This window comes from Apostichopus japonicus, chromosome 8 (assembly GCF_037975245.1).
Source record: "Apostichopus japonicus isolate 1M-3 chromosome 8, ASM3797524v1, whole genome shotgun sequence".
Taxonomy (NCBI): Eukaryota; Metazoa; Echinodermata; class Holothuroidea; order Aspidochirotida; family Stichopodidae; genus Apostichopus; species Apostichopus japonicus.
Genome location: NC_092568.1, coordinates 34,360,704 through 34,432,792, shown reverse-complemented (window position 1 = coordinate 34,432,792; position 72,089 = coordinate 34,360,704). Strand labels below are relative to the sequence as shown.

General features: G+C 38.1%; 1 protein-coding gene and 1 long non-coding RNA gene across 5 annotated transcripts; one reads left to right on the top strand and one right to left on the bottom strand.

Annotated features, from left to right (window-relative positions):
• The first annotated feature begins 2,315 nt into the window (after window positions 1–2,315).
• LOC139971715 (uncharacterized) lies at window positions 2,316–26,931 on the top strand. 4 transcript variants are annotated; one of them, XM_071978428.1, is made up of 17 exons: window positions 2,316–2,588; window positions 3,716–3,897; window positions 5,578–5,909; window positions 6,978–7,195; window positions 10,314–10,396; window positions 11,448–11,641; window positions 12,315–12,530; window positions 13,461–13,571; window positions 14,940–15,098; window positions 15,802–15,976; window positions 16,946–17,159; window positions 17,751–17,923; window positions 18,903–19,117; window positions 20,601–20,740; window positions 21,593–21,776; window positions 22,772–22,924; window positions 23,882–26,931. In XM_071978428.1, exons 1-17 carry the CDS (start codon window positions 2,449–2,451, stop codon window positions 24,116–24,118), a joined length of 3,126 nt encoding a protein of 1,041 aa, XP_071834529.1. In that variant the 5' UTR covers window positions 2,316–2,448; the 3' UTR covers window positions 24,119–26,931. The 4 variants fall into 4 exon arrangements, with proteins under 4 accessions (XP_071834529.1, XP_071834530.1, XP_071834532.1 ...); XM_071978429.1 differs by having other exon boundaries at window positions 2,455–2,694; window positions 23,882–26,928; XM_071978431.1 differs by having other exon boundaries at window positions 2,459–2,616; window positions 23,882–26,929.
• A 10,479-nt stretch (window positions 26,932–37,410) lies between these two features.
• On the bottom strand, window positions 37,411–71,653 carry LOC139971712 (uncharacterized). Its single transcript, XR_011794451.1, has 2 exons — window positions 71,406–71,653; window positions 37,411–69,062 (listed from the first exon to the last, which is right to left on the bottom strand). It is a non-coding gene; the product is annotated as an uncharacterized lncRNA (long non-coding RNA).
• Window positions 71,654–72,089: the final 436 nt, after the last annotated feature.

Here is a 72,089-nt window from a genome sequence, read left to right as displayed (position 1 = left end):
GACCTCACAAATACCGTCTTACAAAGATGGGCAATATGATATATATCGTATAAGATAGTCACTATACGACAGTCTCATCGCAAACTGAATTTAAGTTTACGCGATATCCTTTATATTACAAGTTATGCTGAAAGGGGCCCCTCAATCGCTTGGCCCCGGACCCTCATGAGCAAAATCCGGCCTGTACGTGTACGGCATGACACGAACATGTGCAAGATGACGGAACCTGATGTCGACACTGTAAGCAAAATGTACCTCATCGGAACGTTGAAAGTTAGAACTTGGGATGGTATTTTTGTGGGTATATATTTGTGCTTAGAAAAACTGCATTCGAAGAGGGAAAGAAGCTGATTGATTTTGATGGACTGGGACTCGGTTGAATTTTAGACAGGGAAGACAGGCTATTTAGTTTAGTTTAGTAGGGAAAAAAAGGATCAGGAGGGACACTCAAGTCCCCATCAAGGATCCTATAGGAGAGAGAAAAAACTGAAGACACAAACCCGATTTCAATGCGTAAAGTGCTTGTCCAAAGCATTCTTAAACCCATTCACACTACTTGCAACTACAACTTTCTCAGGCAAACCGTACGTTCCATGGGCGGCGATCATGGGGGACGGGGGGGGGACATGTCCCCCCCAATATTTTAGGTGGGGGATATAGTATCTAATATCCCCCCAATATTTGGTGGCATAGTTTTTTTTAGCATAATTTTTAATGATATCGCTAGTAATTTCAAAATAGAAAATGCTTAGATGCAACTTACAAGGCCTGGGAAGTGCCATTTCCAGCGATCTGGGAGGCATTTTCGGCCAAAATTTTCTCTTGCGCTTCGCGCCAACTTATGGTGGCGCTACGCTTAGATAGTTTGCCTACAAGCTTCGCCCCTCCCTTGGCAAATCCCTCGCAAGGCGCCTGTCTAACCCTGACACAATTTGTTACTATATATGACCAAAAGTAGTTTTTACTTTTTTTCGAAATGAATAGCTAGACGGACCGCATCCGTAATGAAATTTGGTTTATATATATATATATAGCCTATATATATAGCCTATATATATATAGCCTATATATATAGCCTATATATATATATATAAACCTAATTTCATTACGGATGCGGTCCGTCTAGCTATTCATTTTGAAAAAAAAAGGAAAAACTTTTTACGGGGGGACATATGTCCCCCCAATATTTTAGGTGGGGGATATACGGCAGTATCTAATAGTCAGTAATATCCCCCCAATATTTGGTGGCATAATTTTTTTTGTGTGGCTATAATAGAAAATAACAAATGCTGCATGAGGTAAATGACAGATCCACATCGATATGTGTTCACTGGGTTTCCATTTGGCCTGTTTCCTACAAGATTTTTAACCGCAGGCACTTAGCCAAGGGGGGGGGGGGGGGGAGGATGGAGACCTTCTCCCTCGAGCATATTGTTTGGTATTTTTTTATGATATCGAAGTTTTATAGTAGCCGTTATAAAAGGTTTTAATATTTGTTCACCAATAAATTAACTGTCTGAATTTTCGAAAATTCCTTGACCAACATTCTTCATCATACTTCCCTCTACTCGTGCAATTTTGACCGGTCTGTTAGGGGTTGAAGGGGGTTTTTCTATATTGGTTATCCATAGATGAGATGAAATTTTGTGCAACATTATGGGTATGTTTTTGAAGTGAATTTATTATTCAAATTCTGAACAAGTAATGGGCTTAAAACCTTGAAAAGTGGGGCTGACGGGTAATGTGGGGCGTTACGTAGAATTACCTACAAAATCAATGATCCACAGGAGATGCGATGAGGTCGAACATGATGTGTGACTGGTGACAATCTTGAAAAAGGTTATAAATGAAAAAAAAAAAACTATTGGGAAAAATTGGTTCTCAGGCAAAAGTGTACATCTGGTTGGTCATTTTCAAGCCCGAGAAGTGCCATTTCCGGTGATCTGGGGGTGGGGGCTATAAAAACCAGAAATTTTCTTGTACGCTGCGCGCCAACTAATGGTGGCGCTCCGCTTTGATAGTAATTCGCCTGCACCCAAGCAAATATCCCTCCAATATTTGAAGCAAATCGCCGCCCCTGCGTTCCACTCATTCACAACCCTATAAGAAAAAAATGTTGTGCCGAATGTTAATCCTACTTTGTGACTTTTGGAGTTTAAGACAATCGACCTCTGGTACAACTAATATTATAACAAACATGAAAAAGTCAGTGAAGGATAAATTGTCAAAACCATACACAATCGTGAAAACCTCTATGAAGTCACCACGTAATCTCCTAAGCTTCAGTGTGGTGAGATTCAGCAGCTGTAACCGCCGCGGCCTATAATAAAGAACACCCTTTATAAGGAACTGTTTAGTGTGGGCCACAAAAGAATGTCCTAGACATGTGAACTTCAAAAATGGTATTGCCAGATTGCCTTGACCTATAGCAATAATAAATTTGTTCATATGAAATCAGTGTTTGATGGCGATGATATGCAACTCCGTGGGACTGCGCTTTGGTTCTTGTTTTCATTGGCGTCAGTGAACCATAAAGATGGATGTTTACGATCCTGCAAAGACCGATCTTTGCCGTATGCTCAGCGTGGGCAATGATCTTTGATGTTACAAACTGATGCAAGTTACACCTTCATTCGGCCAGCTGCATAACTGTAAAATTCTGTTTGCGATAGAAGATAACGCAGTGAAAAACAGGTTTATGTCAAGTTCAAATTCTAGGGAGGCTATGGTCTGCTCAAGTTCAAGCTGGTGTATTGAACTTTTGTTATCTGCTTTAGGTACTGTAGGTTTAGGTTAAGTGTTTAGCAATATTCTATCGTATTTCAAGGACTAAGCTATGTTTAACCATGTAGACTTAGGCAAGGCCGTTTACGTTATACGTGTAGCAATCATAGTTAGGCAGCCTTTGGTAAAACAAGTGAAGGCAATGCCATGACTGGAAATAGAAAAGTACAAAGCTAGTGTGGGTATTCACAGGTTAGCGCAGAGGTAATTATTGACAAGGAAATTCCCGTTTAAAATGGAGGTTTGGATGTTGTAAAGTTGTTTTTCAAGCAAACTTGTATAGTTCTTGTGTGCAAGGGGCCACCAAGTTGGTACGAAGTTCACCTAACTTGACTAAATGCCCTAAATTGCAAGGTTTTGGTACACTGTGCAGTATAACTTAGGTTGACAAACGAATTGGGGTGGTTTTATTTATACTCAGTCCCTGCATTAAATATGGCTCCCAACTCTTTAGAAGGCATTGCAAATGCTGGTGTCCCCCTCCCCTTTTGATTTTTCTTGGAATCCTGGTGATGCCAACATGTAAACTGGTGGCACTTAGAAAGGCTTTTGTCACCCAAAATTTTCTGAGAAATATGCATTTTTTTGTGTGTAACATCAATAAATTGAATAGTAGGTGATAATTCATTCTTTCCCGTGGCATGAAAATTGTTCGCTGCTCGCCCCATTGAAAAGAAATATAGGCTACTTTGAGGTTCAAATGATGCTGTAAAGGAGGTTTTATACTCTATTATGCTAAATGCTAAAGAAATGATGGTTGCTAAGTCAAAATTTGATGCGATTTTTTTTTATGTATTACTTGACAATTACAATGCTGGTTTTTCGGACGCTTGCGCAGGTCAGCGGGTTTGGGTGTTAGAATGCTGGTCCAACCCGCAAATTGCGGGTCAGTTGGGAGCTCTGATTAAATATTTTTTTAACTTCTTTCTAGTGTGATAACTGAAACTATGAAGTGGCTGATAATTGGAGCTGATGTTGGTGGAACAAACACAGACGTGGTCTGCTTACACGGCACAGAAGTTATAGCCTATGATAAATTTCCCACCAGTGAAGATGTAACAACAGGATTACATACTGCCATTGGCAATGTTCTGAAGAAGCTGCCTGCTGAAGGTGACTTGATCAAAGCAATCAATCAAACTCTTATTTTGTTAATATTGTAATGATGTTATCTAATGATCAACATCAGAAATAACTCATCTTTAGAAAGATAACTCAATCTTACTGGCCTTAGAAATTATATAATGCTGATAACATATTATCCCAGTATCACACAATACAAAGTCCCAATCTGGCATGCTCCATTCTCTAGTGGCAGGTAAAAAATTACCATGCTATGTAATGTATGCGATGTAAACAATAATTTGACTTGTCAAAAGTATCTTTACTGCATGCCAGTAAATGTTCGCTAACAAAAGAATATATTTATAAGGTTAATGATTACGAATAACAAACAGGTCATCAAGATAAAACACAGATCTGATGTTCACATGTAAGTCATGGACATCACAGTAGGTTGAACTTTCTTGTTCATGATGTGAAACAGAAAAAGCAAATTGACTTCATCTGAGTTTCTCTGTTAACCTGTCTCCATTCAATGTTATACACAGCTTGCCCCCTGTAACCCACATTCAGGTCAACAATGCTAAGGGATATTCTGGTTGAAAGCTGCTATTATCTTGAGCTTAAGACTAAACCTTGTTCCATTTTGTAAGGTACTAAAGTTAAAAAGGTAAATAAATTAGCATTAATATGGTAAAGCACAATAAAAGCAGCATACTACAGTAATTAGGTTTCATTATTTCAAATTTGGTTCAACTTTGTGAATGCATCTGGCAACAGTAGAGTAAATGATGTCATATTAACACTTCAATTCATCTGAAAATAAATTGGTATTATTCAAAGAGGAGAAAATAATTTCTACAAAAAAAATGCATTTTGATGAAATTCTAAACAGAGAGCACCTTTAAAAATAGAACCTTGAAAGCTATAGTCTTGCAAACATTTCTAATATGTATCAGGTTTCAAGGAAAAATCAACAAAAAGATTGTAATAGGCAAGTAAAGCTTTTCAAAAACATTTGGTGATATTTTGTTATGGCTTATGTAGCTTATGAGTAGCTTATGAGTTTGAGGGACAACATACTGAGTAGGAGTTTTCAAGAAACAGTGAAGAATATTTTTCTATTCCATATAAATATCACACTGCTTACCACCGGGATATATATCCCTTTACGATGGGAATTCTTTCTTACAAATGTTTAGCAATTCTGAAGCCCTATTTCTGCCCTCACTATAACCTAAAAGTCAGTAAGCTATGAGGAATGACCCAGAATGGATCACAAAATTTTTCTGTGACGTCAGAAAATTTAACTACAGTCCTTGACGCATTGGAGATCAAAAAAAGTAGGAGATCAATTCAGCCATTTTTTAACACAATTATGTCAATAGTTCAATCTAGCTTTCATTGATCTGAGCATTGATTCTAAGGGGTACTAGGAGGGCCGGTGAATGGTGGATTGGTCCTTATGGAAGATCCTGGGTTGTGGGCCTAAAAATTTGTGCACCACTGCTCTAAATGATACTGTAAAATATTTACCAACTCTGACTTTGTGACCTGGCCCATTTATGCCCTGTACATGTACTTGTATTCTACGGGTGTGGTTTAACTTCAATTATTACCCATATGGCTGTGACTGGAAGCATTTTTGCCCTGCCTGCATATTTAGTTACCAGGTATGGTGTAACTGTAAATAATTCTTTTACTGCTTAGCTAATGTCCATTGTTTTGCAGATTGGTCAGTCGGTAGGGTGAATATAGGTACAACCCACTTTATCAATGCTTTGCTTCAACGAAGAGACCTAGTACCAGTTTCCGTCGTCAGACTTTGTGGGCCGGCATCCACTGCACTTCCTCCATTTATTGGTTTCCCTGACAACCTTGCAGACCTGTTACAGGCAAAGTGTTTCTTTGTGAATGGCGGTTACCAAGTGGATGGATCCATTATAACAGAGGTAGATGAGAAGGAAATTCTGGATGTCATCCAGCAAATCAAAGATAGCAACATTCACAATGTTGTCATTTCCGGTGTCTTCTCTCCTGTGAATGATGACCAGGAAAAACAGGTAAGGAATCCATATTTAGATGATTTTCATATTTTGACCTCTTCTCCTTCTTCCTTTGACCTTTAACAATACAATAGTCATGATTTAGTATTTTTACAGTTAGTATCTTCTTTAAAACAGTGGTTCATGACATATTAAAACTGATGTGCATTTGACCAGAAAAGAATAAATGATATAGATTGTGTTGGTCAATACTCTGCAGAATAATTTAAGAAAAGTAAATTTATGCACAGCTAAACGTCAACTTTATGTACCGATTAACTGACTGAGATATTGTAAGCATATTTGAAAACAACAAAAAAAGTATAGTGAGAATGGAATTTGCTACAAAGGATTTGTTAAATTAATTAATGTGAATCCCACTTGAGCTGATAAATTTGTCGTTCCTTGGAAGAAATAACACCTACCAAACACTTTCTCAAGAAGGGATACTTGGATCAGTCTCATACTGTGCATGTAGATACCTCAAATTAAATTTAGATTTTATATTATTTTGGTCTTGGTCAAAGTTCAAAGTACAAAAACCATCTAAACAGGGTATTTCAGTAGCTTGCAGAGTGCATGAACACCTTTAGCTCATATATGTGAGAGGAACAAATTTTTAGCTTAAATGTAAGGCTTTATATCATTCTTGAATGGTTATGGTAGCATCTAGTGTACATAACAGCTATCATAAGTCTAGGTTGTGTAGATACTTTGTTGGGTGACCAACTGTAAATTGCTCCCAGATGAAAAACAAAGCCAATGAAAATTGTGGATGAATACTCAAAGATTATAGGTTTCCTTGTAGTTACAATTTAATATATTAACTTTGTCCACATGACTGTAGCAGAATCGGTTTTATGCAGCGAATTTTGGCGTTAGAAACAATACAACTATTTGGCTGTGTACATTCTCCTATATAGGTTCCATTTCAACATGGATCTCCTGATCCCATCCAGTTAATTAAGATATTAAAGGAAAATAATTCATGTCCCTGTTTGAATCATCAGGGAAACTGCCTTTGTTTTAATGAATTGGGCACACAGAAATTGAAATGAAACCGTTTTCCATTTTATAACTTCAAAGGTGGAGAAACTCTTCAGAAAGCATTTTCCTGAAGCCAGTTTGTCACTGTCTTCGGATATTGGGTCGATTGGTCTGTTGGAAAGAGAGAATGCTGCCATCTTGAATGAATCACTAAAGCCTTTGTGTCACAAAACAATCTTTGCCTTGGCCCAGGCTCTGAAAGACTTGAAACTAGATTGTCCTTTCTTCTTGACCCAGAATGATGGAACTATCATCAGGTAATTTTTAAAATGGATCGTCCAAATGATACTTTTATATTTGACTGTTGAATGAGGAACATATTCTGAGCATCCTGGTGCAGTTCTTGAGTATGTCACAGGTTAATGTATCATTAATTGAACTTGAAGGAAGCAGGTTAGATGGCATATATACAGTAGTTGCACACTGAAAGCAAAAAGCAAACCGATGCTGGCAAACCACATCAGCATGTGCAACTAGTCATTGAATATTTATATGAATAGTCGTAGCGTCTATTAACACTGGACAGCAGTTGAAATTAGGCTTACTCTGAACAACTACATTAATGAAGGCTAGGCCATAGTATTATATTATAACAATGAAGTAAATAGGCCAGCTATAGGCCTACAGGGCCTCTGATGAGTACAGGAAAAGTTATGAGACGGTCTTCTGGAGGTGATGTTAACCTCTCTCTCACTTGCGTGAAGAGCCAAGCATTTATAACAGTTCAGCTTTGTTCTGGATATTTCTGGCATACTTCCAGTAACACACGTTCTGGATGTTTCTTGCATCTTCGCAGGAGTTATTTGTTAATATCAAGTATCGTGAAAGGCTCATTCTGGAAACTTTCAGGGAATGCGTAGAAGACAAAATAATACACCATTTTGACTATATCCGAACACCATGTTCCATGAGACATTGTCTGAAGGATATCTGTAGGAAGAAATGTGTGTCATGTATCATATATAGTTCTCCAAAATTGTAAATGTTGATTGCAACTGGTTATATTCATTTAAGTGTTTTGATGCTTCTCAATGGCTTTAACCTGATATAAAGTGACTTAATTGCCCATGTTTAAAAGCTATAGAAATTTCAAGTTGCACTCTTGAAAGTCAGTATTAATGGGTTTTGAAAAACAAAGAACTATTTAAGTGTCTATAATGTCATGCTTTAATTTCTCATATAACATTCGGTTTAATGGTCTTTTTGTAAAGCTGTGATGGGATTTAATTTTAGTCAAAAGAGATTGATGCTGTTAGATGGTATATATGACTCAGCAGTTGAAATACCATGTAAATGAGTTCATTCGTATCCTCACATATCAATACATATAGTAGGTTAGGCCTAGGTATATAGGCTACAGTATATATGTGCTGGATTCAGCAATGTAGCTAGGTTTTAATGTGTTGATGTTTGGATTATGTACAATACACTGCACTTCCAAGAGCTTTATAATTGCACCTGAAAGTCAAAGCCTGCTCCTGTCTTACAGAACTGAAGTATCCTACAATATTAAAGTTGTAGGTATTTTCTGATAAACAGGAATGGACACTCATGCCAATATATGCATGCATGAGCTCTATCCATTCGTTGCCATATTGGCATGGCATAGTACACATAGGACCATTGTATTCTGTACAATATGGAGAATAACTCACATAGTGGGTACTTTACACTTGTGAATAGTTCCTGCTTTTCCATGCATGCCATAGTGCAGTAATTGCCATGGAAACCAAATGGGTCTTTCATACCATATTTGCCTACGCATATTGTATTGATTGTTTTATTATTTGGTAACTAAATTTATATAGCCTACGGTATATATTGTTTGAATATCATTGTAGATTCTATATATAGTCTAAGCCAACCGTTGCAATTATATATAACACCTGGTGTAGAAATGGCTTGTAGAATGAATGAGAACCCTTGGAAATTCCTCTTTTGAATTGAAATCATTATCAATCGGAAACTTTGGTGTGTTTTTTTTGTTACAATAAGCTAGCTAGAGTGACTCATATTAAATGAATATCTTGTAAGGTCCACAAGACTATGTAAATTGAAAGAATATACAGGTCTAGCTTATTGCAGTGTATACTTGCAGTGGGCCAGGAGTATATTTAGTACAGCAGTACAGCACCATACAACTCAAACAGACAGAAAAAGTAGGACAGTTCACATTGCTACTTTATGCAGCAACCCTTAGATGAATTGAAAAAAAAAAAAAAAACAACCTACTGTACATCTATAATATACTACGTCATTGCATTACTGTACATATGTGGTTTTATTATAACATGAAATTTACAAAACATATAATTGTAGATCTATAACAAGAGCATATAAATTGAACAAAAGTAATTTTGAATGAAATGATGCATATCAGCAATAGCTACTGAATGCCCCCATTATACATAGCGAAAAGCTAATAAAATCCCCCAAAATAACCAAGGGAGAAAAATAAGCAAATATCAGAATGTCATTTTGCCATCAGTTCATTTGGGTCCTGCATGCTCCTCAGTAAATGATACTTAAGAAATTGACCTCATATGCTCATATATATATTTAAATAAGGTTTCATATACTAGTACTTAGAATATATATAATATGTTGCAATCATAAAGTGAACCTAGTGACAATTGCCCTGTAGAAGTTATAGATGGAATTTGTCAGACTGCGGTGTCTCTATGGTCTGTGAGAACTTTTTTGGCCAGGTACAAGCTATTTGTCCCCACTAGGTATAGCCAGGCTTATATTTCAATATATAATAAGGGTGTTGCACTTTTAGCTCTGTGAGTGGTCAATATGTTTATACAGGTTTGCCTGCATCTGAGCAATTTTCACGCCACATATGTACCTTTTCAATAATGTACTAGACATTGAGTAAGAAGAGACTAACTCCATGGTACTACAAAGTCCAAGGAACAAAATAAAACAAAAGAAAGTTATTATATTGAAAACACTGTTGGCCAGCTACCACCTCTCTTGGGGCATGTTTGAACTTGATAAGCTATTTGATAATGTGACTACCAGACAGTTAATGACAAGTCTTCAATGTCACTATATAACAGATATGCCACCACCATCCATCTCTTCAGCCATGCATCCACAATTGATCACTCCTCCCACACTAACTCTAGACTTTGGGGTAAAACTAAAAGTAACTATATCGGTAATTGTTATCTATGTTTCAGTTTTACATGTGTGCTATCATTACCAGCCTGTGTGTACTAATATTTTCCAATAGTATAAATATATATATATATTGAAACAAAGAAGTTAAGATGCAGGAATTTTAGTCACTTAATGTGCAAGGAAATTATTGTGATATGATGGTCTGTGGAAACAACTCTTCTCTTTTATTTTCATATTTATCGTTAGATCTTCAGAAGCTTTGGATTTTCCAGTTAAGACATTCTCTTCCGGCCCCACTAATAGTATGCGAGGAGCATCTCATTTGTCAGGTATGACCATTCATGACTTTCGGTGATCAAGGTGTCTCATAAATAACATTGCAAGCCCCCAAGGCATATAATAATTATAATAATAATAATAATAAAGGGGCTGCTTTTAACACGCCATATCTGTCAACTTGACACTCCTGGCTCAGGTATTGAGAAAGATTTAAAACTATACTGTACAGACTAGGCATGAAATGAAAAGTAGCAAAATAGAGTTAATCAAACATAGTTATAAGCGTTGACAAAAAGGAAAGTTTCAGTTGAGACTTGAAGTGGGTGAGGGAGCTATCCTGCCGAAGGCTAGGAGGGAGCAAGTTCCAGAGGGATGGCCCAGATGCAGAAAAGGGTCCTTGTCCCCAAGAGTGTTGTGTTTGTGGAATGTGCAAGAGTCCTGTGTTGGTGGAGCGAAGCTATCGTGTAGGTTGGTACTGATGAATGTATGAAGGTGAAGTGCCATGAAGAGAATGAAACACAAGGAGGAGAGTAATAATAATATAGTGACCTTTATTCAATCAAAGAATCCCGACTACTTTCAGTTAAATGCCACCTTAGTTTATTTAAATATAAAGTTTTACAAGCCAGTACTTACTGTGCATGGCATCACCAGAAAGGTGCACAGCAGACAATTACTGGATGTGGAATTGTAGGTCCCAGTACATAGCAAACAAGTGCACCATGTTGGATGGATTTACTATAAATTGTAGGAATGATTGTAGCAGAACAGGTGATGTTGCAACCATTGGACAAAAATCTCAGTGTCTGACAGTTGAAAGGAGATATAAAGTCAACATAAATATGTATACAGCTACAGTGTACATCTTAAAGTGGAACAAGTGCAATGATTCAATAAAGGGCATAAGTATTAATTTGGATGAATTCTCACTTTTTCGTGTTTTAACAATCATCATCATTGTCACAGTCATGGTCATCACCACCATCTTCTCTGTCCACATTCTCATCCTCATCTTCTTCATCATCTAGCAAGGTTTGTTATATTCCTCAGTGCGATGTTGTATTTCTGTCTTTTTCTTTTTATATTTGGTAAATATTTCAGGTATTAAAGATGCCATTGTTGTTGATGTAGGAGGTACAACTACTGATGTTGGTTCTTTACAGGGGGGTTTTCCACGCCAGTCGTCGTCTCATGTCGATGTGGGTGGAATCGACACCAACTTCAGAATGCCAGATGTTTTGAGCATCGGTCTCGGAGGAGGATCAATCATACACCACAAGACAGTCATCAATAGAGTAAGAATATCCATTTCAATTCAATTTCAATTTCTTAATTCCAGAATAAATTACAAAATTTATAAATCGGACACATAATAATGATACACAAAAGACGTAAAATGTACAATCATGAAAGCATGAACAAATAAGAAATAAGATGGAGGATTAGAAGGTTGAAAGATTAAAAGGTTTATATTAAACAGAGATTCGAAGAACCTATTTTGAATATAAATGGCTGCTCTGTAGATAAATTCTAAAAATGGGCAAGATAGTAGGATTTCGTAGATTGTACTTGTTTGTTCTATTGCATAGAGAGATCAACTTGGAGTGAAGTGGGTGATCTTTAGAACTATGTATATTTAAACATTAGTCTGGAGATTGCTTATTATCATTCACAAAGTTGTAAGGTAGGCCTATATGTTTCTTGATCGAAACTCACAATTTTTTCACAAACGTATACTTTAATAATCAATTTCCCCTGCATTTTATGTACTGGTCAATTCCGGGCATAAAACCGCACACCTAATTATTCTGATAACAATTTAATTTATAAACAGTTTTCTCAATTTGCAGATATTCACAATTTAACAAAGCGGGGCTTTTTCCGCTGAACTTTGGATAAAAGAAATATAGTCACTACAAAATGGTATCTAGCCTGTTGAGTAATTGTGTTTTCTAATTCTATGTTCAGGTACAGGTTGATGTGGGACCAAAGAGTGTTGGGTACCGACTGACCAAAGAGGCTTTGGTGTTTGGTGGTTCTACTGTCACAGCTACTGACATAGCTGTAGGCTTCTTAAAGGTGGATGTTGGGGACAGAAGGAAGGTGACCGTATCTCCGACTGTCTTAGAAGAGGCAAATGAAATGATTCAGTGTATGGTAGAGGAGGCCATAGATCGCATGAAAGTAAGAGTTGACTTCAGAGGCTTGAACGTACTAAATTTCCACAAAGTTGAGCAGCTGGTAGTATACATTGTCGGTTGATATGCTGTCGCAATATAATTGTTTATCGTAGCATAAATAAAGTATGATGGAATAATCTGTATTATTATGTAGTATGCAGTCTTAAAGGCATTCAAGACTCGCCCCAAACTGCGTGCGGCCATCTGAAAAAGTTAACTTTCCGGTTGCTTGCAAGTGAAGTTTTGTTTGTGTCGCTACAAAAAGCAGACAGTAATGAAACGTGATACCTTGTTATCTTTTATCTATTCCTGAGATGTCCATCGCTGCTATGTACACTGTGTTGTGGGTATTGACTGCAGCTGTTTGTATTGATGGTACACTAGTGTCTAATTACCGACGGTAGCAAGCTATGTGTTTATTTTCTGGGATCGATGGTGGTGTCTAACACTTCTGTTACACCTCATTAGAAACTAGGTTAGATTACCGGCATGAGATGTTTCTTTGTGCGCGAGTCTTCAATGCCTTTAAGCTGCACAGATAGACATAAGGGTTTGCCGTTTTTTTTTTTTCCTAGACTCCTGCATTCAATATCGGTACAGAAAAAGAAGGAAGAAATATAAATTTTTATTTTTAGGCACATTAAATACAACTATTAAATTAATTTGCAAAGGAACGGTAAGTTTATTTCTTCTCATTTTGGTGAGATTTGATTAAACCATCCACGATATCACATAGTTGAAAGATAAAATTATAACCATGAAACATAACGTGCATGATTATTTTCAATATTGGCCTTTATTTTATTAATGTTTCCCTTTGAATTTATATCATTGACGTCACTTTCCTTAGTGAATACTCTTCATGCATACTGTACATGGTGTATTCAATCTACCTTACACTAATTTTTCTTTTGTTTAATATTTATCTATTTAGGTGAGTAAAGAGGAGGTTCCAGTAATTCTAGTTGGTGCAGGAAGTATTTTAAAAGATATAACAAGAAGAGTAAAAGGAGTCTCCAAGTTTATTTTGCCCTCCTACTATCAGGTAAGATAAAAACCACCTGTACATGTATCAGTTTGTAAACAGTGGAAGAAATGGATTTAGCAGTGAAGGTTTTCAGTCTGGAGGAAGCATATGATCGTATTTCATTTATATGTTCAATGCCAAATCTTCTGTGGATACATAGTACTCTTCTCTAGCTCTCTATTGAGCTTATATAGTGTCTTTCATTCACCCTCATTTCTTTCAGAAAACATTTCATACTGAAGTTTTGATTGAATGTTGTACAATTACCTTGGCTGTGTAATTAATTCTACATACCTTTAGAATGTTTGACAGTTTAATGAACACAAAGGAATGATTTCACCATGGCACAGTGCTGTTTAATTACCTCAGTGTATGGTATAGTGGTAAACCTTTATCAAATTTGTCAGATTTGTGTTTTGTGTTGTATTGAACACTGGGAATGTAGTTGACCTCATCATGGCATAAAAATATCCAGACAAATTAACTGTCTCTTAGAAGATCAGATGGGAGGGAATAATGGAAAATAATATGTTGATGTAGAATTTGTCTGCTTAAACCTGACGTACTTGATACAAAGGACATGATATATAATTTGAGATAATTTAGTTTAGAGACCCAAGGATTAGGAAGCCTTACAGTAGCTTAATTGAGCCCCTATCATGTGTTAGATGAATGACTAGTTCCTTTCATGCAGTTCTATATGGATCATAGTCCTATATACAAAGATGCAAATACTCTATGCATGTCCACCATGTATCACATTGGAATCTGGTAGCTCAAATAAAGAAATGCACAAGAATATGAAAGTATACATCCCTTTGCGTTTAAGTATTGAAAGTTGCTAAATTTGTCGCATTTTCCATAAGTTAAGTCTTAACAGACACTGCATGCTTCAAAGCTGGACCATCCCACACATTACTTTGTGTCTTACTTTGTATAGGCCTATAAAGGGGGTGGGCAACCTTTTTGAATGAATGGGCCAGATATATGGAGTGAAAAATTGACTGGGCCGCACCTAACCATGCAATGACCTGCTGTTGATTTCAAACCTTTGATTCCGAGGACTCTCAAGCAATTGGTGTGTGTACTTAATCTGTATTCACAAAAACATAATATCAATACAGTACAGTTGATAATTAATGGTGATAATAGGCCTACCTGACAGCATCATTAGTGCCGCTAAATTCTAAGCAGCTAGCTCTTTTTTTGTGAAGATGTAAAATAGATTGATTTTTTTTCTGTTTCTTGAGACATGTCACGGGCCAAAAAAAAATCACTGGCGGGCCGCATGTGACCCACGGGCCGTAGGTTGCCCACCCCTGACCTATAGGAATTTTTGTACTAGATCACTAGGAATTGATTTGAATATTACTGGTTGATTGCCAGGTAGCTAATGCTGTCGGTGCTGCTCTGGGACAAGTCAGTGGGTATGAAGACAGACCCACCAATTTGGTCGGAACCACCAGAGAAGAGGCTTTAGAGAGAGCTGAACAGAAGGCAATTGAAAGATGCATACAAAATGGGGCCAAGAGAGAGACCATTCAGGTACATGAACAGTAACGAGACAGTGCCTATCAGAGTGAGAATCCTAATAATTTAGTTGTAATCTATTCTCTGAAATGATTTTTTGTTGGTGATAGATACAAGGTTAGATAGAATTATAAGCAATTATTTTTCATATGTTTCAGATATTTTCTATTAAAAGCGAATGCATGGTTCACAGTGAGGATGCCTACTGCATCCCTATTTGTTTTTAGCTGGGACGTCACTGCTTCAATTCCATCCAAATCAAACATAAGTAAGAAGTCAGTATTCTGGGAACCATTTGATAAATAACTCTAGCTATCTTTTAACTCAATTAAAGAGTTATAGTGCACGATTTTTAGGTCTCACTTTGTGAAGTTGAATTTTATCTGTTTAATAAACAATCCATTAAGCTCAATTCCTTTACAAAAGAAGTTAACTTCATGTGCACTAAGCACTAGGCCATGGACGCTGATTGTATTTCCAGAAGTTCGAAACCAGTAACGAAGGTCACCATTCCACTGCAGGCCTTTGCCACCTGTATCTAACAATGCTAGTCCTGTTTGGTGACATACCTTGCCATTTTATGCACTTTCATATATCTTGATACACAAAATTATGTTATGTTGCAAAGAATTTTCTTAAATCATGACAGTTTTGTAATACTTGTTGATCAAGTCACTTTAAGGTTTAGTCATTATGAGAACATTTTTGGATCATATAGATTATTGAGAGGGAAGAGATTGGATTGGCTTACCTGCCAGGGAACTTCACTCGGCTCAAAGTTAAAGTGGTTGGGGATCTCTCTGAAGATGCGCTGACAGAGGCTAAGAGGGTCACTTCTGATGGTATAGAGCCACCAAGGATTCAAGAAGACACAGCAAGAAAACTTGACAAAGGTGCGTGATTATTGAGATGAACAATCCTTTGCTATGCATGACCAAATGTATGTTATCATTGTATAAATTGGACAATTAAACAGTATTTTTTATATGAATGTTGCCTACTTTTACAGTTTAAATGAATTATCTGAAAATGTGTCTGATGTTTAATGTGAAGGCTTTTTACACTGGGGGAACTCTTTTTCATGGTGCACAAAAACAAATCATTGAAATGTAAATCACTTCTACATTCTTTTGTCAGGGAGCTTTTGTTTACTTCCACTACATAAACGGTACATTAATGGGTACATAGATTAGTCTAAGATGGTAGAGGAGAACTGAAGAAGCAAAGCTTTCAAGAAGCTAGGTATAAAGAAGTTAGAACAACAAAGAAAAAACAAAAGAAAGAAAGGAAATTAGAGGAAGGTAAATAATTACCAACTTTGCCAAGTGATAGTGATTTTAAGTAAGGAAATTGTAGTTTGCCTTTAAAGAAAGTTTGCATGGTTTGGGCATCTGTTTATGTTGTCATCTATTAGTTGTACCAGATAGTAACTCTGATATTTGTGAAAAAGCTCGGAGACATTTCATTGGTAATGCGGACTTGAGAAAAAGGTGATTTGAATAGCTCATGTTTATTCATGATGAATACCAGAGTTATAGTAGAATGCGTAGGCGATATAGATGAAATAAAAACGTTGCCACAGATAGAGTTCTGTGAGGACGATAACTTGGAGTGGGTAAGTAAATGTTAAAGAGAACATGGCATGGAATAGAATAACTGGCAAAGTAATGAAGGATAGTCCAAGGATCTTTTAGATTGTATGAAAACAAATGGTATATATAAAAATGATCAAATCAAAATGATGTGTAAGTTGCAATCCATTAGCCCTGTGGGTTTCTACCACATTTGAGGTCGCTTAAGCGTCTAAAATATAACTGCTGATTATTATGATTATTATTAATTCTACAAGTATATCCACACAGTTACTCATGACAGAGCAGACACGCTAGAACCTCGTGTCCCACACGTGGATAAAGACACCGGGGAGTGGATTTTGTCAGAGTACGATGTGCATTGTATCAGCATTGGAGCAGGCATCCTCGGTTGTGGCGGAGGCGGTAACCCCAAAGTTGGAAAATTAAGAGCACTGAACGCTCTCAAACAAGGGAAGAAGATTCGAATCATCCACCCTGATAGGTCAGTCAAATGTCTCTTCAGCGAAAATACAGCCCAAAATTATAATTGCTGGAGGTTGATTGGGATGTTTTTTTGTCTACATTACCCTTCGATAGCTGTTTCGTGTTGCACTTTACCACCTCAGGGAGGTACATGAAGTCTCAAAATATGAATTGCCCACTCTTAGAAAATCAGAGAGCCTACTATCCCATCAGCAAATCTTTAAGTTAGGACACATAAACTGCAAATGTGTTAAAAAGATGCAGAAATTCAAAATTTTATCAAAAGGTGCAAAATATAACACCATTTTCCATCCAAGGACCCTTCATTTGACCAAAATTTCTCCTTAATATTTTAAGTTAAGCCCCTCCACTGCACAGCATAGCATCATAATCCCCCACCCCCCTTCAAAATATTTTTGGTTGTGCTTCTTGTCACAGCCTGTTTGCAATATATATTTCAGTCTGTAAGCTGGTACACCACCATGTGTAACAAAGAAACTAAAATTTGACAGCAGTGTATTGATCGTGTAAGACTGCGATGAGTACAATAAAGGTAAAGTTGAATGAGTCACGTCATATTCTAGCATGCTTTTGTTTTGCGATACCTCAGACTCAAGAAAGCTCCTTATAGAGGTGGAAAAGTAGGCATAGCTGCTTTTATGGGAGCACCTGGAGTCCTGGTGGAGAAGCTTTGCAATGGAGAAGAAATATTGAATTCACTTCAATGCTTGGAGAAAGTTTTAAAGTCAGATTTACTGGAAGAAAACAGTGCACAGAGAGAAAGTAAGAATCAATTCTGGGAATATCGTACATGTCAACTTATTCAATCTGTCGCTCATGATAATACAGCTATTCTTCTCAGTTGAAACTTCTGTCACGTAAAGCTCATAAAGACCACAAGTTACACTTAACTTTGTAGATAATGTGGCATTGTTTGTAATTATTATCATGCCAGGATGTGTATAAGATCTATGTCAAAACATTTGAGTAGATAGGCGTTATTGTGATGTCACTATGATCTATCTTGATCAGCATCATGTCTTTTCTTTCATAGGTGATATGATCTTACTTCATAGCAATAATAGTTAAAGGCATTGAAGACTTGCCCCAAACCGTGTGCCGCCATCTTTAAAAAGTTAACTTTCCGTTGCTTGCAAGTGAAGTTTTTCTCTTGTCGCTACAAAATGCAGACAGTAATGAAACGTGATACCTTGTTATCTTTAGCTGGACCTGAGATGTCCATCGCTGTATCGTTTGTACACTGTGCTGTGGGTATTGACGGCAGCTGTATGTACTGAATGTACACTAGTGTCTAATTACCGACAGTAGCAAGCTATGTGTGTATTGTCTAGGATCGATGGTGGTGTCTAGCACTTCTGTTACACCTCATTCGAAACTAGGTCAGATTACCTGCATTGCGCAAGTCTTCACACCCTTTAACTTTGTAGATAATGTTTGCATTGTTTGTAACTATTATTTTAGGATGTGTATAAGATCTATGTCAAAACATTTGAGTAGATAGGCATTATTGTGATGTCACTATTTATCTTGATTAGCAATATGTCTGTTCTTCCATAGGTGATATATGATCCTACTGCTTCATAGCAATAACAGTTATATGTAAAGGTCAGTTGGCTGATAAGATACTAAAACGTATGTGATTCTCAAAGTTTTAAGAAAACGTACTTTCCTGGAATTTTCTTTGCGATTATATAACAGTTTACCAATCAATTATATCTTGGATGATGTCTTTTCTTCGCAGAAATTAACGTACAAAAAAGTGAACAGGTCGAATTTGTCACAGACTTTGATCCTGATTTAGTCGACGATAGTGGAAGGGACTCTACCAAGTTGGTGGCTCTTATGAGTGCAGAGATCGGTGGTCTTAATGCGGTGGAACCGTTATGTGTTGCTGCCCTGATGGACCTACCAGTCATAGATTGTGACGGCATGGGTAGAGCATTCCCTGAACTTCAGGTAAGTCTACAGTATAAACGACGATATCAAATCACATACATGCCAGCTGTTATAAAAATCTAAAGCTGTGACATATGTTATAGGAAGCCTGAAATCTGAGCATGCAAATGAACATCACTCATTACCACTGATCCAAAGTTTCCCTCATTGAGCACTTGAACTTCAAACCCATGAAAATGATACGCTTGTTAGTGTATAACTTGGATCACAGGTGGGCAAAGGCCGACCCACATGTCCCATGTGGTTTGTGCATAATCTTTCTTCTGTTCATGTAAACACATTTTCTATAGTTGAGTACAGGCATGCACATTTCGATCTTCCCTGCCTATAGCAAATACCACCCAAGTCCCCTGCTTTTGGCCAAAAACTGAGGAGATTGAATATCTACCTGAGTTGGTAATGCTAGCCATACTAAACGCTCTGGGCTCACCACTGCGGCTAGCTCCCATCCCCTACCCTGCCTCACCCCCAGAACAGAACTCACCACTACAGCTAGCTCCCATCCCCTACCCCTGCCTCACCCCCAGAACTGAGCTCACCACTACGGCTAGCTCCCATCCCCTACCCCTGCCTCACCCCCAGAACTGAGCTCACCACTACGGCTAGCTCCCATCCCCTACCCTGCCTCACCCCCAGAACAGAACTCAACACTACAGCTAGCTCCCATCCCCTACCCTGCCTTACCCCCAGAACAGAACTCACCACTACAGCTAGCTCCCATCCCCTACCCCTGCCTCACCCCCAGAACTGAGCTCACCACTACAGCTAGCTCCCATCCCCTACCCCTGCCTCACCCCCAGAACTGAGCTCACCACTACGGCTAGCTCCCATCCCCTACCCTGCCTCACCCCCAGAACAGAACTCAACACTACAGTTAGCTCCCATCCCCTACCCCTGCCTCACCCCCAGAACTGAGCTCACCACTACAGCTAGCTCCCATTTCCTACCCCTGCCTCACCCCCAGCACAGAACTCACCACTACGGCTAGCTCCCATCCCCTACCCTGCCTCACCCCCAGAACAGAACTCAACACTGCAGCTAGCTCCCATCCCCTACCCCTGCCTCACCCCCAGAACTGAGCTCACCACTACAGCTAACTCCCATCCCCTACCCCTGCCTCACCCCCAGCACAGAACTCACCACTACAGCTAGCTCCCATCCCCTACCCCTGCCTCACCCCCCGAACTGAGCTCACCACTAAGGCTAGCTCCCATCCCCTACCCTGCCTCACCCCCAGAACAGAACTCACCACTACAGCTAGCTCCCATCCCCTACCCCTGCCTCACCCCCAGAACTGAGCTCACCACTACAGCTAGCTCCCATCTCCTACCCCTGCCTCACCCCCAGCACAGAGTCAGCCAGTCCAGTCTCAGTCCACTCACAACATTAATGCTTCAGTCTTATCAGTTGCAATATAAACATTCATCAATTTTCAAATATGATGTCATAGAATAATGATTATGTACTTATCTTTTCTGCTTAGATGTTTGCTCCAGCCATTTATGGGAAGGCTCTTTACCCAGCAGTATTGGTAGATGACAAGAAACAGAGAGAGCTAGTTTTGTGGGCCAAGGATGCAAAGGCCATAGAGAACCATTTTCGCATGACTTTGGGCAGGATGGGGTATGTTGGCATATCACTTAGAAACCCTATATCTGCTGCAGTGAAAATGTGGCGTTTGTAATGTTCTAATATGACATGAATGGCTTTAATTTTAAGACGGTGATACTTTCACTAAACAAAACCCAGCTGTACTAGCTATTACACTTTGTTAGAACAAAGAAATGATTGTTTAAGTACCCTCTTGTCTCATAGTAATGGATTTGTATTTGATGCCGATTCAGGGGTCTAAAACTGTAACTAAAGAAATTATGCAGCTTTATTGTGGTGGATTTTGTTGACCTAGGTCGTATAAGGTCAGTAGCTGTCTGAAACTGATCACCTAGCCAATTTGTAAGCATATATCTCAAGACAGAAATCTTGGCATATTTCATACTTCGCATTCATTCATTACATGTCTCCATGGATTTTATTCGTTTTGCGTATGTGGGCCAAAGGTCATAGGAACTGCAATTCATCAGAAATAACTGTTCATGTTTTAACTCAAATTTTGTTTTCATAACACCGATTTTGGCAGTCTATCACTCATGTTGTACTAAGCTAATTTAAAAATATAAAATGAGGCCTAATGTCATATCAATTCAGTCCAAAATGTTTGAGAAGATAGTTTTTAAATTCATCCTTAATTACCATACCCCACCGCATATCTAGTATGCCTGTAGTGTTGTTTGAACCTCTTCCCATCATGTTAAAAAATTATGCTATAAATCAGGATGATAATGATATATAAGAAATATTTTGAAAAACACTTGGTACATTTTGGGAAGAATTCAAGAAATTGTAAGTTCCCAAAGAAGAAATTGGGTGATTGAAGACATATTTGTCAAGATTCTTGTTGTTGTTGATACTTTTTAGCTGTGCTGGGGCAGTCACTTTCAGCCCCATGAGTGCCACCGAGGTGTCAGATGCATGCATCATGTTCTCGATGAGTAGGTGTTTCAGACTCGGGGACGCAGTCTTGAAGGCCCGTAAGGAACAAAGAAATCCTGTCAAGTCAATTTGCGAGCATGAGAATGGAGTTCATCTGATATCAGGAAAAGTGAGTCTAGAAGGATGCATACATGTACAATATGTCTCCATTAAGGTCCAAGTCAAGATGAGTGTAAAGCAATCTCTGAGTTCGGACCACCAGCAAAACAGTCTAGCATTCATCGTGATAAATTTTGCTCAGAAAAATTCAATAGATGGAAATTTGTGATGGCTCTCTTTGAGCTCAGAATTACCTGAAAGTGTTCTCAGAGACCACTCTGAAACTGTAAACAATCCATAACCATGTGGTTTGGGGTGGGGGAGGGGTGGGGGGTATAGGGTTGATGGTACCCAACTATGTCTGTCTTCTGATTGGGTGTCATTGTTTATTAGGTTTTGAGCCAAAGAGTCAAAGCTGGTTCATTCGGATGCATTTTGTACGCCTCTAATAAGTGCCGTGCAATCTGTGATTAAGAATATTTAAGCATAGAAAATCATTTCTGATAATTTGCAAAATAATCCAGAGTCAAAGTTCTCAATTTATTTCGAAATAGACATTATTTCGAAAAAAAAATTAAACATCAACTTAATCAAGCCAGAATTGCATGTTTTATAGAACTAAAACTATATAGTCCTCATATAGGCATTTGAGGACAGCGGTTTTGAAAATAATGTTAACCTCCATATCATGTTTAACAGTCAGAGGATGAAACGTCCTTATAGGAGACAAATTGAAAGCAACACTAAATAAATCAAAAGCAATTAATCAGAAGTTAATATGTTGTGAAGTAAAAGCTGTAGCACAAAAAAAATACTGAAAGATTTGTTAATATTCTCTGAGAATTGTGGTATAACATTGTTTGTTTGTTTAGTTATTGTTGATGTTTTCATATATTTGGAGGGCGGGTGTGGGGGGGGGGGAGGTTGGTTGGTGGACAGGGCAGGGAGGGGATGTTACTTATGAAAGTGTCTTTTGACTTGGACCAGGTTGAAACCCACTAAGAGCCTGAAACGTCAAGTACGTCAGCTTTCAATAAAACAAACACATCAATATCTCTCTGGCAGGTCGTGGACGTGTGTCGGGAAACAACAGGCGGGTTTGATCAAGGATTTCTGGAGATTGAAGGCACTGGGAGGTATTCAGGTCAAGAGGTCATCGTGCAATTTCAGAATGAGAATCTCTTAGCAACGAGGAAGACTGATGGTGGAAAAGAAGAGGTGAGTCTGTCTCATTTGGTTCTCATATCTGGTTCCTTTCATCAGTTTACCAGTCTCAGAAGCACTGAATTAAATATACAAAATGAAACATGCTATTGCATCTCTCCTGTAGGTGTAAATGATACATGATATCTCTGGATTGATCAAACTACTACCACTGAGTTCACTATACTGACTTTGAAAGAAGTGAAACCTCCAGGTGTTATACTCATAATTGTAGCAAAGCTAATACGATGTAATCTATGATACATGATTCTTTATGACTATTATATGTAATAGATACTACTTTGCAAGAAATTAAATATACATATACACAACTTAATTATTTGCATCTCTTACCTTTCTTTGGCTAAAAGGATTTCTTACTGCTTTTAATGTCACACCTGAAAATGAGGTTTAAGTACAAGTATTAACAAATTTTGTCACATAAGATATTCTTCTTACCAACCCAAGACTTCAAAATATGCTTCAATAGTATATTTTAAAAAACTCTTAATAGTTTGTCCTATAAAGAAATATATTTGGTGTCATATGCTTAGAAGTTGTGTCATATTTGGTGTCATATGCTTAGAAGTTGTGTCATATTTGGTGTCATATGCTTAGAAGTTGTGTCATATTTGGTGTCATATGCTTAGAAGTTGTGTCATATTTGGTGTCATATGCTTAGAAGTGAGCAAAAAAAAGGAAAAGAAGAGAAAGGACGGCATAAAAGGGGAACAATGAAATAGCTGTTTAAGAACTTAGATTGGGTACTGCATGGGTTTGACTGGAGTCAATTCCTTAATTCTGTTGATGGGACAGTATTTAAACTTTCAGGGACCCAGTAATATGACCAGGGGAACAACACCACCTACCCACCTTACCCACATAGTTACCAACATTCAACATGTTTACCACATAAAAATGAAATAAAATATTTCAAACAGCTTATCCAATTTCTTTTTCTTTTGTGATCAGGTGGTGGCCACCACGCCCGATTTGATCGTGATTGTTGACGCTGATACTGGAACACCAATAACCACCGAGGAAGTCCGCTACGGACTGCGTGTTGCCGCTATCGCCTTAGCATCCCCTCCGCAGTTACGAACCAGAGCCGCCTTAAAATTCGTTGGACCTCGCGCTTTTAAGTTTGCCATCGACTTTACTCCAGTTGGTGACTATAAGATTTACGAACCAATAGCACCTCCCCCCTAAGTAAGTGTATGTAAAAGCGAGAGGAATTGGTTCCGGGCAGGCAGTGCGGGTGGGGGTGGTGGATTTTACTCCAATGTGCTTTAAACCCCATTCAGAATTATAGTTGATGTCATAGAAATTTGATTTCAAATTGTGATATGCAACATCCATTTGTCATTATACTAAGACATACAGCTCTCATTTATTGTACCCTTAATACAATAGTACAATGACAATGTTAACACTAAAAATTCATTCCAAAACTACCTGTACTACCTTTTTTTTAGCGAAATTTGATTTCAAATTGTGATGATATGTAATGTCCAGTATGTACTATATTAAAAAGTTTAACTGTGGATATAAAAGTTGATGGTGAGTTACACCCCTCAATGCAAATGACAATGCTACCAAAAAAAAAAAAAAACTTCATCTAATTCCAGACAACCTCTGTCTTTAATTAGAGGAATTTTATTTCAAACTCTGATATGATTTGTAAAGTCCAGTACTAAAGGTGCATAAAACAAAGATGTTAGTATAAGTTTAATTAAATAAATTTCTTCATTCCATTGCCATTTATCATACAAAGCTTTTGCTATGTCCAGTAAGCTTTACATTAAAATGTAGCAGTTATTGCACTTCCATATAATGCACTCGCCTCAATACAATAGTACATACAGTGAGTGAAATGTTCACAAAGAACAAACTTTTAAAAACACTTTCACACATATTTGTTTAAGAGAAGCACTGTCTATACTAAATTTTGAATTTGAAATATCCTAGTAGCATATATGTGTTTAGTAGGCGAGCATGGGTTGGACAAGATTAACTCCGAGAAGGATGGAATTGTAATTGTTAGATATATGTCTTCTAAAATCAAAATGTCAAAAATTTGTTCATCTGAATAGAAGCAGTCTTTCCACATTCTGTCATTTTATTTATTTATTTTTATTGTAGTGCGTACGCGCTACAATATTGGGGATTACTAGCCCGCTCCATCATCTAAATGGCTGGCTGGTGAATGCCAGCTGAACATACACTCTTCATGGCAATCTCAAATTCACAGGTTGGCTACGCAGGAAAAAATCCAGACCCAGATTTGCAAAGAAATGTGGCGGCGAACAGTTCATTCTGCAAACGTAAATAAAATAGATCTCCTTGAGTAGCATACTTATTCAAAACAATACTTAAAATTCTCTACTTTTGTTTGTTATTCTCGAATTGAACAAGACAGGTAACATTTAAATGTTACCAATTGAATGCATTTGAGTTAACAATATCCTGCCAAAAAGTTGCAAGCAACTCAACGTTATCTGCACTAATTCAGTTCTTGCAACATAGGCACTAGCAACGTTATTATTGTACGTATATGGTTGGCCGTGTATGCTTTATATTACATGTTTTGGATGATGACCAACCAGGGCCAGGAAATCGACCAAGCAGTTTTTGAAAGACCGGAGAGTTACATTTGTGCAATGATATAGACAAGACATTTACACATTTTATTCCTTAGCTTAATAGTGCATAAGGCCTTCAGGGTCTCAACCACGGTGTGTTCGTTAAATTTCGCCATCTAGCAGGGACGTTAACATTTTGTTCAATTTGACCAATCAGTGTCGAGGACTCTGTGTATTCTCTGTCACGTCCGAAACAGGTGTGATTTGTGATTGACAGCTTTGTTGTCCGGTTAATCTGTGATGGTTTTAATCATCATTTCTTTATATTGCAGGTGCATGCTAGCTAGAGAACTGTTTATAAACATAACACAATATAGCCTAGCTTTGGTCTACGTTAAGGGACCAATCACCGAAATGGCTTCTTCGTGACCGACTTCAAAAGGGTTGCAGTAACAAAAACCCCTCCATTGAATATCGACAGCTAACTAACTTCCACCTTCACCGAGCACTACAATGACATGTATTTGTATACAAATAGTTTTTTTTTTTCAATTGTGTTTGAGTAATGTAAAAACTACCTTTTATTTCTACTTTTCTACGACATTCTTGCTACTACAGTCTTTCCACATTCTATCTTTTTATTTATTTTTTTTCCATTGCTATCGAGTAATGTTAAACTTACCTTTTATTTTCTTCTTGTCTACTATAGTTTTGAAATGGTCACGGTAAATGCAGTGTAGTCAAAGATTTCCAAATTAACTTGTTCAAGTGGCAGGAAGGCTGTCCAGCAATTCTAATACAATTGTAGTCATCTTTGCCTACACACACCTCTTAACTCCTTTTGCAGTATGATAAATGATGTCAAATAATTGAAATCATGAAATTCTTTCATAGCAATTTGGAGTGTTTTGTGACCTTGATTCAAATTTGAATAGGCTTATAAACATCCCATTCGCATCCTTTTTCCTCAAAAATAAGTAAAAATTAATGTAAAAAAAAAACCCAGAAAAGACCAACGATCTGCCAAGAAATATTCCCTAATCAGTCCATTTTTTTCAAATCTTTCCAGTTCTTTCATTGGCGTATTTACAACATTTCCATACCGTAGAGCCCAGGCTTGTACCAAGGTTGGATTAAGGATCTTTGCATACATGCATCCACATTCTACTCACATATTATTATATATTTTTTATTATTGTATATTATATATATATATATATATACACTAGTACAGGGTTTCTTAATACATAATCCGTTTCTGAGATTGGGTGTCTTATTAGTACACATTTAAGATTATGCCACTTAATGTGAGTTTCTATCAATAAAAAAGAAAATTAAAATGTCTATATATCCCTGTCTAAGTTCTTCTTTTTTGATTGTTTCTCTTAGTTTTATTGATTTAATGAATTTCAGAGGTCACAAATACAACATTGATTCAGCCAATTTAATGTTCGTTGCTTTCATGCTGAGTGACTTTACTGGTATACATTATAATATATCTTTTTATGATTATTTGTCACATGGCCTGTATCCCAGTCATCGTGGATCTATAATGCTGTGTGCAAACACTTGTTGCTACGAAAGGCATTCAATTGTCACTGGCTTGTAAGTGCAATGCAAATTCATCGTTGACAAAGAAAAATATCCGTGGTTGCTGTAGTTACGATTTTTCGCAGGCCCCGGATTCAGTGTATCATTTTATGGAAGGCGAAAAGATTTTGCAATGCTACTTGAAACTCCACCTTAGAGTCATGTCATGTGGAAGAGAATAACAATTTGTGCAGTGAGATAATCACAGAGGAGCTGTGTGCCAATAGGGCATTTCACTCAATGAAATTGGGCACTTTAATGTAATATTGTGTCGAGCCCGGCTCCTCCGATAGTAAAACTATATCGGGACTCGCGATAGAAAGGTACTGGGATGTCTTGATGCCGTATTTACGCTTCTTCAGGAGATGTCTCGAACGGAAGAAAACAATGACTTCACACAAAAAACAATTTGACGAGATCGGATTTGATTAATGATTCGGTATAATTTCTTCTCTGTCGATTCTCTTAACAAATGAAACTAAATTACAATGATTTGACTTGACTTGACTCCGTCAATTAAACAATCAGGAGTGATGAACTTTCGGCGAAGTGATAAATTTGCTGATCAAGTCATAAACTTTCGGCCTCCTTTTTCTTATATACCATACTTCTACAAAATCCCTCTGCGCACAATCAGTAGGCAGCCAATGAACTGACCATCCTGTATTAACTTAACGATATAAAAATAATCGTGCTGGCATTAACTTGGGGAAGCTCATGCCCCTTTCACAACTCTTTTTGGCAAATGGGCGCTTTGGTATTAACCAAGGAGCAGCCTTCGTTTCATTTTATATGAGAAAGAGTTATAAATTGACAGAAATGGAAAATGGGTTAAAGTCATTCATATTTGGTTTCGATGATAATCATAACATTTGAAGTCGTTGCAGGCAGATGAATGTGTGTGTGTGACGCCTTGATTGTAGACACGATATCTCAAGAAGAGCAAATTGGACCAAGCTCATGCATAGTGTGTAGGAGTACTACATTAAGTAGAAACAGGGACGTCGCTAGAGGTGGTTGTGGGGGTGTCTCACCCCCCCCCCCCAATCTTGGTAAAACTGACAATAGTTGGAAAATTTGAGTGCGACAGTCGGAATTTCCGACTGTCGTACTCTAATTTACCTAGGCCTATTCATAAATTCTTGTGTTTGTGAATGACCTAACAATTTCGGTCACAATTGACCTTTAATCAGTCATATTTACCACGTTTTCCTTGCCACTTCGAGAAACTGTATCTCGCGATCCCTATACTCCACCACACAAAACTTCGTATGTTTTTGAATACTCTAAAAAAAATGCCTAATAGAACTACAACGTTCATCAACTTCAATTCGGTTTATTTATGTACTAATTTTGCTATTGGGTGGGTTGACCCTGTTCGCTAGCTTCAAGTAAGTTCAGGATATATATATATTGTCTCTTTGGTAAAACGCTCAATGCTAATCTACGGAAGCTTAATAATGCCACCAACATAAGAAAAACTGCCCCATAAGTTGACATTTTTTCAGTAGATTGTTTAGATAACAAGATAAAATCTTATCAAAAATCAGAAAAATGTTGGATTGCTCAGTTGCTTTATGTGAGCAATTGAACAATTTTCTGCAAAATGTTGAATTGACAACTTATCATATCTCGTCAATAGGACATTTTGCTGCAAAATGTTCGATTGTTCACTTCATTCCATCTGAGCAATTGAAAAATTTTCTGCAAAATGTTTAATTGACAACTTATCGTATCTCGTCAATTCAACATTTTTCTGCAAAATGTTTAATTGTTCACTTCATTCCAAATGCTCAGTTGGAATGAAGTGAACAATTGAAAAGATGTTCATGTGAGTAATTAATATCCCCACCCCCCCCCCCCCAAGAAAATAATATTAAGCGCGCTAGGAAAAAAACACTTTATTTTTGGTGATTTAGTATGTCGTCGAATATATGTTGTTGATAAAAAAAAAGGTTTTCCCCTTTGTTACATTAAAATAGCTTTTGTAGTCCGTAGTCTATGTAGCCTTCAAGCAGAAAACTTATACCCAGTTGTTTACTTACTTAACCAGAGTGATTAATAAGTTTTTTGAAGTGAGGGCCAGTGGTACAAATGTATCGAAAAAGTTCGGAACAAAAGTGCAGTCGCGAAAGATGGGGTGTCTGACTGACACTAACCGTATCGTTGACGAGTAGCGGGAGGGGGGGGGGGGGGGGGGGAGGGGGACAAGGCAACAGTCGGAATTTTCTGGCTCCAAAACCCATCCAGTTGGAATTTCAGCCATTACATCCCCCCCCCCCCCCTCCCATCATCAGGCCTTAGCTACGTCCCTGAGTAGAAGAAGCATGTTGTTTGTAAGGAGGTCATTTAGGGTCACCAGGGAGCAAATTAATTATGAAAACCTTGTTAACAGGATATCTCAAGAAGGGAAGCTTGGACCAATCTCACATTTATTATATATGTCGTCGTGACACGTTAAGTACAATTAAGAGACCTATTGTTTTTGTGGAGGTCATTTGGAGTCAACAGGGTTAAATTCGCGGAAACCTTTTATAATTTACTGTTTCTCCCACCCACCAGCCTATTAGATAACATGTGTGTTTCGCCTCATAAGAATAGGAGAGGCTGTTAGCAATTGGAAATTAGCTTAGGGACATCCATAGATATGAGTCAGAATTCTCGACCAAATCTCCTTTGACTTACGTGTGTCGCTAACATTTGTAGTTGCCATGTAGGTAGCTGCATACATGCCTGTGCACCAAGGTGTGTAATGAAACGTACTGTTTGTAAATAAATTGCTATTGGAATGGACGATATCATTGTCAATTATCGGTATATGTTTGCTTCCGTTGTTGAAGTTTTTCGTCAAATTCCGCAATTGTCGAGGTTCAGTGCCAAATAAAAACTTCAGGTTTGGATGCAATAGGCTAACGTTTGGGGAAATTAGCTGTCGCCTAGTTATATAGATGTTTTAGTGGCAAACCAGACGCAAAATCTCGGGGACAAGGGGGTAAAAATCCCCCGGTAGGTGTACCACATTGAGTAGAAGCTTCTTGTCTTTGGTAGAGATCAATCGGTATGCTGAATACAAGAGAAGGTCATATCAGCTGCCAATGTGAATATTGTTGTCATATCTTATGTTTTTTTGCTGTACTACTTATATTGAAGTATGTTGTTCATCCTGGCTATACCCTTCGGCCTAGTGTGTCAAATTCATATAAGATTATCCATGTAGCATAATCGAAACCGCACTGCGGTATTGCTGTCTGGTTATGGAAAGGAGAACATTCCCGTGTCTGTTGACACTGTACATATCAGGGTATCACTCCCTCTCTCTGGTAATGCTTGCTGCAAAATCATGGCTTGTCAGTGGGGAGGACTACACACAGGGTATATTTATAGAGATCTCCGCCCAACGAAAAAGTTGTGCAGAGTTCACATACATCGGCATAATAAGAAGACAAGTCTTTGTATTGTGACTGGCTACAGCAGCAGATTGACAATTTTCAGGACGATTTTTACTGGGACTATTCTGATTTTTATGACGTGTCAATTTTCCTGTAGGCTTATATATGCTTATATATCTGATTTTGCAGCATCAGTTCAAACCGACTTTTGTCCAAAAATTATCTATACCCCCTTCGGTTCCATACCCTTTCCTTCTAGAGACTAACATGGGATATTTAAGGTTTCTATAAGTTTATCATGAATATGCAAGACAATCAAATAGGTTTGAAACATTAGCAACTGAGGCAAACATGACTATACGTGATCTTATGCCGTTCCCCCGATGATGCAAATGTAATACCTATGAGCATTGGTAACTTTTCAGGGGACAAACTAAAACGAATGACAGCGAATGACCGAATGACAATTGACTTTGTACAGGGTAAATTATCATTTGCGAATGACAGCGAATGACAACGAATGACAACGAAGGACAGTGTTGAGTGGAGATAGAATGATTAACGGAGTGGAGTAAATGCGGTTTTCTGCGCAAAAATGATTTGAGGAAAATCGCATGTTACGTGGTTGTAGGGTTTTGGTGTAATTTACGGATAGAAACCACAGGGAAAGATTTTGTGTGAGAATGCGCTTGAGTGCTGTGCTTTTTACCTCTGAAGATTTATATAAAAAGATAACTGAAGCCGTTTCAAGATTATAGTATTGTTAGTTTCTAACAATTAATATCGGAAAAATGAAGTTAAATTTACATTTTAAAATCAGACTTACAATTTCGCTTACTATAAGGTGCGTTTTTATCTTGTCCGTACGATACTAGATCTAGATACCCACGAAGTCTGAACTGTGATATCCGGTTGAAGCAAATGTCTATGCTGTCATTATTGTCATTCGTTTTAGTCAACGCATTTTTTTAGTGTGTACAACATATTGTCATTCGTTATGTGTAACGCAATTGTCATTCGTTTTAGTAACACCCACTTTTCAGACCCTTGAGTCATATCACCTGAAGTGTTGTAGTAAGCTATCAATCAAAATATAAGGGAGGAGGGGGAGTTCCACTAGTTTATCTAATCACGTCACCGTTTGTTAAAAAAAAAAATTATGTAAAAAATCCTGAGTATTTGGGCTGCTTATGTCGAAATGACGGAATATGGTAATTCGATATTTGGATATATTTTAATCTCGTTATATATTCATTAAAATATGTCTTTATTTTGGTTTTTAATTGAAATTTGAGTGCGTTGTGGTTAAGGCAGTGGACTTGTGATCTAAGGATTACAGGTTCGAGCCCTGGCCAGATCATTACGTTGTGTCCTTGGGCAAGGCGCTTTATCTCCATTGCCTCTCTTCACCCAGGTGTATAAATGGGGACTTGCGAGGTAACTTGTAAATATAGTTGTTTGCGCCGGTTTGTGGCTACACCCTATGGGAAGTCCCCCGGGGACACGTGGTTGTGGTGTACTGTGGTGCCCCAGGAGAGATTGATTGAATCGTCGTGTGAGAAGGCCTTGGCCCTGAACAAGACTGTAGCCTAAACCTGAAAATTAAATTAAAATTAATTTAAATTTATGGCTTTTTATCAGGAATTCCACAGATCGGTTTCCGAAAACTTTTCCGGGATTCCATTCGACAATTTCAAAACTTCCCAAAACCCGAGGTGCATTGGAACATTGGAAATCATGGATCCACTGTACATTCCCTATAGCCCATTGGAAATTCCTATATAGCCTTCGACTGTCACTGTCTTTCCACACGCAAAACAATAACAATTATAGGCTATTCTATTTGCTTAAACGCACTTTCACTGAGATAACAAACATATATACCTTTATATTACAAAGGATCCTTCCAGTTTATAAAGGGGACGCATATTTGTTTGAGTTTCCAAATGCTACAACCTAAAATGGAGCATCCCACGCCGCCCTACCTGGAGTTTACTGTGATAGGGAAGGTCTATAACAACTCGAATACACGTATAGACTGAACTATTCATAGGACTATTCCAATTTTCGTGGTTGGCGCAATCCAGGCGGTACACGTTATAAATTACATAGTTATATGCAAAAATATTCAAGCAGCTTACCTAAGAATTCTGGAACTCGAGCGAAAAAGGATAAGCAGTCAGGATTTCCCAAAGATAATTTTTGCATATTTCATCACATTATCCCATCGCTCCCATTTATTTTGTTTGGAGATGTCAATTTTTCTCATAGTGCAAAAACTGTGCTTCCAACTTTTGGAAAACGACAGTTCGTATTTACGACCGGATTTGAATACATGATATTTATTTTACGGATTTTGACGATTAATTTAACACTTGAACGAAAACTATTTATTTCTTGTGTATACAAATTATGTCGTTACTTTATTGTATGTTTTCTGCCCGGATCCTGGGCCCGGATAATACGGTGATATTTAGTAAACAATATATTTCACTTAGTGTTGAATTGTCATCGTGGTGGACCTGCAGTGTGCACCGACCGCAGTCGATCTGGGCAGTCGATGTCGGCCTAATTGTGTATTCAAATCTACGACGGACCAGTGCAGTTAAATGGGAGGCTAGCGTTAATTAGAGGTGAGTCACATGCGATTTCGAATAACTTAAACAAAACAAAACTTAACGCCTACAGAAGTATTATATGAGTCATTTTATTGTCATATTGTTGATTATCTCTTCATTTGCTTGTAATTTCTTGTTTACATTCTTACCGTATATTTTGTTCCTTGTTTTAGTCAACTTTGGTATGCTTTAGTTGTCTTTATATGCTGTCATACTTTCAACCATGTTATGATATATACATTTTGTAACCGAGGGCCTCGGGGCAAGATAAGTCCCCGGTCGGCTAACAGAGTTCCCTTTTCTTTGCCGCGGCGAAATTTCAAATAAAATATCCTGCCCATAGAAATTCAACTTGGAAGAATGCTGACACAGTTCATCGCCGGTGTTTTAGCAGTGAAGCCTTGAATAAAGTGAGGGCGCTTTGCGTTGTACAACAAAAAGCTATTTTGTACGTATTCATACATTGTGCATTCGATTTTAATTTTACCCGTCTTTTCGAAATAGTAGGTGTACTTTTCACAACAGAGACATGTTTATGGTGACTAGAGTGTAAGTACTATACTTCTGACTTAAGAACCAATTTTAATTTTTTATTTCCCGCCTCTTTATTTCCCGCCTCGTGCAAGTGGAGAGTTTCATGCAACTTTTAGTGTCTGGAAAGTGTCATATCCGGTATCTGAGAGGCACATTGCAAACATTGTTCTTGCTTGTATTAATTATATTTTAGTGCTCCACTTGTAGTGCTCCACACAGATCAGTATCATAGTTGTCCCTGGAAAATGCCGTGTAAAAATGTAACTCTCCCTCCCTCCACCCCCCCCCCCCCGTACCAAACACACCTACTTTTGAAATGCTACCATATTAGTCTGCGCGTACAGTTCTCAGTTTAATGATAACGTTGCAAAGTGGGTAGTATTTTATGCAGGATAACAGATCCCACCTTAAGAGTGCAAAAAGTTTGATACATGTCTTCCGTTCAGTAGTGGCTTGAATTAGTGGCGTAACGATGAGCCTGGGGGCCCGGCTCCTGGCCCAAAGGGGATCCCTATCACGAGGTCCAAGCAAGGGCGTCGGCAGAAATGTTGACAAGAGGGGGGGGGGGATCAGTAGGTCATGTAGGTGGAACACACTACTTGATAATATATCTAAGCGGAGCGCCACCATCGGTTAGCGTGGAGCGTACCAGTATTTTATTTGCCAAAAAGTGCTTTTAGATCGTCGGAAAAGACGCTTCCCATGCGTTTCAAGTTGCACACCCCTTGTCCCACCCTGCGGACGCCCATGGGTCCAAGGATTTAGGCAGGATCAATGCAGGGGTCTAGGATTAGAACATTTGATGGCCGTTTAGCATTTACACATTGTTTCAGGCTGAAAAATATGTTTTAATGCTAAAACACATCAAGAGAAATTACAGAACAATACAATACTATTAACATAGATATACAAATTCTTTTTGACTATATACCATGGAATGAGGATGGAGGAATTAGGCTTCTGGATACATCTTACAATTTGTACGAGTGAGAAACAACATTCAGTTTTGATTGAGCTTTTCTTTCCCAGTAAAAATGGGCCCTTCCTATCCAAAGAGGTACCTTTTTCTGTGCATCAATATAGCGGGGGGGGGGGGGGGCCTTTTGGTCGGGGCCTCGGCTCATATCAGCACGATCCAGTTTCGCTACTGGCTTGGGTGCCTATTGTGCAGTCGTTTTGCATACAAAAGCTTTGTCCGAACATGGTTAGTAAATATCATTAGGCCTTACAATCATAGTTGAGCATATTTAGGCAAATAGCCTATACTGCCCAGAAGTTACATACCTGGCCCCTGGGTAGGCTTTGGCCTACCTCAAAACTCAGGTTACTGTTAGCTAGGCCTATAAAGTTGCTTATATGCCCTTTTGCCAAATTAATAGTGTTGGGAATATATGTTGCAAATTGAGGATGTGTGGAAAATTTGTACAATTCTAGATATAGACTAAACGTTCTAGGCCTAAGTTGTGACCTAGGCTTACCAATGGCAGTAATTAGATTCTTGCCGAACAAGCAATGTTCCACCAGTTGGGAGGGTCCGGGCTTCAGTATGCCTCTCTTCCTACTTCAATACATTGAGGTAAATGAATCTGGAGGATTCATGTCAATTGGGTGCGCGCGTACCATGCATGGAGGGTCATGTGATGTGTTCCAGGGTGGTACCAAACTGATATTTCTCTGTAGCAGTTCAAGAACAGTGTTAGTGACTTCGTGAAAGATTTGCACCAAGACGGATCGGACATGGGAACTAACGGCATAAGGAGGTACTGGTACTTCAGGCCTACGAAATAGTTCTAATATGCTAACGTTCAACCTTATTCTCTTGAATGAAGGCAGGCCTTCTACATAATAGATCTTACTTATTAATACAGCTCCAGGGGCAAGCTTTGTCTCATATGGCCTAACGTTATTACTACTTGCTATAAGTGAATGTAGAAATGGGAAATGTGGGGAAATGTTTAGTTCAGTGCAACCAAGGAATTCTCCATGGAACAGAGCCTAATGCTGCTCGACGGGAATATAACTATCACGTTAGGCTACAGGCACGGTTATTGCTAGGTAACGGGTGTCGTCTGCTGCTCTAAGCACGCAAACACATTTACGTACTAGTTGGGTGAAATCAGCATGCGTAATAGGGAGAGCAGTATATTAGTACCACCCTGGAACACATCACATGATCCTCCATACATGGTACGCGCGTATTTACTGTGTGATAGTGTCTCCAGATTCATTTACCTCGATACTTCGATGACACTATAATACGGCACATACCACGTACGGAAAGGGGCGGGATTATACTAACCATATCACTGAGCTCAATAGAGGGCTGGGCAATACACCCAATTGATACAGAAATAAGCATGTCGTGTGCAAATACTATTAACAATTTTTTCGCGGAACTAGGCTTACTAAAACTTACCCAAAATGTTAACTTCATGGTCTTTCATGAGCAAAATGGAAAAGTTTTAATCCCACAAAACCCGCTTTGACATATGGAACTCGAGAGCGATCCTCCTGCGTTGACGTTCACCCCCCCCCCCCCTCCCAAATCTGATGCAGCTACGGTCCTGCTAAGTATTAGTAACTCAAATGGTGCGTTTTAAGACATGTTTATACTAAAATTTAGGTCTTTTTAGGTCTTTGAAGATTGTGATGCTCATTGACCTATAGCTCTTTGAAGATTGTGATGCTCAGAAGTAAAATTGGAACTCAAAATTTTCAGTCTGATTAGGTAAGGGTCCTGAGGTACGGCCAGAGGCGAATGAAAGGTTTTATGCTGTAGGGGTGTTGCCCTGGGGTAATTTAAGTCGTTTCCTATGAAGGGGTTGGATCTTTTCTCATTGAAGGTTTTTTTTTTATGTATACTTCAAATCTTGCATTCTGATATGCGTAAGACTTCAAATTAGGTCTTTAGATGTAGCCCCAAACAAGGTTTGTTAATGAAGATAACTACTTTGTGGGGAGGATCTGAGCTTCCACGTTATTCCTGGATATAAAATACTTCCACACGGAACAAAAGGCTACTATAGTAGCTTTTGTTCCGTGTGGAAGTATTTTCAGAGGGTGGTATGCAGTAAAATGCTTCTGAAAGTTGGAGTTTGAGTGACGATGATTCTTTTCTTTTTCTAGCACATTTTGCATCAGTAAGATTTGAGAAAACTAACTGGTAACGTTTATATGCCTATTTAAAAATCCATATAGTTGGGAGTCCTGTTGATATATGTCCAGTGGTACATCCTCTTCTGCCACGTTGTCAACCATTGTAATAAGCCAATGTACAGCCATCGTATCCAAGAGTGACGTCACCACCTCGTACCTGTAATCAATAACCCCTTCCCCTTTTCGTCAACGTACGCGGCAGATGGTTCAATCTTGGTGTAAGGGCACGCGGTGGGACACTGGGGTAGAGGGGGGGGGGTGGGGAAGGACTTGCAAATACTTCAGGTAGATTAAGAGGTAGGACACCAGTTTATGGGGCAAACTACAAAACTATATTTCGTGCAAATTTGAATAGCTTATCTAGAAATTTTAAAGGATTGCTTCTCAATTCCTCAACCCAAAGCGCACTTTTTCGCTAACAATGGGTCCTTTTCTCCAATGTATTAATATTGGCACTTTCGCGGTAATTGCTTTCCAAATCATAGCATGTTCTTTCTAACTTTCTTTCTAACTTTCTAAGTTTTGAAACAGACTTTAGTAACATAGTTTGTCCACTGATTTGTTCCACATTTCTTCTTCAATGGAAAGCATCATAATACAAAAAAATACAAAAAAGTACAATAACACTGATCTTTATGAGGTTGACCGTAATTCATTTATTGATTGCGAGTCTTTCAAGTTTCAAAGTATTAAATAAAAAAGAAGGAAAACAATGTAATTCTCCGCAAACAATCCAGAATACCAGGCAGCCCCATAGGTGGGTGAAAAACCCGAAAAACCCTGTGGGAGAAAACGGGAAAACCCACCGGAATAGGGCGTATAAACTGGATGTCCTAAAACGCAGAGAATTACAATGCTTTACCGAGACAAAAAAAAAACCCCAGACACACACAAACCAAATACAACAGGGTTCCAGATAAACCAGTATATAAGTCCAAACCGTTGAAGTTTTCACTCACATGCAGCATACTTTGTAAGACGTCGTCATAAATTATCTTAGCAAAACACTATCCAACTGTGATAACATCTAATATATAAATCAGTTATCAAGACTGGTGAACTCTTAGACGGCTCAAATTGAAAGCATACATCACAACCACTGTTTAGCTTTGGGTTTGCTAAAATTTAGGCTAATTTAATGAAGAAATCTACAAGCCAGTGTTGCAAAAAGACTAATCACAACAGGTCGTTCATAAAACAAATGATCGCAACTGGACTAAAAACAACTTTACACACATTAATTGCTCACAGATTTCCTAATCCCACCTAATTTGCAGTTAAGCACAGGATACGCCCATCTGTAACATTTTTCGCAGCACTAGGACCTTACCTTTTCTGATATTGACTTCATTACATCAATTCTGAATACAAAGGATATTATTCTATTTAATTGAAAATCATACAAGATACCTGCTGCATCATGATTCACTTCACAGAAATAATGTTGAAATTCAAGCCATGACTGGTATGTTATTCATCCTGCTCATACACAAATAAAGGAAGAAATAGAAATACCATATGCCAGCCAAGCTGACTACCAACACTAACAAAATGCAATTCCTGTAACTCATAATTTAGATTATGACTACTAGTGCTCATTGAACCATGTTTCCTTGTGAATAAAATAAGCTTTTTTCCCTTCCTTTTTTGCACAGTGGGATCTGTGATTATTCACTATATACAACCTTCCCTATGGATTTTCATCCAAACAAAATGTAATTATGTGTCAAGTTCAAGTAAAATTGGTATAGAAGTTACCACTAGAAATAAAATAAACATGTCTGGTAAATTGGAGTACAGGATACCTCAACATATGGAGGTTTTACAGAAAACAGAAGTTGCTACTATCAGCTTTGCCTTTCAGCAGCTGGGCTTACTACTTTGTGATTCCTTCCTGGTAGCGCGGCTGTTGTGAAACTTTTGCCAACCTGGTAGATGCACATACACAAAAGAGAAAAATATGGGGAGAAAATGGCCAATAGGCCACAGGGACATTTTTAAACATTATCACCTTCATAAGGTTCCCACTTATAGGGCCCTTAAATTAAATAGTAGTAGTACCTCAAGAGTTGCAACTTATTTTTCTCAACAAATTTTTTCCTTGAACATCAGAATTTTTAAAGCCAACCATGTTGAAAACTTCCTGCACAGAAGTGTAAGGCCACTTTCACTGCACATTAGACAAGATACATTTTTCATACCTACATACTGGAATGTGAAGGATGACTTGCTGGGATACAAAATATCTTTCAGCACTTACAAATTTGGAGGAACAATCAGATTATTTCTCACCACCATGGTCATGTCATCAGAGGGATTTTGAAACCTGACTCGCAATCTGTCTGCATCGCACTGCATTGGCATTACTCACTGGAGTACACCAATCTGTAGCTTCTTTCACATCTTGAAAACCTATTCGCCTTTCTCTGACATTATCTTCACTGCAAAGATCATTTGCCTGTTGGAGACAATCTGCCGAATACAAAGGAGCACGGGGCCCACCCCCCATTTTCCGAGTGACACCTTTCGTCAGTCCGAGTGACAATCTTCACCACCGTCATGATCCAAAAGTTGGGACTTTTAGCACTGTAAGGAGGTATCCCTGCTACTGCTATCTCTGTTTTCTTTCGCCACCCTCCTGAGACCGTTTGCTTGACTGCTTTCTAACTTTAGCCACTTTCAGATTTCTTGCTTGGTTATCAACTATTTTTCAATTCTCTGGTTATACACAAAATAAAGGGGAGCAAGCAATACACACAAAAAACAAGCCTACATCAACATATACCAAACAAGAAATTGTCATTTCATTCTTTGTAATAAGTGAAGAAGGCAATTCATTTCCTATATTTGGGAACTAATTGATCTTTAAAAGCTTTTCATAATATTTAAAAGAAAGACATAACATGCTGTCTCAAAAATACTCAACTACTTTTTCTGAACACCTCAACTGAACAAACTTAACAGCAGAAGCAATAATCATGTTACAAGTTTTAACCCAAAAAATAATGGTTAATGAGCATAATCAGCATTACACATTTTGCACTGTAGTTTGTGTTTTACCTCAAGAAGTTGCGAGTGTTGTGTCATTTTAAAGATGAAGGTTAAATTAACGATGTACCTCTACCTCATCACAGGTCATTGTGGACTGGGAGGTGGAGAACTTGTTGGTTGTACTGTTCTGTCGCCAAGCTGAAAGTTGTGTCCTCTATCTTTTGTAATGGGTTAAGTGTACGGTATTCTCTAAATACACACATACAAAGAAAGAAATCGAAGAAGAAAAGGCCCAAAAAGGCCAAAGCAATATGCTACCTACAACTGAGGTATAGTATAAATGGTCACTACAAGTCGTGACTAGATGTTAAATACATAGCAATCCGGTAAAATTAAACTGTGCTTTTCAAATTTGGCAGCAAACACGATAAATTCACTTGGGATATTCAACATGTTACAAGTTTTATCACTTGAGAATATTTTCATGACAAACACTTCACTGAGATATAAACTTGCCTGGTTCCTGGAACCTACTGGTCTTGTGTATACTCTTTGAGATTGTCAGTACCGTCACCACTTTATGAAAACACGTTTTCCAGATACTTTGACGGGTCCCAAGTAGTTAGCTATGGACTGTGATATCATCGAATTCTGGATCACCAATCCAACTGTTTCCACTTTTCTGATGTATTGTTACCAGCCTTTCAAAATCCTTTGCTTAAATCAAGTAGGTGTGCATCAAACCGACCACATAGACCATCTGACCACATTTTGCCTGAACGCTTTTTTTCGTGTTGCAGCAAGTCAAAATAATTTCCTGCACATTATGTGGGAGCTGTTAGCGGCCAAGGTACTCAAGTAACAAAGATTTCAATCCACTAGCAAGTAGTAACCCCTTGATCATCAACCGGAGCCAGCTTAGGGTCTTCTAAAATGCACCCACTTCACAGAAATAATGTTGAAATTCAAGCCATGACTGGTATGTTATTCATCCTGCTCATACACAAATAAAGGAAGAAATAGAAATACCATATGCCAGCCAAGCTGACTACCAACACTAACAAAATGCAATTCCTGTAACTCATAATTTAGATTATGACTACTAGTACTCATTGAACAATGTTTCCTTGTGAATAAAATAAGCTTTTTTCCCTTCCTTTTTTGCACAGTGGGATCTGTGATTATTCACTATATACAACCTTCCCTATGGATTTTCATCCAAACAAAATGTAATTTATGTGTCAAGTACAAGTAAAATTGGTATAGAAGTTACCACTAGAAATAAAATAAACATGTCTGGTAAATTGGAGTACAGGATACCTCAACATATGGAGGTTTTACAGAAAACAGAAGTTGCTACTATCAGCTTTGCCTTTCAGCAGCTGGGCTTACTACTTTGTGATTCCTTCCTGGTAGCGTGGCTGTTGTGAACTTTTGCCAACCTGGTAGATGCACATACACAAAAGAGAAAAATATGGGGAGAAAATGGCCAATAGGCCACAGGGACATTTTTAAACATTATCACCTTCATAAGGTTCCCACTTATAGGGCCCTTAAATTAAATAGTAGTAGTACCTCAAGAGTTGCAACTTATTTTTCTAAACAATTTTTTTCCTTGAACATCAGAATTTTTAAAGCCAACCATGTTGAAAACTTCCTGCACAGAAGTGTAAGGCCACTTTCACTGCACATAATACAAGATACATTTTTCATACCTACATACTGGAATGTGAAGGATGACTTGCCGGGATACAAAATATCTTTCAGCACTTACAAATTTGGAGGAACAATCAGATTATTTCTCACCACCATGGTCATGTCATCAGAGGGATTTTGAAACCTGACTCGCAATCTGTCTGCATCGCACTGCATGGGCATTACTCACTGGAGTACACCAATCTGTAGCTTCTTTCACAGCTTGAAAACCTATTCGCCTTTCTCTGACATTATCTTCACTGCAAAGATCATTTGCCTGTTGGAGACAATCTGCCGAATACAAAGGAGCACGGGAAGCCCACCCCCCATTTTCCGAGTGACACCTTTCGTCAGTCCGAGTGACAATCTTCACCACCGTCATGATCCAAAAGTTGGGACTTTTAGCACTGTAAGGAGGTATCCCTGCTACTGCTATCTCTGTTTTCTTTCGCAACCCTCCTGAGACCGTTTGCTTGACTGCTTTCTAACTTTAGCCACTTTCAGCTTTCTTGCTTGGTTATCAACTATTTTTCAATTCTCTGGGTATACACAAAATAAAGGGGAGCAAGCAATACACACAAAAAACAAGCCTACATCAACATATACCAAACAAGAAATTGTCATTTCATTCTTTGTAATAAGTGAAGAAGGCAATTCATTTCCTATATTTGGGAACTAATTGATCTTTAAAAGCTTTTCATAATATTTCAAAGAAAGACATAACATGCTGTCTCAAAAATACTCAACTACTTTTTCTGAACACCTCAACTGAACAAACTTAATAGCAGAAGCAATAATCATGTTACAAGTTTTAACCCAAAAAATAATGGTTAATGAGCTTAATCAGCATTACACATTTTGCACCATCGTTTGTGTTTTACCTCAAGAAGTTGCGAGTGTTGTGTCATTTTAAAGATGAAGGTTAAATTAACCATGTACCTCTACCTCATCACAGGTCATTGTGGACTGGGAGGTGGAGAACTTGTTGGTTGTACTGTTCTGTTGCCAAGCTGAAAGTTGTGTCCTCTATCTTTTGTAATGGGTTAAGTGTACGGTATTCTCTAAATACACACATACAAAGAGAAGAAATCGGGAGAAGAAAAGGCCCAAAAAGGCCAAAGCAATATGCTACCTACAACTGAGGTATAGTATAAATGGTCACTACAAGTCGTGACTAGATGTTAAATACATAGCAATCCGGTAAAATTAAACTGTGCTTTTCAAATTTGGCAGCAAACACGATAAATTCACTTGGGATATTCAACATGTTACAAGTTTTATCACTTGAGAATATTTTCATGACAAACACTTCACTGAGATATAAACTTGCCTGGTTCCTGGAACCTACTGGTCTTGTGTATACTCTTTGAGATTGTCTGTACCGTCACCACTTTATGAAAACACTTTTTCCAGATACTTTGACGGGTCCCAAGTAGTTAACTATGGACTGTGATATCATCGAATTCTGGATCACCCAATCCAACTGTTTCCACTTTTCTGATGTATTGTTACCAGCCTTTCAAAATCCTTTGCTTAAATCAAGTAGGTGTGCATCAAACCGACCACATAGACCATCTGACCACATTTTGCCTGAACGCTTTTTTTCGTGTTGCAGCAAGTCAAAATAATTTCCTGCACATTATGTGGGAGCTGTTAGCGGCCAAGGTACTCAAGTAACAAAGATTTCAATCCACTAGCAAGTAGTAACCCCTTGATCATCAACCGGAGCCAGCTTAGGGTCTTCTAATATGCACCCACTTCACAGAAATAATGTTGAAATTCAAGCCATGACTGGTATGTTATTCATCCTGCTCATACACAAATAAAGGAAGAAATAGAAATACCATATGCCAGCCAAGCTGACTACCAACACTAACAAAATGCAATTCCTGTAACTCATAATTTAGATTATGACTACTAGTGCTCATTGAACCATGTTTTCTTGTGAATAAAATAAGCTTTTTTCCCTTCCTTTTTTGCACAGTGGGATCTGTGATTATTCACTATATACAACCTTCCCTATGGATTTTCATCCAAACAAAATGTAATTATGTGTCAAGTTCAAGTAAAATTGGTATAGAAGTTACCACTAGAAATAAAATAAACATGTCTGGTAAATTGGAGTACAGGATACCTCAACATATGGAGGTTTTACAGAAAACAGAAGTTGCTACTATCAGCTTTGCCTTTCAGCAGCTGGGCTTACTACTTTGTGATTCCTTCCTGGTAGCGCGGCTGTTGTGAAACTTTTGCCAACCTGGTAGATGCACATACACAAAAGAGAAAAATATGGGGAGAAAATGGCCAATAGGCCACAGGGACATTTTTAAACATTATCACCTTCATAAGGTTCACACTTATAGGGCCCTTAAATTAAATAGTAGTAGTACCTCAAGAGTTGCAACTTATTTTTCTAAACAATTTTTTTCCTTGAACATCAGAATTTTTAAAGCCAACCATGTTGAAAACTTCCTGCACAGAAGTGTAAGGCCACTTTCACTGCACATAATACAAGATACATTTTTCATACCTACATACTGGAATGTGAAGGATGACTTGCCGGGATACAAAATATCTTTCAGCCCTTACAAATTTGGAGGAACAATCAGATTATTTCTCACCACCATGGTCATGTCATCAGAGGGATTTTGAAACCTGACTCGCAATCTGTCTGCATCGCACTGCATGGGCATTACTCACTGGAGTACACCAATCTGTAGCTTCTTTCACAGCTTGAAAACCTGTTCGCCTTTCTCTGACATTATCTTCACTGCAAAGATCATTTGCCTGTTGGAGACAATCTGCCGAATACAAAGGAGCACGGGAAGCCCACCCCCCATTTTCCGAGTGACACCTTTCGTCAGTCCGAGTGACAATCTTCACCACCGTCATGATCCAAAAGTTGGGACTTTTAGCACTGTAAGGAGGTATCCCTGCTACTGCTATCTCTGTTTTCTTTTGCAACCCTCCTGAGACCGTTTGCTTGACTGCTTTCTAACTTTAGCCACTTTCAGCTTTCTTGCTTGGTTATCAACTATTTTTCAATTCTCTGGTTATACACAAAATAAAGGGGAGCAAGCAATACACACAAAAAACAAGCCTACATCAACATATACCAAACAAGAAATTGTCATTTCATTCTTTGTAATAAGTAAAGAAGGCAATTCATTTCCTATATTTGGGAACTAATTGATCTTTAAAAGCTTTTTATGATATTTAAAAGAAAGACATAACATGCTGTCTCAAAAATACTCAACTACTTTTTCTGAACACCTCAACTGAACAAACTTAATAGCAGAAGCAATAATCATGTTACAAGTTTTAACCCAAAAAATAATGGTTAATGAGCTTAATCAGCATTACACATTTTGCACCATCGTTTGTGTTTTACCTCAAGAAGTTGCGAGTGTTGTGTCATTTTAAAGATGAAGGTTAAATTAACCATGTACCTCTACCTCATCACAGGTCATTGTGGACTGGGAGGTGGAGAACTTGTTGGTTGTACTGTTCTGTCGCCAAGCTGAAAGTTGTGTCCTCTATCTTTTGTAATGGGTTAAGTGTACGGTATTCTCTAAATACACACATACAAAGAGAAGAAATCGGGAGAAGAAAAGGCCCAAAAAGGCCAAAGCAATATGCTACCTACAACTGAGGTATAGTATAAATGGTCACTACAAGTCGAGACTAGATGTTAAATACATAGCAATCCGGTAAAATTAAACTGTGCTTTTCAAATTTGGCAGCAAACACGATAAATTCACTTGGGATATTCAACATGTTACAAGTTTAATCACTTGAGAATATTTTCATGACAAACACTTCACTGAGATATAAACTTGCCTGGTTCCTGGAACCTACTGGTCTTGTGTATACTCTTTGAGATTGTCTGTACCGTCACCACTTTATGAAAACACTTTTTCCAGATACTTTGACGGGTCCCAAGTAGTTAACTATGGACTGTGATATCATCGAATTCTGGATCACCCAATCCAACTGTTTCCACTTTTCTGATGTATTGTTACCAGCCTTTCAAAATCCTTTGCTTAAATCAAGTAGGTGTGCATCAAACCGACCACATAGACCATCTGACCACATTTTGCCTGAACGCTTTTTTTCGTGTTGCAGCAAGTCAAAATAATTTCCTGCACATTATGTGGGAGCTGTTAGCGGCCAAGGTACTCAAGTAACAAAGATTTCAATCCACTAGCAAGTAGTAACCCCTTGATCATCAACCGGAGCCAGCTTAGGGTCTTCTAAAATGCACCCACTTCACAGAAATAATGTTGAAATTCAAGCCATGACTGGTATGTTATTCATCCTGCTCATACACAAATAAAGGAAGAAATAGAAATACCATATGCCAGCCAAGCTGACTACCAACACTAACAAAATGCAATTCCTGTAACTCATAATTTAGATTATGACTACTAGTGCTCATTGACCAATGTTTCCTTGTGAATAAAATAAGCTTTTATCCCTTCCTTTTTTGCACAGTGGGATCTGTGATTATTCACTATATACAACCTTCCCTATGGATTTTCATCCAAACAAAATGTAATTTATGTGTCAAGTACAAGTAAAATTGGTATAGAAGTTACCACTAGAAATAAAATAAACATGTCTGGTAAATTGGAGTACAGGATACCTCAACATATGGAGGTTTTACAGAAAACAGAAGTTGCTACTATCAGCTTTGCCTTTCAGCAGCTGGGCTTACTACTTTGTGATTCCTTCCTGGTAGCGTGGCTCTTGTGAACTTTTGCCAACCTGGTAGATGCACATACACAAAAGAGAAAAATATGGGGAGAAAATGGCCAATAGGCCACAGGGACATTTTTAAACATTATCACCTTCATAAGGTTCCCACTTATAGGGCCCTTAAATTAAATAGTAGTAGTACCTCAAGAGTTGCAACTTATTTTTCTCAACAATTTTTTTCCTTGAACATCAGAATTTTTAAAGCCAACCATGTTGAAAACTTCCTGCACAGAAGTGTAAGGCCACTTTCACTGCACATAATACAAGATACATTTTTCATACCTACATACTGGAATGTGAAGGATGACTTGCCGGGATACAAAATATCTTTCAGCACTTACAAATTTGGAGGAACAATCAGATTATTTCTCACCACCATGGTCATGTCATCAGAGGGATTTTGAAACCTGACTCGCAATCTGTCTGCATCGCACTGCATGGGCATTACTCACTGGAGTACACCAATCTGTAGCTTCTTTCACAGCTTGAAAACCTATTCGCCTTTCTCTGACATTATCTTCACTGCAAAGATCATTTGCCTGTTGGAGACAATCTGCCGAATACAAAGGAGCACGGGAAGCCCACCCCCCATTTTCCGAGTGACACCTTTCGTCAGTCCGAGTGACAATCTTCACCACCGTCATGATCCAAAAGTTGGGACTTTTAGCACTGTAAGGAGGTATCCCTGCTACTGCTATCTCTGTTTTCTTTCGCCACCCTCCTGAGACCGTTTGCTTGACTGCTTTCTAACTTTAGCCACTTTCAGCTTTCTTGCTTGGTTATCAACTATTTTTCAATTCTCTGGTTATACACAAAATAAAGGGGAGCAAGCAATACACACAAAAAACAAGCCTACATCAAAATATACCAAACAAGAAATTGTCATTTCATTCTTTGTAATAAGTGAAGAAGGCAATTCATTTCCTATATTTGGGAACTAATTGATCTTTAAAAGCTTTTCATAATATTTAAAAGAAAGACATAACATGCTGTCTCAAAAATACTCAACTACTTTTTCTGAACACCTCAACTGAACAAACTTAATAGCAGAAGCAATAATCATGTTACAAGTTTTAACCCAAAAAATAATGGTTAATGAGCTTAATCAGCATTACACATTTTGCACCATCGTTTGTGTTTTACCTCAAGAAGTTGCGAGTGTTGTGTCATTTTAAAGATGAAGGTTAAATTAACCATGTACCTCTACCTCATCACAGATCATTGTGGACTGGGAGGTGGAGAACTTGTTGGTTGTACTGTTCTGTCGCCAAGCTGAAAGTTGTGTCCTCTATCTTTTGTAATGGGTTAAGTGTACGGTATTCTCTAAATAAACACATACAAAGAGAAGAAATCGGGAGAAGAAAAGGCCCAAAAAGGCCAAAGCAATATGCTACCTACAACTGAGGTATAGTATAAATGGTCACTACAAGTCGAGACTAGATGTTAAATACATAGCAATCCGGTAAAATTAAACTGTGCTTTTCAAATTTGGCAGCAAACACGATAAATTCACTTGGGATATTCAACATGTTACAAGTTTTATCACTTGAGAATATTTTCATGACAAACACTTCACTGAGATATAAACTTGCCTGGTTCCTGGAACCTACTGGTCTTGTGTATACTCTTTGAGATTGTCAGTACCGTCACCACTTTATGAAAACACGTTTTCCAGATACTTTGACGGGTCCCAAGTAGTTAGCTATGGACTGTGATATCATCGAATTCTGGATCACCAATCCAACTGTTTCCACTTTTCTGATGTATTGTTACCAGCCTTTCAAAATCCTTTGCTTAAATCAAGTAGGTGTGCATCAAACCGACCACATAGACCATCTGACCACATTTTGCCTGAACGCTTTTTTTCGTGTTGCAGCAAGTCAAAATAATTTCCTGCACATTATGTGGGAGCTGTTAGCGGCCAAGGTACTCAAGTAACAAAGATTTCAATCCACTAGCAAGTAGTAACCCCTTGATCATCAACCGGAGCCAGCTTAGGGTCTTCTAAAATGCACCCACTTCACAGAAATAATGTTGAAATTCAAGCCATGACTGGTATGTTATTCATCCTGCTCATACACAAATAAAGGAAGAAATAGAAATACCATATGCCAGCCAAGCTGACTACCAACACTAACAAAATGCAATTCCTGTAACTCATAATTTAGATTATGACTACTAGTGCTCATTGAACAATGTTTCCTTGTGAATAAAATAAGCTTTTTTCCCTTCCTTTTTTGCACAGTGGGATCTGTGATTATTCACTATATACAACCTTCCCTATGGATTTTCATCCAAACAAAATGTAATTTATGTGTCAAGTACAAGTAAAATTGGTATAGAAGTTACCACTAGAAATAAAATAAACATGTCTGGTAAATTGGAGTACAGGATACCTCAACATATGGAGGTTTTACAGAAAACAGAAGTTGCTACTATCAGCTTTGCCTTTCAGCAGCTGGGCTTACTACTTTGTGATTCCTTCCTGGTAGCGTGGCTGTTGTGAACTTTTGCCAACCTGGTAGATGCACATACACAAAAGAGAAAAATATGGGGAGAAAATGGCCAATAGGCCACAGGGACATTTTTAAACATTATCACCTTCATAAGGTTCCCACTTATAGGGCCCTTAAATTAAATAGTAGTAGTACCTCAAGAGTTGCAACTTATTTTTCTCAACAACTTTTTTCCTTGAACATCAGAATTTTTAAAGCCAACCATGTTGAAAACTTCCTGCACAGAAGTGTAAGGCCACTTTCACTGCACATAATACAAGATACATTTTTCATACCTACATACTGGAATGTGAAGGATGACTTGCCGGGATACAAAATATCTTTCAGCCCTTACAAATTTGGAGGAACAATCAGATTATTTCTCACCACCATGGTCATGTCATCAGAGGGATTTTGAAACCTGACTCGCAATCTGTCTGCATCGCACTGCATGGGCATTACTCACTGGAGTACACCAATCTGTAGCTTCTTTCACAGCTTGAAAACCTGTTCGCCTTTCTCTGACATTATCTTCACTGCAAAGATCATTTGCCTGTTGGAGACAATCTGCCGAATACAAAGGAGCACGGGAAGCCCACCCCCCATTTTCCGAGTGACACCTTTCGTCAGTCCGAGTGACAATCTTCACCACCGTCATGATCCAAAAGTTGGGACTTTTAGCACTGTAAGGAGGTATCCCTGCTACTGCTATCTCTGTTTTCTTTCGCAACCCTCCTGAGACCGTTTGCTTGACTGCTTTCTAACTTTAGCCACTTTCAGCTTTCTTGCTTGGTTATCAACTATTTTTCAATTCTCTGGGTATACACAAAATAAAGGGGAGCAAGCAATACACACAAAAAACAAGCCTACATCAACATATACCAAACAAGAAATTGTCATTTCATTCTTTGTAATAAGTGAAGAAGGCAATTCATTTCCTATATTTGGGAACTAATTGATCTTTAAAAGCTTTTCATAATATTTAAAAGAAAGACATAACATGCTGTCTCAAAAATACTCAACTACTTTTTCTGAACACCTCAACTGAACAAACTTAATAGCAGAAGCAATTATCATGTTACAAGTTTTAACCCAAAAAATAATGGTTAATGAGCTTAATCAGCATTACACATTTTGCACCATCGTTTGTGTTTTACCTCAAGAAGTTGCGAGTGTTGTGTCATTTTAAAGATGAAGGTTAAATTAACCATGTACCTCTACCTCATCACAGGTCATTGTGGACTGGGAGGTGGAGAACTTGTTGGTTGTACTGTTCTGTCGCCAAGCTGAAAGTTGTGTCCTCTATCTTTTGTAATGGGTTAAGTGTACGGTATTCTCTAAATACACACATACAAAGAGAAGAAATCGGGAGAAGAAAAGGCCCAAAAAGGCCAAAGCAATATGCTACCTACAACTGAGGTATAGTATAAATGGTCACTACAAGTCGAGACTAGATGTTAAATACATAGCAATCCGGTAAAATTAAACTGTGCTTTTCAAATTTGGCAGCAAACACGATAAATTCACTTGGGATATTCAACATGTTACAAGTTTTATCACTTGAGAATATTTTCATGACAAACACTTCACTGAGATATAAACTTGCCTGGTTCCTGGAACCTACTGGTCTTGTGTATACTCTTTGAGATTGTCTGTACCGTCACCACTTTATGAAAACACTTTTTCCAGATACTTTGACGGGTCCCAAGTAGTTAGCTATGGACTGTGATATCATCGAATTCTGGATCACCAATCCAACTGTTTCCACTTTTCTGATGTATTGTTACCAGCCTTTCAAAATCCTTTGCTTAAATCAAGTAGGTGTGCATCAAACCGACCACATAGACCATCTGACCACATTTTGCCTGAACGCTTTTTTTCGTGTTGCAGCAAGTCAAAATAATTTCCTGCACATTATGTGGGAGCTGTTAGCGGCCAAGGTACTCAAGTAACAAAGATTTCAATCCACTAGCAAGTAGTAACCCCTTGATCATCAACCGGAGCCAGCTTAGGGTCTTCTAAAATGCACCCACTTCACAGAAATAATGTTGAAATTCAAGCCATGACTGGTATGTTATTCATCCTGCTCATACACAAATAAAGGAAGAAATAGAAATACCATATGCCAGCCAAGCTGACTACCAACACTAACAAAATGCAATTCCTGTAACTCATAATTTAGATTATGACTACTAGTGCTCATTGAACAATGTTTCCTTGTGAATAAAATAAGCTTTTTTCCCTTCCTTTTTTGCACAGTGGGATCTGTGATTATTCACTATATACAACCTTCCCTATGGATTTTCATCCAAACAAAATGTAATTTATGTGTCAAGTACAAGTAAAATTGGTATAGAAGTTACCACTAGAAATAAAATAAACATGTCTGGTAAATTGGAGTACAGGATACCTCAACATATGGAGGTTTTACAGAAAACAGAAGTTGCTACTATCAGCTTTGCCTTTCAGCAGCTGGGCTTACTACTTTGTGATTCCTTCCTGGTAGCGTGGCTGTTGTGAACTTTTGCCAACCTGGTAGATGCACATACACAAAAGAGAAAAATATGGGGAGAAAATGGCCAATAGGCCACAGGGACATTTTTAAACATTATCACCTTCATAAGGTTCCCACTTATAGGGCCCTTAAATTAAATAGTAGTAGTACCTCAAGAGTTGCAACTTATTTTTCTCAACAACTTTTTTCCTTGAACATCAGAATTTTTAAAGCCAACCATGTTGAAAACTTCCTGCACAGAAGTGTAAGGCCACTTTCACTGCACATAATACAAGATACATTTTTCATACCTACATACTGGAATGTGAAGGATGACTTGCCGGGATACAAAATATCTTTCAGCCCTTACAAATTTGGAGGAACAATCAGATTATTTCTCACCACCATGGTCATGTCATCAGAGGGATTTTGAAACCTGACTCGCAATCTGTCTGCATCGCACTGCATGGGCATTACTCACTGGAGTACACCAATCTGTAGCTTCTTTCACAGCTTGAAAACCTGTTCGCCTTTCTCTGACATTATCTTCACTGCAAAGATCATTTGCCTGTTGGAGACAATCTGCCGAATACAAAGGAGCACGGGAAGCCCACCCCCCATTTTCCGAGTGACACCTTTCGTCAGTCCGAGTGACAATCTTCACCACCGTCATGATCCAAAAGTTGGGACTTTTAGCACTGTAAGGAGGTATCCCTGCTACTGCTATCTCTGTTTTCTTTCGCAACCCTCCTGAGACCGTTTGCTTGACTGCTTTCTAACTTTAGCCACTTTCAGCTTTCTTGCTTGGTTATCAACTATTTTTCAATTCTCTGGGTATACACAAAATAAAGGGGAGCAAGCAATACACACAAAAAACAAGCCTACATCAACATATACCAAACAAGAAATTGTCATTTCATTCTTTGTAATAAGTGAAGAAGGCAATTCATTTCCTATATTTGGGAACTAATTGATCTTTAAAAGCTTTTCATAATATTTAAAAGAAAGACATAACATGCTGTCTCAAAAATACTCAACTACTTTTTCTGAACACCTCAACTGAACAAACTTAATAGCAGAAGCAATTATCATGTTACAAGTTTTAACCCAAAAAATAATGGTTAATGAGCTTAATCAGCATTACACATTTTGCACCATCGTTTGTGTTTTACCTCAAGAAGTTGCGAGTGTTGTGTCATTTTAAAGATGAAGGTTAAATTAACCATGTACCTCTACCTCATCACAGGTCATTGTGGACTGGGAGGTGGAGAACTTGTTGGTTGTACTGTTCTGTCGCCAAGCTGAAAGTTGTGTCCTCTATCTTTTGTAATGGGTTAAGTGTACGGTATTCTCTAAATACACACATACAAAGAGAAGAAATCGGGAGAAGAAAAGGCCCAAAAAGGCCAAAGCAATATGCTACCTACAACTGAGGTATAGTATAAATGGTCACTACAAGTCGAGACTAGATGTTAAATACATAGCAATCCGGTAAAATTAAACTGTGCTTTTCAAATTTGGCAGCAAACACGATAAATTCACTTGGGATATTCAACATGTTACAAGTTTTATCACTTGAGAATATTTTCATGACAAACACTTCACTGAGATATAAACTTGCCTGGTTCCTGGAACCTACTGGTCTTGTGTATACTCTTTGAGATTGTCTGTACCGTCACCACTTTATGAAAACACTTTTTCCAGATACTTTGACGGGTCCCAAGTAGTTAACTATGGACTGTGATATCATCGAATTCTGGATCACCCAATCCAACTGTTTCCACTTTTCTGATGTATTGTTACCAGCCTTTCAAAATCCTTTGCTTAAATCAAGTAGGTGTGCATCAAACCGACCACATAGACCATCTGACCACATTTTGCCTGAACGCTTTTTTTCGTGTTGCAGCAAGTCAAAATAATTTCCTGCACATTATGTGGGAGCTGTTAGCGGCCAAGGTACTCAAGTAACAAAGATTTCAATCCACTAGCAAGTAGTAACCCCTTGATCATCAACCGGAGCCAGCTTAGGGTCTTCTAAAATGCACCCACTTCACAGAAATAATGTTGAAATTCAAGCCATGACTGGTATGTTATTCATCCTGCTCATACACAAATAAAGGAAGAAATAGAAATACCATATGCCAGCCAAGCTGACTACCAACACTAACAAAATGCAATTCCTGTAACTCATAATTTAGATTATGACTACTAGTGCTCATTGACCAATGTTTCCTTGTGAATAAAATAAGCTTTTTTCCCTTCCTTTTTTGCACAGTGGGATCTGTGATTATTCACTATATACAACCTTCCCTATGGATTTTCATCCAAACAAAATGTAATTATGTGTCAAGTTCAAGTAAAATTGGTATAGAAGTTACCACTAGAAATAAAATAAACATGTCTGGTAAATTGGAGTACAGGATACCTCAACATATGGAGGTTTTACAGAAAACAGAAGTTGCTACTATCAGCTTTGCCTTTCAGCAGCTGGGCTTACTACTTTGTGATTCCTTCCTGGTAGCGCGGCTGTTGTGAAACTTTTGCCAACCTGGTAGATGCACATACACAAAAGAGAAAAATATGGGGAGAAAATGGCCAATAGGCCACAGGGACATTTTTAAACATTATCACCTTCATAAGGTTCACACTTATAGGGAACTTAAATTAAATAGTAGTAGTACCTCAAGAGTTGCAACTTATTTTTCTAAACAATTTTTTTCCTTGAACATCAGAATTTTTAAAGCCAACCATGTTGAAAACTTCCTGCACAGAAGTGTAAGGCCACTTTCACTGCACATAATACAAGATACATTTTTCATACCTACATACTGGAATGTGAAGGATGACTTGCCGGGATACAAAATATCTTTCAGCCCTTACAAATTTGGAGGAACAATCAGATTATTTCTCACCACCATGGTCATGTCATCAGAGGGATTTTGAAACCTGACTCGCAATCTGTCTGCATCGCACTGCATGGGCATTACTCACTGGAGTACACCAATCTGTAGCTTCTTTCACAGCTTGAAAACCTGTTCGCCTTTCTCTGACATTATCTTCACTGCAAAGATCATTTGCCTGTTGGAGACAATCTGCCGAATACAAAGGAGCACGGGAAGCCCACCCCCCATTTTCCGAGTGACACCTTTCGTCAGTCCGAGTGACAATCTTCACCACCGTCATGATCCAAAAGTTGGGACTTTTAGCACTGTAAGGAGGTATCCCTGCTACTGCTATCTCTGTTTTCTTTCGCAACCCTCCTGAGACCGTTTGCTTGACTGCTTTCTAACTTTAGCCACTTTCAGCTTTCTTGCTTGGTTATCAACTATTTTTCAATTCTCTGGTTATACACAAAATAAAGGGGAGCAAGCAATACACACAAAAAACAAGCCTACATCAACATATACCAAACAAGAAATTGTCATTTCATTCTTTGTAATAAGTAAAGAAGGCAATTCATTTCCTATATTTGGGAACTAATTGATCTTTAAAAGCTTTTTATGATATTTAAAAGAAAGACATAACATGCTGTCTCAAAAATACTCAACTACTTTTTCTGAACACTTCAACTGAACAAACTTAATAGCAGAAGCAATAAACATGTTACAAGTTTTAACCCAAAAAATAATGGTTAATGAGCTTAATCAGCATTACACATTTTGCACCATCGTTTGTGTTTTACCTCAAGAAGTTGCGAGTGTTGTGTCATTTTAAAGATGAAGGTTAAATTAACCATGTACCTCTACCTCATCACAGGTCATTGTGGACTGGGAGGTGGAGAACTTGTTGGTTGTACTGTTCTGTCGCCAAGCTGAAAGTTGTGTCCTCTATCTTTTGTAATGAGTTAAGTGTACGGTATTCTCTAAATACACACATACAAAGAGAAGAAATCGGGAGAAGAAAAGGCCCAAAAAGGCCAAAGCAATATGCTACCTACAACTGAGGTATAGTATAAATGGTCATTACAAGTCGTGACTAGATGTTAAATACATAGCAATCCGGTAAAATTAAACTGTGCTTTTCAAATTTGGCAGCAAACACGATAAATTCACTTGGGATATTCAACATGTTACAAGTTTTATCACTTGAGAATATTTTCATTACAAACACTTCACTGAGATATAAACTTGCCTGGTTCCTGGAACCTACTGGTCTTGTGTATACTCTTTGAGATTGTCTGTACCGTCACCACTTTATGAAAACACTTTTTCCAGATACTTTGACGGGTCCCAAGTAGTTAACTATGGACTGTGATATCATCGAATTCTGGATCACCCAATCCAACTGTTTCCACTTTTCTGATGTATTGTTACCAGCCTTTCAAAATCCTTTGCTTAAATCAAGTAGGTGTGCATCAAACCGACCACATAGACCATCTGACCACATTTTGCCTGAACGCTTTTTTTCGTGTTGCAGCAAGTCAAAATAATTTCCTGCACATTATGTGGGAGCTGTTAGCGGCCAAGGTACTCAAGTAACAAAGATTTCAATCCACTAGCAAGTAGTAACCCCTTGATCATCAACCGGAGCCAGCTTAGGGTCTTCTAAAATGCACCCACTTCACAGAAATAATGTTGAAATTCAAGCCATGACTGGTATGTTATTCATCCTGCTCATACACAAATAAAGGAAGAAATAGAAATACCATATGCCAGCCAAGCTGACTACCAACACTAACAAAATGCAATTCCTGTAACTCATAATTTAGATTATGACTACTAGTGCTCATTGACCAATGTTTCCTTGTGAATAAAATAAGCTTTTTTCCCTTCCTTTTTTGCACAGTGGGATCTGTGATTATTCACTATATACAACCTTCCCTATGGATTTTCATCCAAACAAAATGTAATTATGTGTCAAGTTCAAGTAAAATTGGTATAGAAGTTACCACTAGAAATAAAATAAACATGTCTGGTAAATTGGAGTACAGGATACCTCAACATATGGAGGTTTTACAGAAAACAGAAGTTGCTACTATCAGCTTTGCCTTTCAGCAGCTGGGCTTACTACTTTGTGATTCCTTCCTGGTAGCGCGGCTGTTGTGAAACTTTTGCCAACCTGGTAGATGCACATACACAAAAGAGAAAAATATGGGGAGAAAATGGCCAATAGGCCACAGGGACATTTTTAAACATTATCACCTTCATAAGGTTCACACTTATAGGGAACTTAAATTAAATAGTAGTAGTACCTCAAGAGTTGCAACTTATTTTTCTAAACAATTTTTTTCCTTGAACATCAGAATTTTTAAAGCCAACCATGTTGAAAACTTCCTGCACAGAAGTGTAAGGCCACTTTCACTGCACATAATACAAGATACATTTTTCATACCTACATACTGGAATGTGAAGGATGACTTGCCGGGATACAAAATATCTTTCAGCCCTTACAAATTTGGAGGAACAATCAGATTATTTCTCACCACCATGGTCATGTCATCAGAGGGATTTTGAAACCTGACTCGCAATCTGTCTGCATCGCACTGCATGGGCATTACTCACTGGAGTACACCAATCTGTAGCTTCTTTCACAGCTTGAAAACCTGTTCGCCTTTCTCTGACATTATCTTCACTGCAAAGATCATTTGCCTGTTGGAGACAATCTGCCGAATACAAAGGAGCACGGGAAGCCCACCCCCCATTTTCCGAGTGACACCTTTCGTCAGTCCGAGTGACAATCTTCACCACCGTCATGATCCAAAAGTTGGGACTTTTAGCACTGTAAGGAGGTATCCCTGCTACTGCTATCTCTGTTTTCTTTCGCAACCCTACTGAGACCGTTTGCTTGACTGCTTTCTAACTTTAGCCACTTTCAGCTCTCTTGCTTGGTTATCAACTATTTTTCAATTCTCTGGTTATACACAAAATAAAGGGGAGCAAGCAATACACACAAAAAACAAGCCTACATCAACATATACCAAACAAGAAATTGTCATTTCATTCTTTGTAATAAGTAAAGAAGGCAATTCATTTCCTATATTTGGGAACTAATTGATCTTTAAAAGCTTTTTATGATATTTAAAAGAAAGACATAACATGCTGTCTCAAAAATACTCAACTACTTTTTCTGAACACCTCAACTGAACAAACTTAATAGCAGAAGCAATAATCATGTTACAAGTTTTAACCCAAAAAATAATGGTTAATGAGCTTAATCAGCATTACACATTTTGCACCATCGTTTGTGTTTTACCTCAAGAAGTTGCGAGTGTTGTGTCATTTTAAAGATGAAGGTTAAATTAACCCTGTACCTCTACCTCATCACAGGTCATTGTGGACTGGGAGGTGGAGAACTTGTTGGTTGTACTGTTCTGTCGCCAAGCTGAAAGTTGTGTCCTCTATCTTTTGTAATGGGTTAAGTGTACGGTATTCTCTAAATACACACATACAAAGAGAAGAAATCGGGAGAAGAAAAGGCCCAAAAAGGCCAAAGCAATATGCTACCTACAACTGAGGTATAGTATAAATGGTCACTACAAGTCGAGACTAGATGTTAAATACATAGCAATCCGGTAAAATTAAACTGTGCTTTTCAAATTTGGCAGCAAACACGATAAATTCACTTGGGATATTCAACATGTTACAAGTTTTATCACTTGAGAATATTTTCATGACAAACACTTCACTGAGATATAAACTTGCCTGGTTCCTGGAACCTACTGGTCTTGTGTATACTCTTTGAGATTGTCTGTACCGTCACCACTTTATGAAAACACTTTTTCCAGATACTATGACGGGTCCCAAGTAGTTAACTATGGACTGTGATATCATCGAATTCTGGATCACCCAATCCAACTGTTTCCACTTTTCTGATGTATTGTTACCAGCCTTTCAAAATCCTTTGCTTACATCAAGTAGGTGTGCATCAAACCGACCACATAGACCATCTGACCACATTTTGCCTGAACGCTTTTTTTCGTGTTGCAGCAAGTCAAAATAATTTCCTGCACATTATGTGGGAGCTGTTAGCGGCCAAGGTACTCAAGTAACAAAGATTTCAATCCACTAGCAAGTAGTAACCCCTTGATCATCAACCGGAGCCAGCTTAGGGTCTTCTAAAATGCACCCACTTCACAGAAATAATGTTGAAATTCAAGCCATGACTGGTATGTTATTCATCCTGCTCATACACAAATAAAGGAAGAAATAGAAATACCATATGCCAGCCAAGCTGACTACCAACACTAACAAAATGCAATTCCTGTAACTCATAATTTAGATTATGACTACTAGTGCTCATTGAACAATGTTTCCTTGTGAATAAAATAAGCTTTTTTCCCTTCCTTTTTTGCACAGTGGGATCTGTGATTATTCACTATATACAACCTTCCCTATGGATTTTCATCCAAACAAAATGTAATTTATGTGTCAAGTACAAGTAAAATTGGTATAGAAGTTACCACTAGAAATAAAATAAACATGTCTGGTAAATTGGAGTACAGGATACCTCAACATATGGAGGTTTTACAGAAAACAGAAGTTGCTACTATCAGCTTTGCCTTTCAGCAGCTGGGCTTACTACTTTGTGATTCCTTCCTGGTAGCGTGGCTGTTGTGAACTTTTGCCAACCTGGTAGATGCACATACACAAAAGAGAAAAATATGGGGAGAAAATGGCCAATAGGCCACAGGGACATTTTTAAACATTATCACCTTCATAAGGTTCCCACTTATAGGGCCCTTAAATTAAATAGTAGTAGTACCTCAAGAGTTGCAACTTATTTTTCTCAACAACTTTTTTCCTTGAACATCAGAATTTTTAAAGCCAACCATGTTGAAAACTTCCTGCACAGAAGTGTAAGGCCACTTTCACTGCACATAATACAAGATACATTTTTCATACCTACATACTGGAATGTGAAGGATGACTTGCCGGGATACAAAATATCTTTCAGCACTTACAAATTTGGAGGAACAATCAGATTATTTCTCACCACCATGGTCATGTCATCAGAGGGATTTTGAAACCTGACTCGCAATCTGTCTGCATCGCACTGCATGGGCATTACTCACTGGAGTACACCAATCTGTAGCTTCTTTCACAGCTTGAAAACCTATTCGCCTTTCTCTGACATTATCTTCACTGCAAAGATCATTTGCCTGTTGGAGACAATCTGCCGAATACAAAGGAGCACGGGAAGCCCACCCCCCATTTTCCGAGTGACACCTTTCGTCAGTCTGAGTGACAATCTTCACCACCGTCATGATCCAAAAGTTGGGACTTTTAGCACTGTAAGGAGGTATCCCTGCTACTGCTATCTCTGTTTTCTTTCGCAACCCTCCTGAGACCGTTTGCTTGACTGCTTTCTAACTTTAGCCACTTTCAGCTTTCTTGCTTGGTTATCAACTATTTTTCAATTCTCTGGGTATACACAAAATAAAGGGGAGCAAGCAATACACACAAAAAACAAGCCTACATCAACATATACCAAACAAGAAATTGTCATTTCATTCTTTGTAATAAGTGAAGAAGGCAATTCATTTCCTATATTTGGGAACTAATTGATCTTTAAAAGCTTTTCATAATATTTAAAAGAAAGACATAACATGCTGTCTCAAAAATACTCAACTACTTTTTCTGAACACCTCAACTGAACAAACTTAATAGCAGAAGCAATAATCATGTTACAAGTTTTAACCCAAAAAATAATGGTTAATGAGCTTAATCAGCATTACACATTTTGCACCATCGTTTGTGTTTTACCTCAAGAAGTTGCGAGTGTTGTGTCATTTTAAAGATGAAGGTTAAATTAACCATGTACCTCTACCTCATCACAGGTCATTGTGGACTGGGAGGTGGAGAACTTGTTGGTTGTACTGTTCTGTCGCCAAGCTGAAAGTTGTGTCCTCTATCTTTTGTAATGGGTTAAGTGTACGGTATTCTCTAAATACACACATACAAAGAGAAGAAATCGGGAGAAGAAAAGGCCCAAAAAGGCCAAAGCAATATGCTACCTACAACTGAGGTATAGTATAAATGGTCACTACAAGTCGAGACTAGATGTTAAATACATAGCAATCCGGTAAAATTAAACTGTGCTTTTCAAATTTGGCAGCAAACACGATAAATTCACTTGGGATATTCAACATGTTACAAGTTTTATCACTTGAGAATATTTTCATGACAAACACTTCACTGAGATATAAACTTGCCTGGTTCCTGGAACCTACTGGTCTTGTGTATACTCTTTGAGATTGTCTGTACCGTCACCACTTTATGAAAACACTTTTTCCAGATACTTTGACGGGTCCCAAGTAGTTAACTATGGACTGTGATATCATCGAATTCTGGATCACCCAATCCAACTGTTTCCACTTTTCTGATGTATTGTTACCAGCCTTTCAAAATCCTTTGCTTAAATCAAGTAGGTGTGCATCAAACCGACCACATAGACCATCTGACCACATTTTGCCTGAACGCTTTTTTTCGTGTTGCAGCAAGTCAAAATAATTTCCTGCACATTATGTGGGAGCTGTTAGCGGCCAAGGTACTCAAGTAACAAAGATTTCAATCCACTAGCAAGTAGTAACCCCTTGATCATCAACCGGAGCCAGCTTAGGGTCTTCTAAAATGCACCCACTTCACAGAAATAATGTTGAAATTCAAGCCATGACTGGTATGTTATTCATCCTGCTCATACACAAATAAAGGAAGAAATAGAAATACCATATGCCAGCCAAGCTGACTACCAACACTAACAAAATGCAATTCCTGTAACTCATAATTTAGATTATGACTACTAGTGCTCATTGAACCATGTTTCCTTGTGAATAAAATAAGCTTTTTCCCTTCCTTTTTTTGCACAGTGGGATCTGTGATTATTCACTATATACAACCTTCCCTATGGATTTTCATCCAAACAAAATGTAATTATGTGTCAAGTTCAAGTAAAATTGGTATAGAAGTTACCACTAGAAATAAAATAAACATGTCTGGTAAATTGGAGTACAGGATACCTCAACATATGGAGGTTTTACAGAAAACAGAAGTTGCTACTATCAGCTTTGCCTTTCAGCAGCTGGGCTTACTACTTTGTGATTCCTTCCTGGTAGCGCGGCTGTTGTGAAACTTTTGCCAACCTGGTAGATGCACATACACAAAAGAGAAAAATATGGGGAGAAAATGGCCAATAGGCCACAGGGACATTTTTAAACATTATCACCTTCATAAGGTTCACACTTATAGGGAACTTAAATTAAATAGTAGTAGTACCTCAAGAGTTGCAACTTATTTTTCTAAACAATTTTTTTCCTTGAACATCAGAATTTTTAAAGCCAACCATGTTGAAAACTTCCTGCACAGAAGTGTAAGGCCACTTTCACTGCACATAATACAAGATACATTTTTCATACCTACATACTGGAATGTGAAGGATGACTTGCCGGGATACAAAATATCTTTCAGCCCTTACAAATTTGGAGGAACAATCAGATTATTTCTCACCACCATGGTCATGTCATCAGAGGGATTTTGAAACCTGACTCGCAATCTGTCTGTATCGCACTGCATGGGCATTACTCACTGGAGTACACCAATCTGTAGCTTCTTTCACAGCTTGAAAACCTATTCGCCTTTCTCTGACATTATCTTCACTGCAAAGATCATTTGCCTGTTGGAGACAATCTGCCGAATACAAAGGAGCACGGGAAGCCCACCCCCCATTTTCCGAGTGACACCTTTCGTCAGTCCGAGTGACAATCTTCACCACCGTCATGATCCAAAAGTTGGGACTTTTAGCACTGTAAGGAGGTATCCCTGCTACTGGCTATCTCTGTTTTCTTTCGCCACCCTCCTGAGACCGTTTGCTTGACTGCTTTCTAACTTTAGCCACTTTCAGCTTTCTTGCTTGGTTATCAACTATTTTTCAATTCTCTGGTTATACACAAAATAAAGGGGAGCAAGCAATACACACAAAAAACAAGCCTACATCAACATATACCAAACAAAAAATTGTCATTTCATTCTTTGTAATAAGTGAAGAAGGCAATTCTATTTCTATATTTGGGAACTAATTGATCTTTAAAAGCTTTTCATAATATTTAAAAGAAAGACATAACATGCTGTCTCAAAAATACTCAACTACTTTTTCTGAACACCTCAACTGAACAAACTTAACAGCAGAAGCAATAATCATGTTACAAGTTTTAACCCAAAAAATAATGGTTAATGAGCTTAATCAGCATTACACATTTTGCACCATCGTTTGTGTTTTACCTCAAGAAGTTGCGAGTGTTGTGTCATTTTAAAGATGAAGGTTAAATTAACCATGTACCTCTACCTCATCACAGGTCATTGTGGACTGGGAGGTGGAGAACTTGTTGGTTGTACTGTTCTGTCGCCAAGCTGAAAGTTGTGTCCTCTATCTTTTGTAATGGGTTAAGTGTACGGTATTCTCTAAATACACACATACAAAGAGAAGAAATCGGGAGAAGAAAAGGCCCAAAAAGGCCAAAGCAATATGCTACCTACAACTGAGGTATAGTATAAATGGTCACTACAAGTCGAGACTAGATGTTAAATACATAGCAATCCGGTAAAATTAAACTGTGCTTTTCAAATTTGGCAGCAAACACGATAAATTCACTTGGGATATTCAACATGTTACAAGTTTTATCACTTGAGAATATTTTCATGACAAACACTTCACTGAGATATAAACTTGCCTGGTTCCTGGAACCTACTGGTCTTGTGTATACTCTTTGAGATTGTCTGTACCGTCACCACTTTATGAAAACACTTTTTCCAGATACTTTGACGGGTCCCAAGTAGTTAACTATGGACTGTGATATCATCGAATTCTGGATCACCATTTGCAACTGTTTCCACTTTTCTGATGTATTGTTACCAGCCTTTCAAAATCCTTTGCTTACATCAAGTAGGTGTGCATCAAACCGACCACATAGACCATCTGACCACATTTTGCCTGAACGCTTTTTTTCGTGTTGCAGCAAGTCAAAATAATTTCCTGCACATTGTGTGGGAGCTGTTAGCGGCCAAGGTACTCAAGTAACAAAGATTTCAATCCACTAGCAAGTAGTAACCCCTTGATCATCAACCGGAGCCAGCTTAGGGTCTTCTAAAATGCACCCACTTCACAGAAATAATGTTGAAATTCAAGCCATGACTGGTATGTTATTCATCCTGCTCATACACAAATAAAGGAAGAAATAGAAATACCATATGCCAGCCAAGCTGACTACCAACAGTTTCAAAATGTAATTCCTGTAACTCATAATTTAGATTATGACTACTAGTGCTCATTGAACAATGTTTCCTTGTGAATAAAATAAGCTTTTTTCCCTTCCTTTTTTGCACAGTGGGATCTGTGATTATTCACTATATACAACCTTCCCTATGGATTTTCATCCAAACAAAATGTAATTATGTGTCAAGTTCAAGTAAAATTGGTATAGAAGTTACCACTAGAAATAAAATAAACATGTCTGGTAAATTGGAGTACAGGATACCTCAACATATGGAGGTTTTACAGAAAACAGAAGTTGCTACTATCAGCTTTGCCTTTCAGCAGCTGGGCTTACTACTTTGTGATTCCTTCCTGGTAGCGCGGCTGTTGTGAAACTTTTGCCAACCTGGTAGATGCACATACACAAAAGAGAAAAATATGGGGAGAAAATGGCCAATAGGCCACAGGGACATTTTTAAACATTATCACCTTCATAAGGTTCCCAATTATAGGGCCCATAAATTAAATAGTAGTAGTACCTCAAGAGTTGCAACTTATTTTTCTCAACAATTTTTTTCCTTGAACATCAGAATTTTTAAAGCCAACCATGGGTGAAAACTTCCTGCACAGAAGTGTAAGGCCACTTTCACTGCACATAATACAAGATACATTTTTCATACCTACATACTGGAATGTGAAGGATGACTTGCCGGGATACAAAATATCTTTCAGCACTTACAAATTTGGAGGAACAATCAGATTATTTCTCACCACCATGGTCATGTCATCAGAGGGATTTTGAAACCTGACTCGCAATCTGTCTGCATCGCACTGCATGGGCATTACTCACTGGAGTACACCAATCTGTAGCTTCTTTCACAGCTTGAAAACCTATTCGCCTTTCTCTGACATTATCTTCACTGCAAAGATCATTTGCCTGTTGGAGACAATCTGCCGAATACAAAGGAGCACGGGAAGCCCACCCCCCATTTTCCGAGTGACACCTTTCGTCAGTCCGAGTGACAATCTTCACCACCGTTGTGGTCCAAAAGTTGGGACTTTTAGCACTGTAAGGAGGTATCCCTGCTACTGCAATCTCTGTTTTCTTTCGCCACCCTCCTGAGACCACTTGCTTGACTGCTTTCTAACTTTAGCCACTTTCAGATTTCTTGCTTGGTTATCAACTATTTCTCAATTCTCTGGTTATACACAAAATAAAGGGGAGCAAGCAATACGTACAACAAAAATATTGATGTTCAAAGTTTTAACCCAAAAAATAATGGTTAATGAGCTTAATCAGCATTACACATTTTGCACCGTAGTTTGTGTTTTACCTCAAGAAGTTGCGAGTGTTGTGTCATTTTAAAGATGAAGGTTAAATTAACCCTGTACCTCTACCTCATCACAGGTCATTGTGGACTGGGAGGTGGAGAACTTGTTGGTTGTACTGTTCTGTCGCCAAGCTGAAAGTTGTGTCCTCTATCTTTTGTAATGGGTTAAGTGTACGGTATTCTCTTAATACACACATACAAAGAGAAGAAATCGGGAGAAGAAAAGGCCCAAAAAGGCCAAAGCAATATGCTACCTACAACTAAGGTATAAATGGTCACTTCAAGTCGGGACTAGATGTTAAATACATAGCAATCCGGTAAAATTGAACTGTGCTTTTCAAATTTGGCAGCAAACACAATAAATTCACTTGGGATATACAACATATTACAAATTTTATCACTTGAGAATGATTTCAAGACTAACACTTCACCGAGATATAAACTTGCCTGGTCCCTGAAGACCTACTGGTCTTGTGTATAGGCTTTGAGATTGTCTGTACCGTCATCACTTTATCGAAACACTTTTTCCAGATACTTTGACGGGTCCCAAGTAGTTAACTATGGACTGTGATATCATCGAATTCTGGATCACCATTTGCAACTGTTTCCACTTTTCTGATGTATTATTACCAGCCTTTCCAAATCCTTTGCTTAAGTCGAGTGGGTGTGAATCAAACCGACCGCATAGATCTACATCTGACCACATTTTGCCTGAACACTCTTTTTCGTGTTGCAGCAAGTCAAAATAATTTCCTGCACATTATGTGGGAGCTGTTAGCGGCCAAGGTACTCAAGTAACAAAGATTTCAATCCACTAGCAAGTAGTAACCCCTTGATCATCAACCGGAGCCAGCTTAGAGTCTTCTAAAATGCACCCACTTCACAGAAATAATGTTGAAATTCAAGCCATGACTGGTATGTTATTCATCCTGCTCATACACAAATAAAGGAAGAAATAGAAATACCATATGCCAGCCAAGCTGACTACCAACAGTTTCAAAATGTAATTCCTGTAACTCATAATTTGGATTATGACTACTAGTACTCATTGAACAATGTTTCCTTGTGAATAAAATAAGCTTTTTTCCCCCTTTTTTGCACAGTGGGGATCTGTGATTCTTCACTATATACAACCTTCCCTATGGATTTTTATCCCAACAAAATGTGATTCTGTGTTTAGTACAAGTAAAACTGATAGAGAATTTTACCACTATGAAGAAAATATACATGTCTGGTAAATTGGAGTACAGAATACCTCAACATGTGGAGGTTTTACAGAAAACAGAAGTTGCTACTATCAGCTTTGCTTTCAGCAGCTGGGCTTAGTACTTTGTGATTCCTTCCCGGTAGCTACGCTGTTGTGAAACTTTTGCCAACCTGGTAGATGCACATACACAAAAGAGAAAAAATATGGGGAGAAAATGGCCAATGGGCCACAGGGACATTTTAAAACTTATCAGCAATTCCCTTTCATATGATTCACACTCATAGGAACCTTAAATAAAATAGTAGTAGTACCCCAAGAGTTGCATATTATTTTTCTAAACAAATTTTTTCCTTGAACATCAGAATTTTTATAGCCAACCGTGTTGAAAACTTCCTGCACAGAAGTGTAACGCCACTTTCACTGCACATTATACAAGATACATTTTTCATACCTACATACTGGAATGTGAAGGATGACTTGCCTGGATACTAAATATCTTTAGCGCTTACAAATTTGGAGGAACAATCAGATTATTTCTCACCACCATGGTCATGTCATCAGAGGGATTTTGAAACCTGACTCGCAATCTGTCTGCATCGCACTGCATGGGCATTACTCACTGGAGTACACCAATCTGTAGCTTCTTTCATAGCTTGAAAACCTATTCGCCTTTCTCCGACATGATCTTTACTGCAAAGATCATTTGCCTGTTGGAGACAATCTGCCGAATACAAAGGAGCACGGGAAGCCCTCCCCCCATTTTCCGAGTGACACCTTTCGTCAGTCCGAGTGGCAATCTTCACCACCGTTGTGGTCCAAAACTTGGGACTTTTAGCACTGTAAGGAGGTATCCCTGCTACTGCTTTGTTTTCTTTCGCCACCCTCCTGAGACCACTTGCTTGACTGCTTTCTAACTTTAGCCACTTTCAGATTTCTTGCTTGGTTATCAACTATTTCCCAATTCTCTGGTTATAGACAAAATAAAAGGGAGCAAGCAATACACACAAAAAACAAGCCTACATCAACATATACCAAACAAGAAATAGTGATTTCATTCTTTGTAATAAGTGAAGTAGGCAATTCATTTCCTATATTTGGGAACTAATTGATCTTTAAAAGCTTTTCATAATATTTAAAGAGTGACATAACATGCTGTCTCACAAATACTCAACAACTTTTTCTGAACACCTCAACTGAACAAACTTAATAGCAGAAGCAATATTAATGTTCAAAGTTGTAACCCAAAAAATAATGGTTAATGAGCTTAATCAGCATTACACATTTTGCACCGTAGTTTGTGTTTTACCGCAAGAAGTTTTGAGTGTTGTGTCATTTTAAAGATGAAGGTTTAATTAACCCTGTACCTCTACCTCATCACAGGTCATTGTGGACTGGGAGGTGGAGAACTTGTTGGTTGTACTGTTCTGTCGCCAAGCTGAAAGTTGTGTCCTCTATCTTTTGTAATGGGTTAAGTGTACGGTATTCTCTAAATACACACATACAAAGAGAAGAAATCGGGAGAAGAAAAGGCCCAAAAAGGCCAAAGCAATATGCTACCTACAACTGAGGTATAAATGGTCACTACAAGTCGAGACTAGATGTTAAATACAACATTTAAAAGAAGGAAAAGAAAACATTTGATATTGCTTTTCTGACATAAACGTACTGTATTGTCATAAATAAAACTAGAATATTGTATCAATCAGAAGTTACCTTGAAAGGAATAAGACAGGCCGTATGAAAGTCAGTAAAAAGGACATTTATAGTAGTACAAGGTACCTCAACCTAAGGAGGCTTTACAGTGGAGAAAACTATCAACTTTACTTTGTTGCTAGGCTTCCTTCTGGAGCTGGGAGATGTTCATTTCAAGAACTTGATAGATGCATACTGTATACAAAGAGAAAACACAGCAACAAAGAGGAATGTATGCATCTCAATGGGAGTTGTATAGAGACTGTCATATTATGTTAAAATGGTCTTAAGTTAGACAGAACTGTACATAGAGCAGTACACATGAGAATTATCTATCATCTTACATTGTTACAAGGCTTAAGCCATTTCCTCAAGGGAAATAACATTGTTGCCATGCCATGCATTGTACATGTATATATCCATACAAAAGTCATTTATGCTGAGAAATAAGAAACCAGATTTTTGAATGTCCACAGACGTCTGGCATGTTACTATCGGCAAATTATAACTTAATGTAACAACTATGTTAGTATGCTGTGCTTGAAATAGGGTAGGAATGTATCCACAGGGGTAATGAAGAAAAGAGAATGAAATGAAGACCTACTGCATTGATTTCCAAGGCAAGGTACGGAACAATTTCACTTTGAAGACTCTTAGGTTACAAACCTTGTTTTCTATCCCAAATGCATAGGCTGTTGTGGTGAAATAAACAAACGATTTGTCAGTGCTGATATGTAAAGACAAAATATTTAGAAATTAAGAAATGTGCTTTTAAAAGTTAAAGAGATCACCCCAAGTACATGGTTGCTCAACATGTACTATGTGTACACTGATGCTATAGGCTGAGTAACAACACTCCCTTTCCGACTGAAACAAAGTCATAGATCCCCCCCCCAAAAAAAAGTGAACCTTGGGGACCTCAAATACTGTGGCTCATCACATGTGCTGTTTTTGCCCAATGCTTCAAAAAATAACAACATCTTAAGTGTCATGTTTACATCTTCCATATTTTAAATTACGAGAACTTCATAGTAAACTAAAGAACATTTGGAACTACGTCTAAGGGTAGTGACTTTAGGCATTGCTACTGTTCCACTGCCAAAATGTTCCTACCATTAAAAACAACCTCTCTTAGGTCTTGGGTGACAACAAACACTGTTGAGAGCCGTTCTTACACATAAATACCAAGTTGGCATACTGCACGCTGAGTAAAATTTCCTTGCATATAACTTCACCCAATCTTGCTTTTCTCTGGTATTAACACTGATTAGTGCTTGCTAGGTCATGGAGAGCAAATGACTTCTAGTGCTTCAAGGTGAACCATCAGCTTTTACAAGGGTGCTGTGCATTATGTATCCATGATGTATTATTTGTTGAATTATGAGGGACATCTCGTCTTGCTTAGGTCATGATTTTAATGGAATTTTGGAACCAACTCCTGTCAAAGAAAGTTAAATCAGGTCAAAGCATGGTGGGGGCAATAACATGTACAGGGGGGACAAAGACAAAACTGACAAATAACACTTAAGCTACAGCCTCTCATGGGAGAGTACATAAACAAAGTTATTACTTTACCCAGTGACAGCAATTAATTCTAGATTTCTGAATTCTCAAGTTTTCAACATCACTCAACCTTTTAGGTTTTCATATCCTGGCCATGCGAGTTAACCAAATCAATGTAATCAAGAAGAGACAGTTGTACATCTACTTTAAATACAAACTGCCCTGAAGTGTTAACCAAGGTGAGATGAGAGAAATATGAAACAAAAGTTGAACTGAAAAAAAATGTGGATACAGATAGAATACACCATTTCTGGCACCTGACAAATTAACCATGAGATCTTTAAAAATATGAGAATAATGAATACAGGTCCATTCATTATGTCCTAATGCAAAGAAGTCACTCTCTTTTCAGAAATTTGAACTGTACAGGTTTCATTGGACAAAAAATGACAACACAAATTACTGTAGAAAAATAAGCAGAGAGACCTAACCAACTGCAACCACAGCCTTACATTCCACCATAAAAACTGTGCTTAGTCTCGATAGCAAAAGCATTTAATTTGTCATATGAGCACAAATGATAGTCAAAAACATATAAAGGCACTTCAATTTACAGTACTAATACCTTGAGTGGATCTACACATTGCATCAACATGTTCTACATGAAATGCGAGCTAGCCTATAGATGTTAATCCATATGTACACGGCTAATGAAATCAACAGTGTCAGCACTATATTGGGGACTGTTATTCCCCCAACGGTACTTTCTGCCATGGCTGAAAGGCTCAAAACCTATGGGGGAACGATATACCATATGTACATATGGTGGAATGGCACTAGATTCCACTACAATCAATATGCCATCTTCAAAATTTCTCATGTAGGCATGAACTTGAACTACAAAAATGTTGACAATACACCAAGGCCTAAGTGCAATTACAAATATAGTGCACCTATTCCCATCGTTGAAACTATATTGTTCTTGTTTTTCTTCGCAAAACAGTTTTTGAGAAAGTAACAGTGGAAACTTAACTGTGGCATATGTCCCCTTCCCTAACAAACTGTTAGGCCTACTGAATGGGTACTTTTGTTTTACACCTAATATTAGGTAGGCTTGTACTACTAGCACGGTATCAAGTTCTTTAGCGGTTGCCATGTCATTTGGACTGACCATTACAAACTATGTGCTCAGTATGTGCGTACAGTGTTACAGCAGAATACGATCACAAACGAGTCATACTCAGTCATATAGCCTATGTGCTTTAACTAAGTTAAAGTGATGCAAAAGACCTAGCTTCTTCATATTTACATGTAACCAACCCAACCCAACTCCTTCATGCATATGTACTGCACATCTAGTTTACAATGGTAAGTTCATTGACAATGCCGTGACGACTACTACTAGTATTAATGGACTTGATCCCTTATGACTACCGTTGTTTTCCGCACACGTTACTTTCCGCTGAAACAAAACGGTGTTTTCCGCAAACAAATTTGTCAGCGGAAAACAACGTTTTTTTCAGCGGAAAGTACCGTTTCTTTATGGGAGGAACAGAATGACTTACTGAAATTATTAGGCACATGGAAGGATTTAGGAGGATGGATAAGATAGGATTTGACTGTAACAGGATAAAATGTAGCTTTGAGACTAGATTTAGGATAGCTAAGGTTGTATTTGTAGCTTAGGCTGTAAGCACTAGCTTAGGCTGTAAGCACAAGTTTAATTTTAGTTAAACAGCGCCACCCTTTTGGGTTGTAGTTTTCGACATGCCTTACTTGTACAGCCATTTTATTTCCAGCGAAAATCAAAGATACCGCCTTTTACACCTTTTTTTTTTTAAAGCATCATAACGCGGGCCGAATTTTTAATACTTAATTAGATACTCAATCCTTCATAACGCGGGCGTCCCTTTGCCCTAGTATTATATGCTTCTTTAATAATTCGTAATTACTTACACCCCAAGCCTCCTCTAAATTATACGCAGCTTAATTAACTTTTCTGACATGAACTCAGTCTAACCATCCTTGATCGACGTTCTTTGATACTTTCTCATGTTATTTTAATCATCCTGCCTGAATTTGGTATCTCAAAATTGCGGAAAAATATAGTGTACAGGTAAGTGAAAAATAGGTGTTTTCCGCAGAAGATTTTTTTCAGCGGAAAGTAATCAGCGGAAAGTAACGTATGCGGAAAACAACTGAAACCATCCCTTATTAACTAGCGTATACTGTATTGTAAGAGTTAAGTTGTAACAATAGGCTTAACAAGTTTACTCACGTTCTAACTAGTCTTGTGTTATATACTGTTTAAATACAGAAATGTAACACTAGACATCGCCTGATGTAAGATGCATTCCGGGCCCAGCACACAACATTTCTAGCATATAACAATAACCATTGTAGACAACCTAGCCTGGGCCAGTGATACTATAGTATCAGCATAGGCCTAGACAGACCAGCCTAGCACTATTGCTATAGTACTAAGCCATAATACTAGTATAGACTAGCATATTGGGCAACGATAAAGCCTACTTCGTATATCACGTTAGTGTTATGTCTTGCGGTAGAAAGTAGGTGCGTCATCTTCACCCTCCGTGAAGTGAGTTGAAGAGGCGACTTTTAGCAATAGAAAAGATATCCAAATAAGAACGTGAAACCAGGCAGTCAAACGGCATGGCCATCTCCAGTTTACGATTCAATATAAACATTGTCTCGAGCCAGATTTTCGGTCCGAAAAGAACAATTTCAATCAAATTATGGGCGTGCTGTTTTGCTGCGTAGAACGAAACTGCTAATTGTAGATTTGATGACGCTGCAGCTGGCGATCTTAATACAAAAGCGACCGACTAGCTGTGATATACGTGCACTGTAAACAAAGAACAACCAGGCTGTTACGAACGGTATTCTTGGTTAGGTTTCACTTCGATTTGAAATTATCATATAGTGATAATAAAGTTGAATT

Bases quoted from the DNA above. Each gene is read 5' to 3' on its own strand.
- LOC139971715 (XM_071978428.1), top strand. From the start codon at position 2,449: ATGAAATCAGTGTTTGATGGCGATGATATGCAACTCCGTGGGACTGCG. The intron at 3,898-5,577 runs GTGACTTGATCA...ATTGTTTTGCAG, and splicing joins GAAGAAGCTGCCTGCTGAAG to ATTGGTCAGTCGGTAGGGTG. The intron at 17,924-18,902 runs GTAAGAATCAAT...TTTTCTTCGCAG, and splicing joins AAACAGTGCACAGAGAGAAA to AAATTAACGTACAAAAAAGT.